The sequence below is a fragment of the Dendrobates tinctorius genome, unplaced genomic scaffold (assembly GCF_039654945.1).
Source record: "Dendrobates tinctorius isolate UK_male_01 unplaced genomic scaffold, ASM3965494v1 ptg000039l, whole genome shotgun sequence".
Lineage (NCBI taxonomy): Eukaryota > Metazoa > Chordata > Amphibia > Anura > Dendrobatidae > Dendrobates > Dendrobates tinctorius.
Window position 1 is genome coordinate 31,690,429 of NW_027361707.1, and position 72,089 is coordinate 31,762,517.

The window sequence follows — 72,089 nt, forward strand, 5'->3', positions numbered from 1 at the left end:
CAATCACCTGATGAAATATCAAAATGCTCATTCATCCGGTGAAATGATTTATACAATTCCTTAGAAATCATCATTCTATTCAGCACATCTTCATGCATATACGTGTACTGTTAAGAACCATGACAGTCTATGCACAGAGAACAATCTATTACTGATCATTCTGTGTGCAGAATGAAGCTTGAAGCTTGGCTGGCATGTCTAAACAGGCTATGAAGTGACTGCTGATTGGCAAACATGTAGCTGTAGCAGTCATTTAACGCCGCAAATCAAGCAAAATAAGGCTATGTGCCCACATTGCAGAAATGCTGCGGAATTCGCAGGCGTTTTCCCGCAAAACACAAGCATTTTGCAAGCATTTTTAGCTTGCAGAATGCTAGCGCTTTCCAAGCAACTTGTATCATCACTTGGAAAAGTGATTGAAAGGTTGATCACACTTGTCAAGCATAGCGCTTGACAAGTGTGACCAACTTTTTACTATTGATGCTGCCTATGCAGCATCAGTAGTAAAAGTTAGGATGTAAAAAATAATAGAAAAAAATAAAAAATAGGGATATACTCCCCTTCTGTCGGCCCCCGGATTTGTCCCCACCTCTCAGCGACGCTGCCGGCAAGCTCCGTTCAAGCGTATTGTTGACCGATGCACAGTGACACCATCTGCAGCAAGATGATGCTGCAGGTCTTTGGAGGTGGTCTGTGGATTGTCCTTGACTGTTCTCACCATTCTTCTTCTCTGCCTTTCTGATATTTTTCTTGGCCTGCCACTTCTGGGCTTAACAAGAACTGTACCTGTGTTCTTCCATTTCCTTACTATGTTCCTCACAGTGGAAACTGACAGGTTAAATCTCTGAGACAACTTTTTGTATCCTTCCCCTGAAAAGCTATGTTGAATAATCTTTGTTTTCAGATCATTTGAGAGTTGTTTTGAGGAGCCCATGATGCCACTCTTCATAGGAGAATCAAATAGGAGAACTACTTGCAAGTGGCCACTTTAAATACCTTTTCTCATGATTTGATACACCTGGCTATGAAGTTCAAAGCTCAATGAGGTTACAAAACCAATTTAGTGCTTCAGGAAGTCAGTAAAAAGTAGTTAGGAGTGTTCAAATCAAGAAAATGATAAGGGTGCCCATAGTTTTGCACCGGTCAAATTTTGTTTAAATGCAGATTGCACATTTTCTGTTAGTACAATAAACCTCATTTGAATCCAGAAATATAACTGAGTCCATCAGTTATTAGATATATGAAACTGAAATAGCTGTTGCAAAAACCAAAATTGTTATAAAAAAAAAAAGGTTAACATTAATAGGGGTGCCCAAACTTTTACATATGACTGTAAATACGTCTTCTCTCTTTTGTTAACCTCTTCACCCTTGGGAAAGTTTTCGTTTTTTTGCTTTCAATTTTTCCTCCTCTTCTCGCAAGAGCCATAAATTTTTTTTCCCAGCCATATGAGCCATATGAGGGCTTGTTTTACTTTTGAATGATATAATTCAATCTACCACATAGTGCACTGGAAAACGGGGAAAAAAAAATCAAAGTGTGGTGAAATTGCAAAAAAAAAAGTACAATTCCACAATGTTTTTTTGGCTTTTTTATTTACTATGATCGATATATGGTAAAGCTGATCTGACAATAGGTTAGTACAAGTGCGCAGATGCCAAACATGCATTTTCTTATTAAAGTATTTTTAAATAGTTTTGCTTTTGTCGCCATTTTCAAAGACCAGTAATGTTCTTGTGTTTCGGGATCCGGGGCTGGGTGAGGGCTTATTTTTTGTGCCCTGAGCTGTCGTTTTTCTGATAACATTTTGGGGTAAATGCGATTTTTTTTTTTTAATCTCTTTTTTATTGCATTTAACTGCAATGTTTGGATGGCCAAAAAAAATGTAAATCTGGCGTTTTGATTTTTTTTTCTTCTTACGTCTTTTACCGATCAACTTAATTTATTTTATATTTTGATTGTTTGAACATTTAGGAACTCGGTGATACCAAATATGTGTATTTTTTTTTAAATTGTTTTATTATTAATGGAGCAAAAGGTGGGTACAGCATAAGCCATGGGCTGGCGTTCACAGGAGGGTCATTAAAATGAACCTCCGCTCTGATGGAATATTGATGCTCCATTGCCGATCAGCGGAGACTGATTGGCTTCAGCAGACCCCTGACACAATAATATCACATTACCCACCGGGACTAGAGGCGCCAACATCGCTGAAATGGAGCCGCTGTGGGAGAGGAATATCCACTGCTTTTATTTTAAACAGGGTCCTGGAGTGAATAAATTAAACTGCAGTTGTCCAGTAGCTTACAACCTCATTAAGGGACATTATACTTTCTCTCTGGGGTTCTTTTCTTCATAAATCAGGCACAAAATGTGTCGCTTCCTATAATTTTCGCATGATTTATAAAAGTCATGCTGATTAATCTGCACCGTGGACATGGAGAAATTGTACCTGACAAAACTGTAGACGGTACAGCAGAGTGCAGAGTGCCACTGCATTGTGGTCTTATTTAGGAATCCTGTTACCTCTCCTGGTTCCCGCGCTGATCGCTGCCTCGCTTCCCTGCTTTGTCCATTCCTGTGTCTCCTGTGGGATGTATTCGATATTTAGCCACTACATTATTCCAGCACTACTAGATCAACCTTCTGCAACAATTTTGACACATGAGCGATCGAACCGTGCTACATCATCACTCTGAAGCAATTCTGCTACATCAGTACCACCACTATAAACCCAACTCTGCTTTTCCGGTCGTCATTTTTCCAGGTCTTCTTCACTACTACCATCACGACAAACACAATTGTAGCGCTCCAGTCATTGTTTCAGTCCTGCTACAAGTGCCACCACCATCGTTGTTCCAGTTCCATCATATCAGCCTCCACTATTACAACTCTGCTATTTCTATCGTCTGAACCAGCTCTGGTACAGCAGAATGCGTCCTACCAGCTCTGCTATTCCAGTCATCGCTGACCAGGTCTGCTACATCACTTTCTTCTTCAACACCTCTGTGCACTGATTTGTCTGCTCTGCTGTACCAGCTGGTACAACTGTCTGTGCTGTTTTATAATCTGCTTACCCGGATCAGTGGCTTTAGGGATCCACCTGATCAAGTGAGACATAACAAAGCCATATTTCCCTCACACTGTAAATTCTGAAATGTTATGAATAATCTGGTATCTGATGGAGCCTGGCGCATTGTATATATTCACAAATTAATCATATATCTGCAATAAAACACTTGAGTGCCTCGAGAAACCATTGGAGAAAAGTGAAAGTACAACAAGATGTCTAAATTTGCTTTATAATGCACCCAAAACACAGATGGATAATACGTTTGCATGGGCTCTAATAGATTTTTTTTATTGAGGTCAGCAGGATAGTCATAAATGGAACAATCCTGGTCCAGAAGATGGCTGACAAGTATGTTGTTTCTGGGTTTAGCCATCCCGAAAAAAGGAGATTTAAAGACCAATTTTAAGCCCCTTTTTATTTTGAATATGGACATCATCATTCTTTGTTATCTAACTCTTAAGATCAAAGTTGAGTTTTATTTCTTTCAATTCCTTAAGTTCTTCTATTTATGGTCTACAAAATAGCGCTACTTCAAGTCACTCATCCCCAACAGAGAAATGTACCGGTAATACTATGCGGGCAATGAGTACAAACATGATCTGGTAATTATATAACCCCATGACTTGATAAAGAAAGAAGACACTGTCGATGATCTCTATACCAGGCTCCTTCATCCCGCAGGAGGATGGTATTGGGTGTCACATTTGATTGTGAGATGTAAATGATGGACCAGGGCAAGCATCCAAAATACAACAAAACCTTCTAAGGTCAAGGCCTTCCATTATTCATTGGGGAAGTCAGAATCACTATTGTAGAAGCTGTCACACGTGGGAAAGACTTTTATAAGATTCACATCATATATATATATATATATATATATATATATATATATAATTGTAGTGTAATGTTTGCAATACGTATGCATTTTGGTTATATATTTTATTTTCATTATTTGGAGGATTTTTCTGCAGATCAAAATGAAATGACTTTAAAAGGGTTTCACGGGCTTACAAAAAGAGGTCTGCTTTTTTTTTTACACCACCAATGTCCCTTTCACCAATTGATAGGTTCTGGTGTTGCTTCCAGAGACTTGAATAGGAAGGAGCTACAATACTATACAGTACTTAGCCTGAGGACTTAAGTGCTCATATTTTTGGAAGAAAAAGGAAAAATTTTCCAATTTTGAAAATTGCTTCTAAATAAATTAATAGAGATAAACAAAACATTTCATGAGACCTTGGTCCAGTGGCCATATCAATTAATATTCCATGGGCACCTGACAGCAGCCCTACAAACTACCTCCTACTTGCTTGAATTCACAGCATCCAGCACTTTTTCTTATTTGTAGGTCAGGCACAAGGTCATGGTTTGGTTTAAGTGTGATGGAGGCGTAACATCGTGCTGAGCCTACTAATCAGAAGAAGTACGAGAGATACTGGCAGGTAGAAGGTGGTTCGCAGGGATGTGGAATATTGATGTGGTTGATGGACCAAAGTTTGTAAATCGATCTCCTCATCACTATAAGTCAATTGTTATCACTCTGTTTGATGGTGCTGACTATAACGTAAGATGATTTTATGTGACCTTGTATAAAAAAATAAATAATAATAAGCTTTCTTTGCATGGAATCAACTAGGTGATGTATGGTGACCATTTTCAGGAATGCCACCATCATTCAAGGAGATCCGCAACTATAAACATGCAGTGGACACAACAGTCACATATTTTATTAATAGAATAATATCAATAATAATATGAAGCTGTAATGCTCAGCTCAAGAGTCCCGCGGCCAGTCCATGCCTTGCAGTCTGTGCTCAGACCATGTTGTACTGATGTCTGCATGAGCCCTAAAAGAAATATGTAATCCAAAAATGACCTTTTCAAGAAATATAGAGAGTATATGTGTCACACACAGGTTAGAGACTTAATTTTAAGTGTCCAAGCTATAAGAGTTCACTTGTTCTTAATCGATTAATGAGCAGATTATACATTCATAATTCACAGTTCAATCTTAAAACAGAGCAAAATTCACTGCACCTCCTTTTCTTTTCTGCTTTTCCTGCTTGCTGAGTTATCCCCTTTCAATGCGCACTGACAGTGCTCTCTCTTGCCAGCTTATCATTTCTCATCAAAGCTGGTGAGGAAGTGCACTGTCACTGTGCATTAAAAAGGATATTGTACAGTGATAAGAACCTACTGAGCCTGCATCAGAATTGACATCCAATGCATGCTCAGTAGAGCAAGGGCTAGACCAGTCCCTGAAACAGAGGTCACTGATGAAGCGCAGTTTAAGTGAGGGGGCTGAGGCTGATGCCGTGATTGCAGCCTCTTCCCTCTAACAATGATTTGCGCCCTCAGTCTGTACCCTTCCCCCACCCAGGGAAGCGGGTAGTAGTAGTGTACTGTAGTACACTAAACAGACTAAGGCTGTGTGCACACGCTGCGGATTAGGTGCGGATTCATCCGCGCTGATTTTGTAAAATCCGCAGGTGAAACCGCAGGTCAAAATACCTGCGGTTTTACCTGCGGATTGCTCTGCGGTTTTGCCCTGCGGTTTTTCATCTCCTCAATGGAGGAGATGGCAAACCGCAGGGGAATCCACAGAAAGAATTGACATGTCAATTCTTTCTGCGGATTGAAAACCGCAGATAATCCGCGCGGAAAATTCCGCACCGTCTGCACTGCGGTTTTTGATTCCCATAGGGAATCATGGTACTGTACACCGCAGCAAAAGCTACTGCGGGTCCGCAGCGGCCAAAACCGATGCGGAACCGCAGCAAAATCCGCAGCGTGTGCACACAGCCTAACAAGGTAATACAAACAGGGGTAACAGAAAATACCAAACATACAAATACAGATGTGCTCAAAAGTTTACATACCCCGGCAGAATTTTTGCTTTCTTGGCCTTTTTTCAGAGAATACGAATGAGATCACCAAAACTTTTAGTGGTTGGTTGAAGCAAATACTCAGTCTACTGTGTTCTCTCTTTTTAAATCATATAACAACCCAAAATATCCAAATGACCCTGAGCAAAAGTTTACATATCCTGGTGATTTTAGCCTGATAACATGCACAGAAGTTGACACAAATGGTTTGAATGGCTGCTAAAGGTAACATCCTCACCTGTGACCTGTTTGCTTGTAATCAGTGTGTGTGCATAAAAACTGAGTGAGTTTCTGGGATCGAGACAGACTCTTGCATCTTTCATCCAGCCACTGACATTTCTGGATTGTGAGTCATGGGGAAAGCAAAAGAATTGTTAACGGATCTACGGGAAAAGGTAGTTGAACTGTATAAAACAAGAAAGGGATGCAAAAAGATATCCAAAGAATTGATAGTCAGCAGCATTCAAACTGTGATTAACAAATGGAAAATTAGGGGCTCTGTAAAAACAAAACCATGGTCAGGTAGACCAACAAAAAATTTTTCCACAACTGCCAGGAAAATTGTTTGGGATCCAAAGAAAAACTCACAAATAACATCAGTTGAAATACTGGACTCTGAAAACTAGCGGTGTGGCTGTTTCAAGATGCACAATAAGGAAGAAAATGGGCTGCATGGTCGAGTAACCAGAAGAAAGCCATTACTGCACAAATGCCACAAATTATCTCGCCTTCAATATGCAGAACAGCACAGAGACAAGCCTCAAAACTTCTGGAACAACTGTAAACATTACATTTGGAGAGAGGTCAGCAAGGCCTATGATGAAAGGAACACCATTCCTACTGTAAAGCACGGAGGTGGATCGCTGATGTTTTGGGAATGTGTGAGCTACAAAGGCATAGTAAACTTGGTCACAGTTGAAGGAAAGATGAATGCAGCACGTTATAAGCAAATACTGGAAGCAAGTTTGCAATTACCAGCCCAGAAACTGGGCATGGGACATACAGCGATCCTAAACACAAGGCCACATCAACCTATTATTGGCTACAGCAGAACAAAATGAAGGTTCTGGAGCAGCCATCTCAGTCTCCTGACCTCAATATCATTGAGCCACTCTGGGGAGATCTCAAGCACGCAGTTCATGCTAGACAGCTCAGGAATTTACAGGAAAAGGAGGTTTTTGCCAAGAAGAGTGGTCAGCTTTACCATCTGAATAAATAAAGAACCTCATCAACAACTACTACAAAAGACTTCAAGCTGTCATTGATTGTAGAGGGGGCAATACACGGTATTAAGAAATGGGGTATGTAAATTTTTGATCAGGGTCATTTGGTTGTTTTGGGCTGTCATTATAATTTAAAAAGATTAAAAAAAACAGTAGTTTGACAATAAATGGCTTCACCCAACCACTAACCATGAGTGGAGAAAAAGTTTTGGTGTTATCATTCATATTCTCTGAAAAAAGGCCAAGAAAGCAAATGTTCTGCTGGGGTATGTAAAGTTTTGTGCACAACTGTATATTCATACATATAACAGAGGCATGCAGTGGGGAGTGGAGGATGGGGTTAAATCAAAGTAGGTGAAGAAAGGGAATTATCACACACTCAAAACCAAGCAACAGTCACAGATAAATCCACCAAATGCCTTCTCCAATAATAACCAACTACAACCAACAGCCATGCAGCATAAGCTCCTCTGATAATGAGTGCTAGCTAGGGCCCAGTTTATGTAGGGGATGGGAGTGGCTAACAGTGCACAGCTGAGAACCTTAATGCAGAAAAGCTTCCAGGAGCTCTCAACTGAACAGATTAACCTCTGCAATGCCGAAAGAAATTTACACAGTTTAATAAAAAAAGTGAATTGCTTCTAATCAGTGCAGGAGTAGGAGAAATCAGACACTGTGGTCTTCTGGCTACTCTCTGTCGTGGTAAACCCATAATAGATATGGTGTTGTATGGTCCACACCATATGGTGTTAAATCCAGTACACCATGTAGTTTTGTTACCCTTTTTTCTGCTGCAGGAGTCAGTCACAGTATTTCATAATAAATGTGCCCTCCACTCCCCTCTCATACGCAGGCTGCTGTAGACGTTTTATTTGCATTCATTAATCTTGTATTTCAAGTAGAATAAATCACTTACCCCACAGTTCTACACCAGCGGGAGCTATGATGTCGCTTACTTTTAGGCACACATCTCTCATATAGTAACATGTATGTAAGTGCATAGAGGAAATGTACTATTCATGAGGCAACATAAGGACAATCATTGAAACTATAAGAATCTTTAACCTGACACATTCATGTTAAAAGATAACATTTTAGCGGAACTTCCTGCAAGTCCTTGGAGATCTCCAACAGGTCAGGCTTTCTGGCTAAGCAATTTATATGCTAATTAGATTCACACTGTACCCATTAACATCCTCTTATGCAGGCAGACAGGAGAACAGACGTCATGTACACCATGCAGAACACTCAAGGACAGGAGGTGGGGATCATGGTACAAAATGCGACATGTTGCATGTAATGTGTTTGGGATTTACATTCTAATGTCAAGACTGTAACTGGGTTCTATTTTAGTGTTTAAGGACTATAAAATATATGTATGTATGGATGTAGATATAGATATATACTGTATATATATCTATATGTAATAAATTAGCACATTCCCTTTGAAAACTTAGATTTTAATCAATATCTCATCGAACAAAAGAAACATTTCCAAAATTTTGACAATACTGAGTTTCATAGAACATTTTCTTAACCCATAGCATGAAAGTAAGGATAATGATATACAGTACAGCAACTTCCATCACAAAATCTTCAATTTTACTCAAATTTGTTCATACAAAAAAAGAATACACCTCACTACTACATCAGGTATTTTGGATGATCTCCATGATTTTTAAGGACAGCACCAAGTCTTCTAGGCAAGGAATGAAAAAGTTGACGACATATTGCAACTTCTATCTTTTTCCATTCTTCAAGAATGTCCTCTCTTAGATCCTGGATGCTGGATGGAGAGTGATGACAAGTTGTGTGTTCCTAATTACCCATAGGTGTTCGATCGGGTTCAGATCAGGAGACACTTGGCCACTGTATCACTTTTACCCTGTTCTTCAGAAATGCAACAGTGGCCTTAGAGCTTTGGGTATCTTTTTCGACAGATGGAACTGGTGCTTTATTCAAGGTGGAGGGAATTGTGAACACTTTTAAATATAAGTCAATTTTGCAACAAAACCATCAAGCCTCTGCTAAAAAGCTAAAGATGAGGAATTTCACATTGCAGCATGACAATGACCCAAAATCAACAAAAGAAGAATGGCTTTGCCAGAAGAAGATTACTGATTTGCAATGGTACAGCCAAAGCCTAGAACTGAATCCAATTGTAAATCTATAGCTGTCCTAAAGAGGGTGAACAGAGGAGATGCCCTCACAAACTGAATGATTTGGAACACTACTGAGTGTGCAAAGACTTAGAATGTTAGATGCGCTATTCTGTTAGACTCCTAACCATAACAACTGAAAGCTGTCATAAATGCAAAGGGTATGTCAACAAAGTATTAGTTTTCTATTTATGCAACCATATTATTTTAGTTCTTTAATTTTCTTTTTTCCTCCCGAAAAGATTTCATAGATACAAAAATGTACATATATAAATTGTGAGGCAGTGACAGGTGTCATATGCGAGGGTCTCTATGTGTCCCCCTCAGGATGCGCACAGAGGCGTATTGAGGCCGCCGAAGTGCATTGCAGTCACAGGTGTAGCTGTGATTGCAATGCAAAATAAAAGTAAGTGTTGCTCTTGGGCAAGCTATGTCCAAGGCAGATTTAAGAAAACATTAAAAGAGACTTTGTTTGGAACTTTCCTGGGTCACTGCATAATCTGTCACACTGCACCAAACCCGCTGCAGTACAATATTTACATATATGTATGAGAAATAGAGTTTATGCCACGCCATTCCAAGCCTTTCTCAAGTCTCAGTAATTGAGCTGAAAAGTTATGTACTTTGGGCATGGAATTAACTTTATACCTTTCTACTAAGTTATGGAGTTTCTATCAGATTACGGTGATCCAGGGGCCAGTGGATATGGAGTCCCCCATGTTCTAAGGAATGGTGCTATATATATATATATACTAGCTGAAGAGCCCGGCGTTGCCTGGGCATAGTAACCAACTGTGGTTAGTTATAACAAATTATAATGATTATATTGCACATAAATACCGTGTATCTAATCCTACCCTGTGTGATACTGACTGCTGAGCCGTGTATCTAATCCTATTCTGTGTGATACTGTGTGCTGAGCTGCGTATCTAATCCTATCCTGTGTTTTACTGACTGCTGAGCTGCGTATCTATTTCTATCCTGTGTGATACTGACTTCTGAGCTGTGTATCTAATCTTATCCTGTGTGATACTGACTGCTGAGCTGTGTATCTAATCCTATCCTGTGTGATACTGCCTGCTGAGCCATGTGTCTAATCCTCTCCTGTGTGATACTGACTGCTGAGCTGTGTATCTAATCCTATCCTGTGTGATACTAACTGCTGAGCCGTGTATCTAATCCTATCCTGTGTGATACTGGGCTCCCCCTGCAGTCTGTGTCAGAGGGTGGTCTGTGTTGGCACGGTAATAAATTGTGTTATTTCCAGCTTTACAGAAGGACGATAACACCATAGAAATGATAAGAATAATAGGCCTCAGTTACCACAACTGTCTACAAAGAAAACTGTTGCTGATAGCAACCAATCACAGCTCATTTTTCATCTTTTAAACAGCTCTGAGACAGCGTGGCGAGTTTTGAGTGGCGACTTTTGTGTTTGGACTTTTATGTGGCGAGGTTGGTGTATGTGTGGTGAAATGTGTGCTGAGGGTGGTATATATGTTGAAGCACGTGGTAGTGTGTGGCGCATTTTGTGTGTGTGTTCATATCCCCGTGTGTGGTGAGTATCCCATGTCAGGGCCCCACCTTAGCAACTGTACGGTATATACTCTTTGGCGCCATCGCTCTCATTCTTTAAGTCCCCCTTGTTCACATCTGGCAGCTGTCAATTTGCCTCCAACACTTTTCCTTTCACTTTTTCCCCATTATGTAGATAGGGGCAAAATTGTTTGGTGAATTGGAAAGCACGGGGTTAAAATTTTGCCTCACAACATAGCCTATGATGCTTTCGGGGTCCAGACGTGTGACTGTGCAAAATTTTGTGGCTGTAGCTGGGTATGCATTGTCCCCTCATCCCTGTCCTGGTATGTGTGGCTCCCCCATCCTGTCCTGGTATGGTGTGGCTCCCCCCTCCTGTTCTGGTATGTGTGGCTCCCCATGTTGCATGCATGGGTCCTCTCATTGTATGCATGGATGGGTTCATCCCCCATCCTTGTATGCATGGCTGGGCTCACACACCCTCCCCCATCCTTGTATGTATGGCTGGCTTACACACCACCCCCCATCCTTGTATGCAAGACTGGCTCACACACCACCCCCTATCCTTGTATGCAAGACTGGCTCACACACCACCCCCCATCCTTGTATGTATGACTGGCTCACACACCACCCCCCATCCTTGTATGTATGGCTGGCTTACACACCACCCCCCATCCTTGTATGCATGACTGACTCACACACCCTCCCCCATCCTTGTATGTATGTCTGGCTTACACACCACCCCCTATCCTTGTATGCAAGACTGGCTCACACACCACCCCCCATTCTTGTATGTATGACTGGCTCACACACCACCCCCCATCCTTGTATGTATGGCTGGCTTACACACCACCCCCCATCCTTGTATGCATGACTGACTCACACACCCTCCCCCATCCTTGTATGTATGGCTGACTAACACACCACCCCCCATTCTTGTATGCATGACTGGCTCACACACCACCCCCCCACCCTTGTATGCATGGCTGGCTCACACATCCCCTTCATACTTGTATGCATGGCTGGCTCACACAACACCCACCCCCGCCGTTCTACTCACCCTCCTCGTGCAGTCCCTGCATCTCCGATGGTTGTGGCCATCTTCTTCCTGTGCAGCGCAGTCACGTGGTACCACTCATTAAGGTAATGAATATGCGCTCCACGCCTATGGGAGTAGAGACACGTGCATATTCATTACTTTAATGAGCAGGGCCACATGACCGCTCTGCGCAGGAAGAAGATGCCAGTGCCTAGACTATCGGAGATGCAAGGACCAAAGACAGCACGAGGAGGGTGAGTATGATGTCTTCAAGAAGCCGGCGGCTGTAGCTGCAGCTGCCACTGTGCCACAGCCACCTGCTCCTGCTGCCGCTCCCCCTCCGGCTTTCTGGACCGTGACTCGTGTATAAGCCAAGGGGGCATTTTCGGCACAAAAAATATGTATATACGGTACTCACAAAAGCTAGAGATTTTGGAGATCTCTTGCACCCGAATTATCCTGGAGAACTAATAATTGTTCTTATTATACTTGATTTGTTGCTGAGCATGCGTAGAAACTTCATGGCTGTGAGACAAATATTGCACCCCTCTGCAACAGGGTAGATTCCTCTCCCATATTCATAGGGATCCCATATAAACCTTTTATCACTTAGCTTTATCTATCTCTTTTAATTATAGCTTTTATTCCAAATACATTTTACCTTTTATTCAAAGCACCTGTGAAGACGGATATTTTGTGTGGAATACAAATTTCCATATCAGTTGATGGAGAAGCAAATATTTCCAGCAGTCTTGGTTCCCTTGGTAAATGATCCCAAACAGGAGGATTTACAGGATGAATGAAAATGGCCACAGGTGAGATTTCTTACCAGTTTCTCCTTCCCTCCTCCTCTGTGGGTCTTACCTTGGAGACTTTGAGAACAACAGAATCTGGATCAGTGATAAAAAAAAAAAAAATGTAAAAAAAAAAAATATATACCGTATATAGCGTATATTGGTGGTGTTGACACTTCTTGTTATTTTTTAACTATCTGTATGATTTTTTTATGTATATTCTACCACTGTAACAATAAAGAATTGATATTATTGATTATTACCCTGCGTATATATATCTTTGTGATCACTGATACAGATTCTGTTGTTCTCTATCCTACCCAAATGGTCAGTCATTCAACTTTTACAGCAGATAGTCATTGATTGATTTTATCTATATTTATTGTAACTACTGCTGTGTAAATTAATAACTAACTAATTACCTTGGAGACTTTAAGTAGAAGAGAATTTGTCAATCTCTCTCATAGGTGACTCTTAATTTTCCTTTAAAGGTACCTGTCAAGTGAAAAAATGCTATTAACCTGCTGATATGGGGTTAATCTGCAGGTTAATAGCTGAATCACATGGTTCATGGACTGTACCACAGACAGGACTTACCCTGGAGGGGTGTAACTAAGCTACCTTGGTGTTCACTGGAGTCTCTGATGGTGAGGTCAGGCTTGTGCAGCAGGTAGCTGCCAGATGCCTCTTCAGGGCAGGGTCCGGCAGTAGCAGCTGACCCCAAGGATCAGAGACATTAATTCAGACAGAAAGTCCTAGACAGGTCAGGACGACCACTTGAGACAGGAACAGACTGGGCGGCTCTAGACAGCAGAAAGGATGACCACTTGGGACAGTTACAGACACAAAGGTCTCGGGAAACGGTTCAGGTGATGATGAGACAAGGCAACGGAGTTATGAAGAAATTAGACAGGACTATCTGGACAGTACAGAAAAGGAAATAACTATTACGGACTAAGAATGGGGACCTAGCAACATACAGTTGCACCCACCAACACTACTAACACTAAACTACATGGGTTTCTCAGGCACCTACCTTTTGGGGAGGGTTCCTTACCTACACAGGATGCCTCCCAGCTACTGGCTGGGAGCTATCTTGCAGGTGAATTCTTTAACTAAATGCTTACCGGATGATGGTTGGGGGCATTAAGTATGTGCCCCTTTAAGAGCAGAGGAGCTCAGATACACGCGTACTAGATGCGCCGCTGGAAGAGATAGAGGTGTACAAAAATAGAGAAGTAGGAGCGCAACGTCGCTGCTGCTGCTGGGGCAGTGAATTTGCCGAGGTCCTTGCATGGAAGGAGGAGGGGTGTCGACTATGATCATTAAAATAGTATTCCAAAATTGTCCACACTTTGAGTCCTGCTGTGGGGACAAAATGAACCTTATTCCACCCGGCAGCATTCAGGTGTCTGTCATGGGGGAGGCGCCAGAGCGAATTCAGTCACTGATTTCTATATAGAGAGCTGTGACTGTAACTGACTGTGGATGTCATGTACAGACATTGTACTTTGAATGTCAGGGACCACTACAGCCCCACAAAATACTAAGGCTGAGTATTGGATTGTTTGAACCCCCCATAATTGCACTTTAGCATGGCTGTCTGCTCTTTATCCTCATAAAGTTGGAACGGATAAGTTTAGGCTTATTTGATCTCCAAGAAAGATCAGTACTCCACAGCAAGTGTAATGCTCCCTTCCTGGTTCCTTGGTTGTGCACATAAAAAAAAAATAAAAAAAGGCATGGGAAGTAATGTATCTGGGATACTTGTTGGTAAAAGTCTTAAACCAGGTCTGGAACTGCAGCCACTGGTGCTAAAATGGATGAAGCTGCCTCTGCGCCTCCAGCTCTCAGGAGTAGAGATGAGCCAACTTGCTCGGAAAATGTTCGCTAATCTGAAATTTGGCATGAGCGTTGCACATTCGGATTCGCGTTGGGTTCCCGAGTTTTTTTCCTAAAAAATTGGCAAAAGTCGGCCAAAGTTTGGTAAATGACTAAATGACTGAGTTCACTAAGGGCTTTTTCAGACGTCATTTTTTCCGGTAACAGCACGGACCGCAAAATGTTCCGCATGCATGCACACTGATGATACACAGATGATATCTTGTGCTGAAGTGAAGACAGCTCACATTACTGTCCCTTGCACTTGCTGCAATCAGTGCTAGCTGGGGACAATGTTGAGAGTTGTATTGAACTGTTAACAGTGAGAGCAGATGGCAGCTGAAGCAAATATTCATTAGCCGCCACCTGCTCTATAAATACATTTTTAATAAAATGATGAGGGGTTCCCATGCATTTTTGATAACCAGCCAAGCAAAACTGATAGCTGCAGGCTGCAATTCTCAGCTGTCAACTTCAGCAAGGCTGGTTATCAAGAATAAAGGGGTTCCAAAGCCATATTTTTTAATTATTTAAATAAATCATTTTTAAAAATCACGTGGAGTCCCCCCATTTTTGACAACCAGCCAAACTAAAGAAGACAGCTGGGGGCTGGTATTAAGCTGGTAGGGGGCCATGGATATTGGCATCCCAGGCTAAAACTAACAGCCCACAACCACTCCAGGAAAGGCGCATTTATTAGATGTGCTTTGCCCAGCTCTTCCCACTTGCCCTATGGTGGTGGCAAGTGGGTTTCATATTTGTGGGGTTGATGTCACCTTTGCATTTTCTGGTGCCATGAAGCCCACGGCTTATAAAGGAGAGGTGTCTATAAGACACCTCTCCATTACTAATCCTATAGTTATTTTGCAAATAAACACACACCCAAAATAAAGTCCTTTAATTGAAAGAATAACACAGACTTCTTTAATGAATCTAAATTGAACCATACTCACTTCATATCATCATCCAGTCCACAGAAGCCATGGTCTCCTGTAACAGAATTAAAATAATAAACCACAATATTTCTTACCTGTCTGCCAAGAAGACAATAATTCATTTTTCCTGTGATGAGTCTAGCTCTGCTACATCGAGATGGCAGTCTGCATTGATGCATACAGCCTGCCATCCAGCAGAGACTCTTGGAAAAGTTGTAATGGTGCTTGCGCTGAGTTAATTGAGTTGAGCTGAGTTCATTAGCTGTGAACTCCCAAAACCTTTCTGAAGGCACTGCGAGCTTGAGACCTTTCTCATGCTTGTGGTGATGTCAGGTCATAAGAGTTCACCATGAGACATTGAACAATTGTAGCACACGCTGCTCATTTTCTTCTGCTGGATGGTAGGCTGTATAGTCATATTATGCAACAATGCAGCCTGCCATCTAGACGTAGTAGAGCTAGATCTGTCGTAGGACAAATGGATTATTATTATCTTTTCAAATAGGTGAGAAATATTGTTATTATTTTAATTCTGTTACAGGAGACCATAGCTTCTGTGGACTGGGTGATGACGTGAGTATGGTTTAATTTAGACTCATTAAAGGAGTCTGTGTTATTTTTTCAATCAAAGAACTTCATTTTGGGTGTTTTTTATATACAATATGACAATGGGGTTAGTAATGGGGACATCATATAGACGCCTCTCCATTACTATCTTCTGAGCTTGATGTCACCTGACAATACAAAGGTGATATCAACAGCCCCAAATATCACCCCACTTGCCACCACACCAGGGCAAGTGGGAAGAAGGAGTCTTAGGCTAGTTTCACACTAGCTCTTTTGAGCGCAGCGACGGCCTGCGCACGGCCGCCGCTAAGCCCCGCCCCCTGCCACGCCTCTGCCGGTAGCTCCGCCTACCGGCGCATGACGCTGCATGCGCCCTGCGTCCCCTATCTTTATCACTGGGGGCGCAGGTCGTGCGCAGTATGCGTTTGGCGGCGCACGCGCCTTTTTGACGGTGCGCCGGCACAACCAAACTGCAGCAGGTTGCATTTGGCGCGGGCCGTCGCTGCGCTCAAAAGCGCTAGTGTGAAACTAGCCTAAGTGCCATATTTGGCACATCTTGTGATTGCACCATTTCTGGGGTGGCTGAGAGCTGATGTTTTTAGTATGGGAGAATCATATCCATAGCCCCTTCCTAGACTATTAATATTAGCCTGCAGCTGTCTGTCTAGCCTTTGCTGGTTATTAAATATTGGCGGACCCTACATTATTTTTTTAGGGAGGGGTCCACCATTTTAACCCCTTTCCTACATTAGACGCACTATTCCGTCCATGTCACCTGGGACCTAAGTCCAAAGGACGGAATAGTATGTCTAGCGCGATTAGCTGCGCTCACGGGGGGAGCGCAGCTGATCGCGGCCGGGTGTCAGCTGATTATCACAGCTGACACCCGGCACTATGTGTCAGGGGTGGTCACGGACTGCCCCCGACACATTAACCCCTGGCACACTGTGATCAAACACGATCGCAGTGTACCGAGGGTTTAGGGAAGTATCGGGAGGGAGGGGGCTCCTTCTGTGCTTCCCTGAAACCCCCACAGCAGTGTGATGTGCAGCACTGCTGCGGGGGTCTCCTTCCTTGCAGGTCCCCGAATCCAAAATGCTGGCGGGGACCTTCGGGGGGCCTGCAGGGAGGCGGCTTCCTCATGCCAGCGCTGTCACAGCGATCTGTGATGTGACAGATCAGCGATCTGTCACATGACAGTTATGTCCCTTGGGACATTGTAATAAAGTTAAAAAAAGTGTAAAAATAATTTATAAAAAAACGATAAATAAATCTAAAAAAAAATATTCCCTAATAAATTTATTTTTTGAAAGTAAAAAAAAAAGCAATAAAAGTACACATATTTGGTATCACTGCGTCCGTAACGGCCCGCCCTATAAAACTGTCCCACAAGTTAACCCCTTTATTGAACCCCTTAAAAAATAAAAATAAAAAAAAGCAAAAAATAAAGCATTATCATCATACCACCGAACAAAAAGTGCAATAACGTGCGATCAAAAAGATGGATATAAATAACCATGGCACCGCTGAAAACGTAATCTTGTCCTGCAAAAAACGAGCTGCCACTCAGCATCATCAGCAAAAAAATAAAAAAGTTATAGCTCGCAGAATAAAGCGATGCAAAAATAATTATTTTTTATATAAAATTGTTTTCATTGCATAAAACCGCCAAAACATAAAAAAAAATAAACGAGGTATCTCTGTAACCATACTGACCCAACGAGTAAAACTGCTTTATTAATTTTACCGCACGTGGAATGGTGTAAACGCACCCCCCAAAAGAAATTCATGAAACGCTGGTTTTTGTTCATTCTGCGTCCCAAAAATCAGAATAAAAAGCGATCAAAAAATGTCACTTGCCCGAAAATGGTACCAATAAAAACACCAACTCGTCCCGCAAAAAATAAGACCTCACATGACTTGGTAGGTCAAATTATGGAAAAGTTATAGCTCTCAAAATGTGGTGATGCAAAAACTATTTTTGCAATAAAAAGCGTCTTTTAGCGTGCGACAGCTGCCAAACATAAAAACCCGCCATAAATAGTAAATCAAACCCCCCGTTATCACCCCCTTAGTTAGGGAAAAATAATATAATAAAAAAATGTATTTATTTCCATTTTCCCATTAGGGCTAGGGTTAGTGTTAGGGCTAGGGTTAGGGCTAGGGGTGTGTTGGGGTTAGGGTTGGAGTTAGAATTGGGGGGTTTCCACTGTTTTGGCACATTAGGGGCTTTCCAAACGCAACATGGCATCCAATCTCAATTCCAGCCAAAAAAATCAAATGGCGCTGCTTCCCTTCTGAGCTCTGCCATGCTCCCAAACAGTGGTTTACCCCCACATATGGGGCCTCAGCGTACTCAGGACAAATTGCACAATAACTTTTGGGGTCCTGTTACTCTAGGGAAAATAGCAATTGGGGTGAAAAGATCATTTTTGTGGAAAAATATGATTTTTTAATTGTACGGCTGTACGTTATAAACTTCTGTGAAGCCCTTTGGGGTTCAAAGTGCTCACCACATATCTAGATAAGTTCCTTGTGGGGTTTAGTTTCCAAAATAGGGTCACTTGTGGGGGGTTTCCACTGTTTAGGCACATCAGGAGCTCTCCAAACTTGACATGGCATCCTATCTGAATTCCAGCCAATTTTGCAGTGAAAAAGTCAAACAGCGCTCCTTCCCTTCCGAGCTCTGCCATGCGCCCAAACAGTGGTCCCCCCACATATCAGGTATCGGCGTACTCAGGACAAATTGCACAATAACTTTTCCAGTCCAATTTCTCCTGTTACCCTTGGTAAAATAAAAAAATTGAACCTGAAGTAATTTTTTTTGTGAAAAAAGTTAAATGTTCATTTTTTTTACGCAGTCAAAAAATTCCTGTGAAGCACCTGAAGAGCTAATAAACTTCTTGCATGTGGTTTTGAGCACTTTGAGGGGTGCAGTTTTTAGAATGGTGTCACTTTTGGGTATTTTCTATCATATAGACCCCTCAAAGTGACTTCAAATGTGATGTGGTCCCTAAAAATAAAACGGTGGTGTAAAAATGAGAAATCGCTGGTCAACTTTTAACCCTTATAACTTCCTAACAGAAAAAAAAAATTTTGGTTCCAAAATTGTGCTGATATAAAGTAGACATGTGGGAAATGTTATTTATTAACTATTTTGTGTCACATAACTCTCTGGTTTAAAGGCATAAAAATTCAAAGTTTGAAAATTGCAAAATTTTCAAAATTTTCGCCATATTTCTGTTTTTTTTTCATAAATAAACGCAAGTTATGGTGAAGAAATGTTAACACTAAAGTAAAGGAAAATATGTCACGAGAAAACAATCTCAGAATCGCCTAGATCCATTGAAGCATTCTTGAATTATTACCTCATAAAGGTACACTGGTCAGAATTGTAAAAATCGGCCCGGGAGTTAACGTGCAAACCACCCTTGGTAGTAAAGGGGTTAATAACCAGGACAGCTGTGAGCTGATATAAGTAGCTTGGGAAGCTTTTTGAATATTCTCTTTCCCAGAATATTAACGTCAGTCACCAGCCATTGGCTTTCCCTGCTTTCCCTTGCTATGAAGAACAGGTCTACAGCACAGAAGAGCCGAGCTGGATGCACAAATACTGACCTTGGGTGTTTCGAGATAATATAAGTATGGTAAGCTGGAGACAGGATGATACTACCCATTAGAGGAGATGCTTGGGGCTGGATTTCACAAAGCGGCTGGAGTGCTTGATGCAAGAATACAATACTGAATGGCGGTTAGATGAGAATCCCTGAATCTTGGTATACTGCCTCTTGTGATATCATTGGAAAAGCTTTGACTGTCATTATACCAGTAATGGAGGCTCTGGTTGTCATTACTGTGAGGGGATGGGAGCTGGATGTGACTCGCGACCCACTCTTAAAGCTGAATGAAGCTCGCGACCATCTCTCAGAGGTGAATGTGCCTTTCAAGGTCAGACAGGTCAGGGACCACTTCTCTAAAGCATTTGTCAGTAAGAATTACCTCCATAAAAGGAGTTGGTGTCACCGTTATCCAGAATCAGTGGTTCCTAAGAGAAATAATGACATAAACTCTACCTCCTTGATAAAAACCCATATGTTTTTTCAAAATACCAAAAATTTGTATGCCTCTATTAGAACCTAAACTGGACAGACCTGACTGTAGTACTTAAGACACTTTGTGGAGTAGCAGATTACCACTTTTTAATATATGCAATGGGTTGGGCGACAGATGACCAAGTATGAAAGCACACCTATAAAAATAGCAACCCTGTGTGACAAGAGAGCTGATATTTTCTCCACTGCTTCCTGGAGTATCAGGTTATTCAGGGACCAAAAGAGACAGTAGCTGAATACAATAACAGATCCTGGGGTCTTAAAAAAGAACGACTGACAACAGCTATATTTATAGCATTGTACTGTAGGTATTTTTTTTCTATTTTGCATATTGACTTTATATTTTAAGCTCAGGAAGGATATTAATGTAGGTGTGGCATTTGTTGGAGATGTAGCAGTTCTCTGAATGCTGAGCCCTGTATAACCCCGCCCCCACTCCTGATTGGCAGCTTCCTGTGTACATTGTGGGGCAGGGTTACAAAGATTACCTGACTACAGTGCACATGAGACCTAGTCAGGCAGTGATAATATTCTGCTGATAAAAGAATGATTATATTGAAACTATAACACGCAGCCTATTAAGTTACAAATCCCTGTATTCAGGTTCCTTTGCCCCATATTGTACTGCTCTCAGATTAAATGGCAAAAGCCTTCTGACAGATTCCCTTTAACCTGTTAATTCTAAAGGCAATAGCAACTGTGTAGGGTAGATGAGCACAGATATATTCAGTAGTTTTACAGAATAAATTAGCAGATGATTTTTTTTTTACCAGCAGTGCAGTGTGTGTGTTGATGGGGGATGGATGCGGTCTTCACAAGTGTCAGGGAATACCAAGGAGGTAAAAGAGCTCCAAGAGATACAGAGGTGGTCCAAAGCTAAAATATATTTCAATTCAAAATGCCTGTTTATTTAATGTAATAATTTAATCTCTTTTATTAATTAAAAAATCCTTACTTTTCTGTTTCTACTTTAACTGCTTCTGTTTTACTACTTCATCTTTAATGATGATTCGTTAGAGAATCTCAGTACATGCTGGCATTGTCAAATGTGTTGTCATCAGGGGATAGAGGCTTGCATCACTTGCAGAGGTCTCACTGGTCTCTGCTTTTCCTGCATGCCATGGATTCTTCTTACAACGCTCATTGACAGTGCACTCTCTTGCCAGCTCTTTACTTATGATAAGAGCCAGCAAGGGAGTGCACTGTCACTGTGCATACTGCACAGTGACAACAATCTACTGAGCATATGTCAGAATTAACATTTAACACATGCCCAGTAGAGCAGGGACTAGCCCAGCCCCGGAATTGGATGTCATTAATAATAATAATATTTATTGATATTGCGCTAACATATTCCGCAGTGCTTTACAATTCAGAGGTTCATATACAACATTTGAAAAGACACTAGATTATGACAATAAATGGATATGCATTTAGGAATAAAATACTTTTTAGTTTTGGACCACCCCTTTAACATCTTCAGCTGACAAGCCCTGTGATATACTGCCTAATAACAAGCAGCACAACGCAGCTGTTGTCAGCTGAACGGACTGCATTTCAGAGCAGCATCCAAGCAGAGCAGAGAGCCCCGCATGCATGCCACATAAGTCTCCTCACTCTGACATGACAGGCTTGGCTTGTCAATCTCCACATGGAGAAATGTTACCCCTTAGATCCCAGTCTTAAGCCTCTCACCTAGCCAAATCAGATCTCACATTTTACCCTGATGAGGGGCAATATCCCAAACAATATGCCTGCAAATTGAGACTCTGATTTGGCTTTTAAATGGAGTCATATGGGCATGACTTGTTAAAGGGTCGACATTTTATTTTTGGATTGCCATTTCCAATAGGTGGCGCTAGAGTTCTAGTCTTATTCCTCTATGAAGAAGCAATTTGCATAGATGCAAATAAGATAAGATAGGACACATTTTTTTACTTTATATTAGTATCCATCATATGACCCTGACATATGTAGTAGGGATAAATTCTATATTGCATGGTGGATTTGGAAACTGAGTTTTATCAGATATTAATAAAGGTTACATTTTATTGTGCTATTCAGTGAATGCGTTAATTAGTGCAGTAACATGCTGGTTCCAAAGAGTGCCTAGATTCCTAATGTGAACCAATAGTAATCTAATGTAGGGGACAATGACATATTTGGGGGAATTAATTATTAGAATTGCCTAATATACTAAAATCCATTCCCCATGTAAAAAAATGCAATATAAATGAATACTAACAAGGCCACATATGGTTCCCTGGAGCATGGTATCACTTTGCTCTTTTAAGTAGGCAAAATCATTACATATTCTGCTTTAATTTATACCACAAAGGAGACATTCGCCAGAATAGAAATGTGAACTAGTTCATGGCAAATCTGCAGTAAATAATAGAACAAAAGAGCGTTTATTATAAATCTTCAAAAAAGAAAGGTCACTTGTTTTTTGGGGGGATTTGTCTTTTTTTTGTGAGGTTGAAATTATGCTCTATGGCAATGAGTCACGAATTGAGAAGCATAAATGAATTTCCAGGCAAAGTTAATTGTTAATAGTTGCTACGATACAACAATATGAAACTCTCTTGAGAAGAAATATCAGAGGGTGGTTCTACAGCTTTGCATATAAATGATGTCGAAATCAAGACGTAGCGGCTTCAGCTGCATAGAGAAAATTCTATTATCTCGTGTCCACAATTAAAAAGCAGAAAGAATAAGTCCAATGTCAATCCTTACTCGGCTCCCTCCTCTGTATTGTTTCTTGCACTTGGCTCAGCTACTTTGTGGATTTATGCTGCTGTCTAATTTGTCAGAAAACCTGGATATATTTCCTGGAGGAGCTGAAGGGGCAGAACAGTAAATCAAATATGACAAATAGATCTGAAAGCAATGGAATCAAACATTTCAGAATATTTATAGATACTTAGAGTATAGTGTTAGTGTCAACTTTTTATTCATATAGTCACCATACAGTATATCATTCATGGGAGAACAGATCATGTCCTAATCTGTAAGATGTCAATGTTATAGATTAGAGGATTGTTTGATATTTGAATATGCCAATGGATCGCCCGCCAGGGCAGGGAGGTACTCGGTACCGGGCCGGTATCTCAGAGGGAACTGTCACAGTAGTGGTGACCCAGTCCGTGGCCTGGGCATCCATGTAAAAGGGGTTAAGTGTGGCTGATTAAAGTTTATAAGTGGATGATTCGTGATGCCACATGTGGTTTCTGGTCAGTTTGACCAGCGCTGCAGGGTTGCTTCTCTGGGACAGATGTTGTTGTGCAGCAATGATGTTGAAGCTCCCCACAGGTGGAGCTGTAGTCCCAGGGCAGAGTAGATGAAGGTGGTAAATGGGGAGATGGTGTAAAGAAGTAGATGTAGCAGAGCCGGGTGCAAGACGCAGGAATAAGTGGAGGACACAATGGCATGTAGTTCCAAAGGCTTTACTCACAGTCTGGTGTGCACAGATGCCTGCTTCAGTGCCGTGTCCTCCAGGTCAGGGGCTCAGCCAACTCCCAGGTAAGGTAGAGTACACCTTTCCAGCACTCCTCCAACATGTGCCTTCTCTGAACGTCTCCACACTAGCGCCTAATCTGAAGTACTTGTAGTTGCGTATTAAATTCAAGTTCCTCCTTCTTGATGTTACTTAGAACTCTACTTGTACGGCAGACAGCTGTAGCCTGCTTCGGGGACTTCTTGCTATCATGTCCCGACTCACCCACGTTGCTCTTGTGCCCCCAAGTCTTGTGTGGGAATAAAGTGGTGACGACTTCTATTCCTCCGGTTTCTGCTGCAGGAACATCAGTATCCATACAACCTCGGAGACCGGACTCCGGCCATGTGCTTCAAACTTTAGGAAGGGCTCTGCTCTGACCCTAGTCCTAAGTTCTCTTCTCCTTATGTTCCGCACTAATCTTTCTTCCCTCTGAAGAATCAGGCTTTCTATTGCTCTTTCCCGTGCCAGCAGCTCCAGGTCACAGGAGTCTGCTGCAGCACTTCCTTTCACTCCATCCCTCTCTGGGGATCTTCTCTCACCAACTGACCCCTTTCCTAATATTCTCCCGCTCTCTTGTGCAGTCTAAGCTCCACCCACCTCCCAGTACTCTTCGTGTTCCAAGCAGGGAGCCACAAAGGTTTCTCTGCTACACTACTGGTGTGCGTATGGGATGTGAGTGTTGGAGTGTGGTCAGGTGTCTCCACCTTACCTGGATAGTGGGGTACCACACCTCAGGAAGAGGTGCAGTACCTCCGTGGCGACTGAACCCTCAGGGGTGCCACGCCAACTTGCTGAATTTTCCCCCCAAAAAAAACTTTGTGTTGAATAATCCCACACTGTTAAGTCTCTAATTGCCAATAAAATGTGGGTATAACATTCGGAGGTCTCCTAGGACTGCACTCACAACCCCTTTTGAGCTCTTTACAGCACCACACCAGTGGTTTTTAAATTTTACCGCTGGAATGGTGTAACTCATCTAAGGTCCCTGACCCCTAGTCTCGTACTTACCTGCTGCTGTCTTCCCCTTCCATCATCGTTGCTCCCTTTCTTCTCCAGCAGTTTGTGACTTGCAGGATCGCTCCAGTGTTTGCTGGGTGAGCTAGAGGACACAAGTCAATACAAGTCTCTGAGAGCTTCATTCTGGCCTGGTTCTGGCTCTGATAGACTTGCATTGAGAGCTTCTTACATAGCTTCTGACTTCATGCCAGTCAGACGTTGGAGCCCAAGATGGCTCTGTGGGACCAGAGTAATGCCAAAAAAAAGTGAAGATGCCGGAGGGTGAGTATTAGACTGGGGCAGGGACCTTACAGTAGAAGCTCCGCTCCAAAAGGCAGAAGTGGTGTTTTAATGCCAACACAGCCTTATTAACCCCATAGTGAACACCAATGTGACTTAAAACTGACCTGAGATAAAAGTGAATAGCATACTTCGACTGATGAAAATGCCACTGACAGCTGTACACTGTTGTGGACACCTTGCTGTTTCTGGAATGACTGATGTTGGCGCTGACCATGGCTATTTGACCCTTTAGATGCTGTTGTCAATAGTGACTAAGGCATTTAGAAGATTAACGGATTGTGGGAGCTCCCTCTTTAACCCCATCTCCACATTGTGATGATGATTGTGTGGTCCTGATGGTTGACATGGCAATTCACTGCCAAATAATGACCTTAGAGTCTGCCGGCTACAGTGACCGGTTCAGAAGTTAGCAGAATTTAGGTGGTAAAAACACCTTCTTTGATTCTTGTAATGCCATTTTGCATTATTTCCTGTAAAGCACCTGAAGGGTTAATAAAGTACCTGACAGCAGTTTTGAATATGTTGAGGGGCGCTGTTAATAAAACGGGATCACTTTTGGAGGTTTTCCAATATATAGGACCCTCAAAGTTACTTCAAAATTGAATAGATCCCTAAAAAATAGGTTTTGTTAATTTCCTTGGAAAAATGAAAAATTATGAGTATGAGCGCACTCTTAAAGGGATAATCATTCAAAGTTTGAAAATCTCAAAATCACATAGTTATTGACATCTAAAGGGATACACATCAGCTTTAAAGAAATTTGGCCCGGTCACTAAGGGGTTAATCTTCAAGTGACCTCAAGGTATCTGGCTAGGGAAATATGGACAGAAAGAAGCTATTTAACAGTACAGTGCAGCATCAGACATTTTGTACTACTTAACCCCTTTATTTCAAGGCTTGTTTTCACCTTCCTGACAAAGCCAATTTTGTCAATTCTGACCAGTGTCACTTTATGAGTGATTCTGAAATTGTTTTTTGTGGCATATTATATATCACGATAGTAGTAAAATTTGTTTGGTATTTTTTTGTGTTTATTTGGGGAATTTTTCACAAATTTTCAAACTGTAAATTCTTAAGTCCTTAAATCAGAGCGTTATGTCACATAAAATAGTTAATAAATAACATTTCCCACATGTCTACTTTACATCTGCTTCATTTTTTAAATATTTTTTGGGGGTTAGGAAGTTATAAGGGTTAAAAGTTAATATGCAATTTCTCATTTTTCCAACAAAATTTATAAAACCATTTTCTTAGGGACCACCTCACATTTGAAGTGACTTTGAGGTGCCTATATGACCGAAAATACCTAAATACCATTCTAACAACTGCACCCATCAAAGTGCTCAAAACCACATTTATTAAGTTTTATAAGCCTTCAGGTGCTTCACAGGAATTAAAGCAATGTGGAAGCAAAAAAATGAACATTTTACTTTTTTTTTCCTTAAAATGTTACTTAAGCCCCAAATTTGTTATTTTCACAAACAGTGGAAACTCCCACAAGTGACGCCATTTTGGAATTGAGATTCATAACGAACTTATCTAGATGTTGTAAGGTAGCGCTAGTTATTAAGGTAGGGGACACTCGCTAGGCAGCCAAATAATCAGGTCCGGCACGGGATTCTCATATAACTCCAACCAGGGCCGGCTCCAGGTTTTTGTGGGCCCCGGGCGAAAGTGTCTCAGTGGGCCCCTTTAATACGTACCACAATTAATTGGCCTCATATAATGCTCCATACAGAATAATGGAAACCATATAATGCTCCAAACAGGATAATGGGCCCCATATAATGCTCCAAACAGGATAATGGGCCCCATATAATGCTCCATACAGGATAATGGGCCCCATATAATGCTCCATACAGGATAATGGGCCCCATATAATGCCCCATACAGGATAATGGGCCCCATATAATGCCCCAAACAGGATAACGGGCACCATATAATGCTCCAAAAAGGATAATGGGCCCCATATAATGCTCCAAACAGGATAATGGGCCCCATATAATGCTCCATACATATAGAATGGGCCCCATATAATGCCCCATAGAGAATAATGGGCTCATCTCCCCTGCTGGGCTCATTCTCATCTCCGCTGGGCTCATTCTCATCCCCCCTGGGCTCATTTCCATCCCCCCACTCACTCTCATCTCCCCCGCTGGGCTCATACCCCGGCTCACTCTCATCTCCCCCAGGGGCTGGGCTCATTTCCCCCGGCTCACTCTCATCTCCCCTGGGGGCTGGGCTCATTCCTCCCAGCTCAATCTCATCTCCCCTGGGGGCTGGGCTCATTCCCCCGGGCCCCCCCCGCTCATTCTCCCCCCGGCCCCGCCGCTGCTTATTCTCAACGCCGCTCACCTCAGTCCAGGCGCCGGTAACTTTTTTGTGTGAAAGCGCGCGGTCACAAGGTACCGCTCATTAAGGTCATGAATATGGGCGCCACGCCTATGAGAGTGGATGGCGTCCATATTCATGACCTTAATGAGTGGTAACATGTGGACCATGCGCTCTCACTGGAAAAAAGATAGTAGTGAGTATGATGTTTTGCGGAGGGCGGGTGACTGACCCCAGACTCATAAATAAAAAAAAAAACTTGTTCAGGTGCCTAGTGGGCCCCCCTGTCTCGCCAGGGCCCCGGCACTTGCCCGGGTATGCCAGGTGCTGACGCCGGCCCTGACTCCAACAGTCCATGCGGTTTATTAAGCATCATAAACCATGAACAGCAACAGAAAGTTCATATACAACAGCATGGCGTCCATGACAGAGCTCCACTCTTTTAACCCTGTAGTCACACAGGTTATGCAATGTCCAATACGCAGACTCTCTAGCCTCAGAGTTATCTCACCCCGTGGCCGGGTTACCTCATGGTTGCTTCACCACACTGCAGACGTCCATTTCCTCCCCTGGGAACTCTCAGGCACTTGCAGCCATTAAACACAGCGTCCACACATGCTGTTAGGAAGGCAGCCACACCTTCCTCATTCGGTCTCACGTCAGCCCAGACGAGACCTTCCATACGGACCAACCAGGTCGAAGCATTCACTCATGTGACCTAGCCAGGCCACCTTATATGGTCCGTAGCCACGCCCACTGGATCACATGGCTATTACCTCATCACAGGTCCTTCAATCATTCACACACATATACTTTACTATGACGTTCTAGATACTGCCCCTAGGTGGGTTTGTAGGTAGCTGGTCCAGCCCGTCTCACCAGCTACCTGGCAAGCTCTCCCTGACACAGTGTAATGAAAGCTCAGCAGTACCTCTGCTGATCAACACAGATATTCAAGCTTCCATCCCAAGGCCACCTACCTTAGGATACATAACGATCATTCAGCATCCTGCCACTCATCCTCTCTCCTGGGACACCTACACAGCGCCCCCTAGCATAGTGGGTGTCACTAGTGACATAGTGGTCACTACACCACATACCTCCCCCCTCTGTTCAAACTTATGGGGTTGAGCACTCAACATTACCCCGGGACCTCAAGACCGGGCACTCATTACACCTTGCCCAATACGTCGAGAGAACCATCTCAGTCTGTCATACGGCCTTATCCCTACATTAGGCCTCCCCCGCCCCTAGCGGTCAGAAAATCGGCCTTGGTCTTTGACCTTCCAGTCACGGTCTGTCTGTGTCATCAGACACTGTTTAGTCTCACAGGGGCTAAGGTCTCTCAGCCTTGTACTGCCCATCACACTGCCACTTGCTGATATTCTTCGGCCATCTGCCATGTCACTACTTAGAGGAACCATTTGGGATCTTACATCTTGGGTCGAAGGCAGCCGCCACCTGGTGTTCTGTATCTCTTTATTGATCCACAGACGGTCCAGCCTCAACTTCTCAATCTCTTGCAGGTACCCCACTCGATACTCCAAGAGCATCCGAAAGTTTCTCAGGCTTTCCATGGAGCCAACCACCATGATGGGAATCCTACCCTCTTCACTGCATACCTGGTCTTCATAATCAGGAGGGATCCTCACCTTTACCACACCGGAGATATTTACAAGGTCTTGCATTACCTTCCCGAGTCTTCCAATGATTCTCCCAATCAGACCTTTGGGTACCAGAATTAAATCTTTCCGCAAACCCAGCCGATCCATAGCCTCCCTTGCTAACTCTAGGCATCGAGCAGCTTTCATATTACTCCGCCTGACCAACTGTTTGGCGTGGAGACATTGCAAATGCATCTCTTTCAGGACAGCTACCCAGTTTGCTGTATCTTTCCTGGCTGATATTATCACCAACTGCAGAGTCTCAGGTGCCCAGTACACCTTACACACTTTGACGGCGTCCTTAAAAGCTTCATGCACACCTTCCTCAGCACAGGCTTCTTGCATGTCCTCAGGCACGTCAATCACAGACTTGAAGGTCGTGGTCTTGCTCTCTTCTTGGACAGAAGGCTCTGGCTTTACCACGGACACTTCCCTCACCACAGTTGACCCGACCGGGTGACTGTCTTCTTCAGTTCTTAGCTCACAACCTTCATGAGATTTTATCTCTTCATGACCATTTGCCAAGATGGGTACTGGCAGCTCCGTCTTGTTATCACTCGGGCCCGGCCGCTGTAAATCTTCGTCCAAACTCTTCTCCCGCAGAAGACCTTTTACTACGCCTCTGAGTTCTTCCATCTCCTCCCTAAGGGTCTTGTTCATGCTTTGCCAAGTCGGCAGTTGACCTCTGAGCTCCAAGACTTCTTTTTCGAGCCCCTCCACCCTGTGCTCGGCCATTTGTCTCAGGACCCTTTCTCGTTCGAGATGTTCTTCCATTGTCTCTTTTATCAACTGTATCTCATGGTCTTGTTCTTTTTTGGCCATCACGTGTCGCACCACTACTTCTCTAATTATATCTTCAACGGGTACCACTGGGTCAGCCCCATCAGTCGAGTGAACCCTCCAGTCATCGTCTGACCGTATGTCTACTCCAGTCGTCTCATCTACCAGCTCACCATCAGTCATGTCATGAGATGTCAGGTCCGTAAGTTGGGTCGACGTACCCCCTCTTCCGCTCCCTTCTACATCTGACCTGTCGACTTTAGGAGGAGTCACCGTCTCAATGTCTGCTAGCTCAACAGTAGAAACATCTCTATCCCTTTGCCATACATCATGAAACACAACAAAGTCCCGGCGCATCTCCAAGGCATACACTAAGTCTGGTGGTATACCACCACCTTGGCACTCAACGCTGTGGGGCAGGTCAAACATTACTCTGTAAACCGCATAGTTCACCGTGACCCCATGTTTACAGCGAACCTGGACCATTTTCTAGGTCAGACAGAAAGTGAGAGGAGTTCCTGTCAGAATCACCTTGCTCTTTGAGTCCAGCTGACCAGAGACTCTTTTCCGGTGCAGCATCGAGGTACACACCTGCGGCCCGTCATTATCCGGAAAGACTGTCCCACTTTCTGAAAATGTCATGCATGAACACTGCGGTTTCACTGAGGTATCCCGTGCTGCCCTTTTCTGGACCACTCAGATTTGGGTCACCGCCCCCTTCTGGGACTCCAATCCTTTTTGGGCCACCACCCCGATTTGGGTCACTGCCCCCCTCTAGGACTCCACCCCTTTTTGGGCTACCACCCTGATTTGGGCCACCGCCCCCTTTCTGGATTTCCTCATGTCCGTTCTACAGGCCTTCTTAGACAACAGTTCACACCAACACAGTTTATGTCTTTTGGGTCTGTACTGGCCCTTTAAGTATGATACCACACAAGTTCATGCTGGCACTACCACAGCTTCTGCTGTCACCGATCACCAACACCTCCGACTGTCGCTCACACACAGCTGCTGGTGTCACCTTCTAAACCCCGCCGAGTTACAGCAAGCCGCTTGTCACCTTCTTGACTCCCCTGAGCCACCGCAAGCTGAGTTGAGAAAAGAGAAAAAAAAACACACAACACACAACTCACGTGTCCTGCCTATTCAGGATGTCCATCTCCTCCTGAGACCGTCCAACACACAGGGCGCACCGGGTGCTATTCAGGGAACGACTGCCCAACACTCACGCCTCACCAGGTCCAAGGTCACAACACGTGCTCCAGGGATTCGATTCTTCTCCTAGAACCTCCCAACACTGACCCTCCTGGACCTTGCACACTGAACCCACCAGGTACACAGTCTTACTCACTGACCCCGGCCAGTACAACACAGACTCCTGTCTGTTACCTATGTCGGCCACACAGGTTCTCGGGTACCTCTTCTCCCCAGAGGCACCCTATAGCAATCCTCAGTCTCTTTTTCTGACCCCGGTCAGCACATCACATGGTTTTCACGACCGTCACCTGCCGGCCGCGCAGGTTCTTGGACCCCTCTACCACAGATGTGACCTATAAGTCTCTTCCACTGACCCCGGTCAGCATATCACATGGCTTTCTAGACCGTTAGCCCTCCTGGCTCAGTGTTGCCAGCACTGCAACATGTGCTGTTGGAACCGTTGCCCATAGCAACCAAATTATGCAGTCCTCGTCAGTTGCCCCTAGCAACAAGGCTACAACACTGCCCATAGCATTCTCCACCAATTGTAAGGTATTGCTTGTTATTAAGGTAGGGGACACTCGCTAGGCAGCCAAATAACCAGGTCCGGCATGGGTTTCTCATATAACTCCAACAGTCCATGTGGTTTATTAAGCATCATAAACCATGAACAGCAACAGAAAGTTCATATACAACAGCATAGCGTCCTTGACAGAGCTCCACTCTGTTAACCCTGTAGTCAGACAGGTTATGCAATGTCCAATACGCAGGCTCTCAGCCTCAGAGTTATCTCACCCCCGTGGCCGGGTTGCCTCATGGTTGCTTCACCACACTGCAGACATCCATTCCCTCCCTCGGAACTCTCAGGCACTTGCAGCCATTAAACACAGCATCCACACGTGCTGTTAGGAAGGCAGCCACATCTTCTTCATTCGGTCTCACGTCAGCCCAGATGAGACCTTCCATACGGACCAACCGGGTCGAAGCATTCACTCATGTGACCTAGCCTGGCCACCTTATATGGTCCATAGCCACGCCCACTGGATCACATAGCTATTACCTCATCACAGGTCCTTCAATCATTCACACACATATACTTTACTATGGCGTTCTAGACACCGGCCCTAGGTGGGTTTGTAGGTAGCTGGTCCAGCCCGTCTCACCAGCTACCTGGAAAGCTCTCCCTGACACAGTGTAATGAAAGCTCAGCAGTACCTCTGCTGATCAACACACACATATTCAAGCTTCCATCCCAAGGCCACCTACCTTGGGATATATAACGATCATTCAGCATCCTGCCACTCATCCTCTCTCCTGGGACACCCACACAGCAGCCCCTAGTGGACACAGTGGTCACTACACCACAATGTGTGGGAATCACCTTGAATCCCCAGGTGCTTCACAGAATTTTATAACATTTCACCTGTGAGTGACTGAGGCCCCAGGGCTTAATAAAGCAAAGTAAGGTAATTATCCCAGACCCAGCATGCCATGCAGCCTGCCAGGCCCTTCATACAGTGGCTTAACTGTACTGCCTCAGTGCAGGCTGCTTCTCTGCTTCTGCTCACCGGGCCCCATACACCAGTGATGGCAGTAATGCACTGATGGCAGCCCTGCCACATGCCAAAAGCAAATTGTGGACTATAGAACAGAGAGCGGTAGGGCTGGAAGACTATAGCTACCTGATCTACTGTGGAGATTAACTATATCAGCTGCTGTGCACACCAATACAGTTATAAGGGCGGTCAGTCTTGAAGAGCACCACCATGTTAGCGAGCCCAGGTGGACCGCCTTTTATGCTCTCAACTGACAGGTAGCTATGCTGCTGTTGCTAAGTAAACACTCTCTACACCTGCAGCCATGCCATATACCTGTAAGGAAGTGGACAAGAGAGAAGAATACAGTTGAAGTTTATGCCTAGCTGAATAATTGGAGGGGTCTCAGGGGTTAAGTTCCCTCCATACACAACTGATGCCTGTTATATTATAATAGAAATAGGCCCGATGCTATTGCATAGGGAGTCCAGTGAAATGAGCAGTGCCGCTTGGCTTTGGCGGGGATTTTGAATCCCCCACCCCGCCGTCTGAGCCAATGAGCATTGCCGTGCGGGATTTGAATGCATGCATGGCCTTCTCACCCCTTTATCTCCTGGTATGCATGGTCCTCTCACCCCCCTATCCTGGTATGCATGGTCCCCTCACCCCCCTTTTCCTGGTATGCATGGTCCTCTCACCCCCCAATCCTGGTATGCATGTCCCCGAACCCCCCTATGCTGGTATGCATGGTCCCCTTACCCTGATATGCATGGTCCTCTCACCCCCCAATCCTGAAATGCATGGTCCCCTCACCCCCTATCCTGATATGTATGGTCCCCCTCACCCCTATTAAACTGCACACATACAAAAAAAAAAATGTATACGCACCTTTCTTCCGTTTGCTCCAGTGCTGTCACGATCTGCCGGAGGCCAAGGGAGGAGTTTGGGGGAAGGAGTGTGGCACCGGAGTACGCGCATGCCCATAACGTGCTGTCCGGCGCCATATTGCTGAAGACACACTGCAAATGTGTCTTCAGTAAAATGGCGCTGGATAGCGCTATGTGCATGCGCGATTCCGACACCACACTCCTGCCCCGGTCTCCGGTGAGAAGAGAAGGGCCGCAGCAACGCTCCTCCCGGTCAGGTAAGTACAGTATGTAATCCCCGCCGGCTGAGCCAATGAGCAGTGCCGCTCGGGATTTGAATCCCGCGCGGCAACGCTCATTGGCTCAGCCAGCGGGGGGGATTTGAATCCCGGACGCTCATTGAATCCCGGCCGCCATATAGGAATACCCATAACTTGGGTGTTCCAATATGGCAGTCGGCGTACTTCCGGTCGCGGTGCATTGTGGTAGCGATACAAGCACCGGAAGTGTGTTGCAAATTTTATTGGTAATTATATATTATATAGCCATCATCTGTCTCACCAGAGATGAGCACCACTATCAATCGTTGGTCCAAGTGGCATTGGTCCATCGTGATGTGATTGCGTGAAACTCAGTGTTGCCAATTGTCCAAAATGTACATGACTGTTTGTAAATATAGGGCACTTTTATTGCCCCGTTCATAAAAAAGTAAGGCATCCATGATTTTTTTGAAGCTGAAAAAATGTAAGAAAATTATTTAACTGTAATTATCATCATTTTACAGTTTATAGTGAATTCAACTGATGTTTTCTTAGCAGAACTATGGCCTGTAGATATATGAAGTGTATAATCATAATAACCTATTTTCCAAAGTGTCCTTAAAAAATATTGTCTGTCCTTGATATTTTGCTCGAAAGAACACCGAGATTTTCACTCCATACTGCAATATTGTGGTAAATAGATCAAGAGATAAAATGAAAATATAAAATAACGTAAAACATAAGAAATAAAATATAAAAAATAAACAAGATCTCAAATCAGGGTGGCACATGTTAAGGAGCTGAAACTCCTAAACCCTTCATCCAATTTTAATGTGGATACCCTCATATGAAAGCTGAAAGTCTGAACTTCAACTGCATCTGAATTGTTTTGTTTAAAATTCATTGTGGTAATGTCTAGAACCAAAATTAGAAAAATGTTGTCTCCGTCCAAATATCTATGGACCTAACTGTACTGTATATATAGTAGTTTGAGTCTCCTCGACCATTCAGCACCCTTCTGCTCCTCTTCTCAGTGACATCCCTGTACTTCAGACTCTCCGTGCCCCTCTGTGTATGACCCGGAAGGCATTTTTACGATGAAAACCTATGGCGCCTCCTTCTGCCGCTCCTTAGACTTACATTATAAAAGCCACTTCCTGCTCACGCAAACCGCAATGTGATCTGGACAGGCTGCAAAGTTGTGACGTCATTCAGAAGAGATGAAGAACGGTGCTGGATCCTGGAGAAAGTGGCAGTAGTTGAGTATGTAAATACACTCACACTACACTACATACAAAGTTTTAATGAAGAAAAACTTAATGGGTGTGCTTCTTTAATATAAAAAGAAAAAAGTTATGAAGGAAACATATTTCACAAGTGACAAAAATCTTGGCACTCAATATGTGAAATATTCAGACACTTTTATTTTGTGCATCCAGACAGAAAGGTTTAAACGTTTTCGGTCCAGCATAGGACCTTCATCAGAAAAATCTCGTTTACTGAAATAAATAAACCCTTGCAATGGTAGCCAAAAGAAGGACAAAGTAGAGAGTCTTGATGGCCAGTGAAAATGTTAAATGGCTGGCGCCCTGGTCCGTGGTCTGGCTGCCCTGTGTGGAAGACGCGTCTTCCACACAGGGCAGCCAGACCACGGACCAGGGCTTCACCAGCGCAATTCAATTCTAGAGGTTGTATACCCACTGCTATCAGCACTGTCTTCACTCCTTATTTTAGTGACCCTGGAGGTCCCTTTTCTGAAGCCCTACGCTGTACAGCTGCCTGTTCCAATTTTGGACGGCACAGTCCACATACGCTTTCCAGACGCCAGTCATTTAACATTTTCACTGGCCATCCAGACTCTCTACTGTCCTTCTTTTGGCTACCATTGCAAGGATTTATTTATTTCAGTAAACGAGGTTTTTCTGATGAAGGTCCTATGCTGGACCAAAAACGTTTAAACCTTTCTGTCTGGATGCACAAAATAAAAGTGTCTGAATATTTCACATATTGAGTGCCAAGATTTTAGTCATTTTTGATTGATGGGTTGGATACCCGACTTGAGCACCAACAACCAAACTATTCCTGTGTGCCGTGCTCTCTTTATAGGAAACATATTTAACATCATCGTGTAGGTACGTGTGCTGACAGGGGGTGGTCCATTTTCCGCCGCAGGCAGACTTGAGACAGAGACTGATGTGCGTTCAACAGGTCCTTCTTTATTAGCCGTCCTCTCAATGAGCACAGCAATACAGCAGCAGCATGACAGCTTCTACGCACAGGCCCGGGTACCTTTCACCTTCTTCTCTGTCCTTTCCAGTGACGTCCCTTGCGGCTCCTTCACCGTGGCTGCCTTAGGCCCACCACCACAGGACCGTACCTGTCTGAGTCCGTCTGTCTGGTACCGCCAGGGTCTTCTCTGTCCTGCGACTCTCCTGTCAGGACCACCCCTCCTGACTGTCTTCCTCCTCAGTCCCTGCCGGAGCTTCTTCTCTGTCCATCTCCTCCTTTCTTCTCTTCTTCTCCTAAGCTCCTCTCCCTGGACTGGCTTCCTTTTGGAACTTTCTACCCCTTCTTAAATTCCTCTCCCTGTGAATCCCCCCTCTAGAGCTCCTGTAACTCCGCCCCCCCATGACTCTGCGGTTTCGTAGCCTTAAGCTGATGTTAAGCCCTTTCCTCACTGCTCCCTGCTTCCATCTTGTGGCCAAACTACAGTACTACACCTTCTTCTGTTTCTGCTGTTCTTGGTCTCCCCCTAGTGGCCAAACCCAGTACTCCATCATTCCTTACTATCTCCAGCTGTCTTCCTCCTTTATATACAGCAGTCCATGTCAAGCACACTGTACATTTACTGAACCTTCCCACTACAGACAGGTCCGTATGTCAGTCCACTTCCCCTACAATCGCATCAGTAAAAGTCTGAACTATCAAAATATTCAATTAATTAACTCCTCATGTAAACACCATAAAGAGGAAAAAATGTAAAAAAAAAACAGAATTACTTATTTTTGGTCACTTCATCTCCCTAAAAATATGATAATCATGGTGTGTTCACTAAATTGGTATCAATAAAGACATAAGCTCAATGCATAAAAGAAGGGCACTCACTCAGCCCAATCATCAGAAAAATAAAAATGGTGACACAAAGCCAAAACTTTTTTAGCGCATTCAACATTTTTTTTCATGGCTTAAATAGACAAAAAATGATGCAAATTTGGCACCACCATAAAGATACTGACTTGACGATCATATTTTCAGATGATTTTTATTCCACACTCTAAAATCAAAGTCCAAAAAACAATGTCGGAATTGCATTTTTTTTAACGATTTCATCCTACCAACTGCTAAAATTTTATTTAAAAAAGCTGTACAAGTTTGGTATTGCCATAATTATACGATCTTAAAGAACCATGATGCCAGGGCCTATAAACCGCACTATAATCGCTCTGAAATTAAAGCAAAAAAAATAATTGTGGAATTGCATTTTTTTTTCACAATTTTACCATGTTTTTTAGTACACTGAATGGCAAAATGAACGCCATCATTCAAAACTGCAGCACGTTCTACAAGAAGAACAAGCCCTATGGCAAAAGGAAAATAAAAACATTATGGTTCTTGGAAAAGATGAGAAAAAATGAAAGTGCAAAAAAGAAAAAATTCCCTGGTTCTAAAAGAGTTAAATAACAATCAAAACAACATTTAGTACTAATACTAACACTGATAACACTAAGGAAATAAAGCCACGTTTGTATTCACAATGAATGTGTGCATCCCTAGGTAATAAGGCAATAAATGGAGGCGCTAATGTGGAATTACGATGTGCAACATGGAAGATTTATAGAAAAGAAAATCAAAGGCAGCTAAGAATAGAGCAGGGCTTATCAAATGCCATCACTCAACAACAATGCCATTAATTGTTTGAATGCCTTCCTAATCTGATTGAGGGTCTCAGGATTGAGGCAGTTTACATAATGTTCATCCTTTAGAAGGTCAGAATATCCTAGTCAATGTCAAAACAGCCGCTAAATAAAGCACACGATGCAATATTCTTCACAAAATGAACTTTTCTCTTTGTTCCCAGGCTAATACTCGCAGGTTTCACTATATAAGAGTAGCAAAGATCGACGGAAGAGTAGAACGAATCTCCTGACATTCGATTCAGTCAGATGCCTTCAAGAAATTTGGTGCAAATCAATTCTTCCTGGAAGGGATTAAAAAAGTAATAAACTGTTCTCTCCTTGGCCCTGAACCGCCGCTCCCCAACAAGTCCTCCGATCGGCTCCTCTTCAATTGTCTTCTCCATCTTCAGTGGGACGCATCATTGACGTTCATGAAGCCTAGGTAGTGGCAGTGAGTGTCGGAAGACCCGAAAGGAGAAGAAGACCAAAGACAAGATGAGCAGAGGATTGGGCGGGGGAAAAAGGGGGTAGAGAGGTCCATCATAAGAGTTTATTGTCTTTGTAATGCTTTCAGGTCCTCAGAATCGAGCAAAACGGTGCTAGAATCCAAATTTCGAGAGAAATTCAGTATATTTTATAATCTTAGTAAGTTTAAAATCGATACTGAGCTCTGTATATCCCTGCTAACACCGCTGATTGGCAGATTGCGATATACACTGTGCATAGGCAGAAATCTGCCAATCAGTATTGGGAGCTGGTTATACATTGCTTATTATCATGGGGGACTACATGGCAGCAGGTTTTGGGTATTCGCACCCGTTTAGTATTTGCAGCAGATTTTTCTGCTGATAAAGCCAGAGTGTTGGCAGTAAAAAACCACGCTAATACAGTGGGTACAAAAAGTATTCACATCCCTTTAAATTTTTCACTCTTTGTTTCAATGCAGCCATTTGGTAAATTCAAAAAAGTTAATTTTTTTCTCATTAATGTACACTCTGCACCCCTTCTTGACTGAAAAAAACAGAAATGCAGACATTTTTGAAAATTTATTAAAAGAGAAAAACTGAAATATCACATGGTCATAAGTATTCAGACCCTTTGCTCAGTATTGAGTAGAAACACCCTTTTGAGCTGGTACAGCCTTGAGTCTTCTTGGGAATGATGCAACAAGTTTTTCACACCTGGATTTGGGGATCCTCTGCCATTCTTCCTTGCAGATCCTCTCCAGTTCCGTCAGGTTGGATGGTGAACGTTGGTGGACAGCCATTTTCAGGTCTCTCCAGAGATGCTCAATTGGGTTTAGGTCAGGGCTCTGGCTGGGACAGTCAAGAATAGTCTCAGAGTTGTTCTGAAGCCACTCCTTTGTTATTTTAGCTGGGTACTTAGGGTCATTGTCTTGTTGGAAGATGAACCTTCGGCCAAGTCTGAGGTCCAGAGCACTCTGGAAGAGGTTTTCATCCAGAATATCTGTACTTGGCCGCATTCATCTTTCCTTCAATTGCAACCAGTCGTCCTGTCCCTGCAGCTGAAAAACACACCCATAGCAAGATGCTGCCACCACCATGTTTCACTGTTGGGATTGTATTGGGCAGGTGATGAGCAGAATTATCACCAAAAAGTTCTATCTTCATCTCATCAGACCAGAGAATCTTATTTCTCATAGTCTGAGAGTCCTTCATGTGTTTTTTAGCAAACTATGCAGGCTTTCATATGTCTTGCACTGAGGAGAGGCTTCCGTTGGGCCACTCTGTCTTAAAGGCCCGACTGGTGGAGGGCTGCAGTGATAGTTCCACAAAGTAAACTTTCTCCCTACTGCATCTGTGGAGTTCAGACCAGTGATCTTGGGGTTCTTCTATACCTCTCTCACCAAGGCTCTTCTCCCACAATTGCTCATTTTGGCTGGACAGCCAGGTCTAGGAAGACTTCTGGTGGTCCCAAACTTCTACCATTTAAGGATTATGGAGGCCACTGTGGTCTTAGGAAACTTGACTACTGTAGAAATTCTTTTGTAACCTTGGCCAGATCTGTTCCTTGCCACAGTTCTGTCTCTGAGCTCCTTGGCCAGTTCCTTTGACCTCATGATTCTCATTTGGTCTGACATGCACTATAAGCTGTGAGGTCTTATATAGACAGGTGTGCGCCTTTATAAATCAAGTCTGATTAGTTTAATTAAACACAGCTGGACTTCAATGAAGGAGTAGAACCATCTCAAGGAGGATCACAAGGAAAATGGACAGCATGTGACTTACATATGAGTGTCTGAGCAAAGGGTCTGAATACTTATGACCATGTGATATTTCAGTTTTTCTTTTTTAATAAATTTGCAAAAATTTCTACATTTCTGTTTTTTTCCAGTCAAGATGGGGTGCAGAGTGCACATTAATGAGCAAAAAAATTAACTTTTTTGAATTTACCAAATGGCTGTAATGAAGCAAAGAGTAAAAAATTGAAAGGGGTGTGAATACTTTCCATACCCACTGTATATGTAACTTTTTCATGCATTTGTAGGTGTTTTTCTCATTCATTTGAATAGGTGAAAAATGCTGCAAAAACACTGAAAAAATTGACAGGCTGCAGATTTGAATAAATGCTTTGGAGGTTCAAATTTGCAAAAAAATATTAACAAGAGATTTCAAAGATTTCAATCACATTGCTGGTACTGTGAAAAGCAGTAGACAAAGATGTGCAGAAAAAAACATGGTAAAAACGTAAAGTGTGAACAAGCCTTTATTAGGAGTCTAATGTGAATCACCTGCTGATAAAGTAGAGATTTTATCAAAACTACAGCAAGCAGCCTGGTAAATGTCACATTGCTGGATTCACGGTGTCTGTCTTTACATTATGCTGCTCTCAGGTTAGGTGGCAAAAACATGGCGACAGATTCCCTTTAAAGAGTAATTGGAATTTTTGAAAAATTTTGATGTGTTTTAAAGACTAGTCAGAAGTTTTGATAGGTGGGGGGTCTGGCCGATGAGAACCCCAACAATTGCTAAAACAAAAAAAGCCGGAATGCTAATCTGATCTCCAAGATTAAAGATAGACTCAAAGGAATCTCTCTGGAATTCATCGTCAGAGCAGGAAGAAGAGAATCTATGGGCTTAGTGCTTCTTCCCTTCCGTTGACCAGACCTCTACCAATCCAAACTTTGGAGGTGTCTTTATGTCAAAAGTTTTCTAAAACTGTATTTAATATTAACAAGCATTCAAGAAGGGGTCTATCGGGGAATGTTGTAGGAGTATCTCAATAGGTCAGGCAGAAATGCTTGTGCTTGCCATCAAGAAACCCCATTTAAAGGAATAGAAATCATCTCAATTTACGAAAATTTTTGTAACAAATGTTCTGGATTTGTAGAGGCAGAATAGCTGTTCTTTCAACTCTTCAGACTCTACTGTTCAGATAGGAGACAGCAGGAACGTAGTAACTGACAGATCTCCGCCATCTTTGATAAAGGATTCCAGTGTCTTTGATTGTGTATAAGATTACAGCGTTGGACTGGCGGCCAGGCGATTCTCTAGGGGGTACAGCATTCACATGACAGGGTATGTATGTGCAAATATGCCGATTTTTATAAAAAGAATGGTGATCAGGCTTAGCAGCCCTTTAATCCAGGCTCCACCAGTTGTATTCAGCAGTAAAAAGGAGGCACAGCTTGAAAGTTGATTGCTGTGCAAACCATAGATCAAAAATAACATGAACTTTGCCAAGTGTGTCAGAAATTTTAATCAAATGTAACATTTTATTTAATAGGATAAAGTCTATAATAAAGTACATAGTGCCCTATAAAGTTGTGATCAAGATTATTCAACCAACATTGTAAATTAAGTCTATTAGAAAAGTATATAATTTATAATAAAAAATTATATTGCAGTACCTGTCACACTCGCCGGTGGCACACTTGTCTGGGAGGAGCGTAGCTAAGTAACTACCTGGTGTTCACTGGAGCTTCTGGTGGTGAAGTAAGGGTTGAGCTGCAGGTAGCCACCAGATATCACTGCTAGGTAGAGTTGAGCGAAACGAGTCGAAAAAATTCAAAAGTCGCCGACTTTTGGCAAAGTCGGGTTTCATGAAACGAAACCCGACCCTAGGATGAGGTCGGCCACGAGGTCGGCGACTTACGCGCCAAAGTCGCGTTTCAAAAGTTTGTTTTGCGCTCTTTTTCAGCCAATCAGGATCCACGGACACTGTGGGCAACGTGATGACATAGGCACGGGTCACCACCATCTTTCAGAAGGGCATGCAAGTGATTGGCTTGCTTTGGTGGGCGTCACAGGGGGTATAAAAGGGCGTGCACGCCGACCGCCATCTTACTTCTGCCGATCTTAGTATAGGGAGAGGTTGCTGCTGATTCTGTAGGGAGAGCGTTAGGCAGGGAAGAAGACAAAAAAACTGCTTCTGCTGCTAGCGATTTGGCCTGCACAACACACCAGTCACTGTGTGTGCAGTGCAAGGGGAGGCTATATAGTGGTGTATCAGTGGTGTTGGTTGTTGGGCTGCCTTCTAAGGCTTCCTGACATTCCTGCATTGCTGTTTACCCACTGCTCCGCAAACTGCTTTTTTAAAAGCAATCCCAATTTTTTTTTTTTGTCCTGCTGAGAAGACAAAAAAACTGCTTCTGCTGCTAGCAATTTGGCCTGCACAACACACCAGTCACTGTGTGTGCAGTGCAAGGGGAGACTATATAGTGGTGTATCAGTGGTGTTGGTTGTTGGGCTGCCTTCTAAGGCTTCCTGACATTCCTGCATTGCTGTTTACCCACTGCTCCGCAAACTGCTTTTTTAAAAGCAATCCAATCTCCCTTATCCTCTAGTCACTTTTGTCACAGCTGTGCCATCGAGCCTGTCACATAGCGCTCAGATATTCATTGGGCCTCACACAATCCAAAAGTGTCCATCCAGTGTCCAAAAGTGTGTGCAGAGATTCAAAATCTCCCTTATCCTCTAGTCACTTTGGTCACAGCTGTGCCATCGAGCCTGTCACATAGCGCTCAGATATCAGTGGGCCTCACACAATCCAAAAGTGTCCAGTGTCCAAAAGTGTGTGCAGAGATTCAAAATCTCCCTTATCCTCTAGTCACTTTGGTCACAGCTGTGCCATCGAGCCTGTCACATAGCGCTCAGATATCAGTGGGCCTCACACAATCCAAAAGTGTCCATCCAGTGTCCAAAAGTGTGTGCAGAGATTCAAAATCTCCCTTATCCTCTAGTCACTTTGGTCACAGCTGTGCCATCGAGCCTGTCACATAGCGCTCAGATATTCATTGGGCGTCACACAATCCAAAAGTGTCCAGTGTCCAAAAGTGTGTGCAGAGATTCAAAATCTCCCTTATCCTCTAGTCACTTTGGTCACAGCTGTGCCATCGAGCCTGTCACATAGCGCTCAGATATCAGTGGGCCTCACACAATCCAAAAGTGTCCAGTGTCCAAAAGTGTGTGCAGAGATTCAAAATCTCCCTTATCCTCTACTCACTTTGGTCACAGCTGTGCCATCGAGCCTGTCACATAGCGCTCAGATATCAGTGGGCCTCACACAATCCAAAAGTGTCCATCCAGTGTCCAAAAGTGTGTGCAGAGATTCAAAATCTCCCTTATCCTCTAGTCACTTTTGTCACAGCTGTGCCATCGAGCCTGTCACATAGCGCTCAGATATTCATTGGGCCTCACACAATCCAAAAGTGTCCAGTGTCCAAAAGTGTGTGCAGAGATTCAAAATCTCCCTTATCCTCTAGTCACTTTGGTCACAGCTGTGCCATCGAGCCTGTCACATAGCGCTCAGATATCAGTGGGCCTCACACAATCCAAAAGTGTCCATCCAGTGTCCAAAAGTGTGTGCAGAGATTCAAAATCTCCCTTATCCTCTAGTCACTTTGGTCACAGCTGTGCCATCGAGCCTGTCACATAGCGCTCAGATATTCATTGGGCGTCACACAATCCAAAAGTGTCCAGTGTCCAAAAGTGTGTGCAGAGATTCAAAATCTCCCTTATCCTCTAGTCACTTTGGTCACAGCTGTGCCATCGAGCCTGTCACATAGCGCTCAGATATCAGTGGGCCTCACACAATCCAAAAGTGTCCAGTGTCCAAAAGTGTGTGCAGAGATTCAAAATCTCCCTTATCCTCTACTCACTTTGGTCACAGCTGTGCCATCGAGCCTGTCACATAGCGCTCAGATATCAGTGGGCCTCACACAATCCAAAAGTGTCCATCCAGTGTCCAAAAGTGTGTGCAGAGATTCAAAATCTCCCTTATCCTCTAGTCACTTTTGTCACAGCTGTGCCATCGAGCCTGTCACATAGCGCTCAGATATTCATTGGGCCTCACACAATCCAAAAGTGTCCAGTGTCCAAAAGTGTGTGCAGAGATTCAAAATCTCCCTTATCCTCTAGTCACTTTTGTCACAGCTGTGCCATCGAGCCTGTCACATAGCGGTCAGATATCAGTGGGCCTCACACAATCCAAAAGTGTCCAGTGTCCAAAAGTGTGTGCAGAGATTCAAAATCTCCCTTATCCTCTAGTCACTTTGGTCACAGCTGTGCCATCGAGCCTGTCACATAGCGCTCAGATATCAGTGGGCCTCACACAATCCAAAAGTGTCCATCCAGTGTCCAAAAGTGTGTGCAGAGATTCAAAATCTCCCTTATCCTCTAGTCACTTTGGTCACAGCTGTGCCATCGAGCCTGTCACATAGCGCTCAGATATTCATTGGGCCTCACACAATCCAAAAGTGTCCAGTGTCCAAAAGTGTGTGCAGAGATTCAAAATCTCCCTTATCCTCTAGTCACTTTGGTCACAGCTGTGCCATCGAGCCTGTCACATAGCGCTCAGATATCAGTGGGCCTCACACAATCCAAAAGTGTCCATCCAGTGTCCAAAAGTGTGTGCAGAGATTCAAAATCTCCCTTATCCTCTAGTCACTTTGGTCACAGCTGTGCCATCGAGCCAGTCACATAGCGCTCAGATATTCATTGGGCCTCACACAATCCAAAAGTGTCCAGTGTCCAAAAGTGTGTGCAGAGATTCAAAATCTCCCTTATCCTCTAGTCACTTTGGTCACAGCTGTGCCATCGAGCCTGTCACATAGCGCTCAGATATCAGTGGGCCTCACACAATCCAAAAGTGTCCATCCAGTGTCCAAAAGTGTGTGCAGAGATTCAAAATCTCCCTTATCCTCTAGTCACTTTGGTCACAGCTGTGCCATCGAGCCTGTCACATAGCGCTCAGATATTCATTGGGCCTCACACAATCCAAAAGTGTCCAGTGTCCAAAAGTGTGTGCAGAGATTCAAAATCTCCCTTATCCTCTAGTCACTTTGGTCACAGCTGTGCCATCGAGCCTGTCACATAGCGCTCAGATATCAGTGGGCCTCACACAATCCAAAAGTGTCCATCCAGTGTCCAAAAGTGTGTGCAGAGATTCAAAATCTCCCTTATCCTCTAGTCACTTTGGTCACAGCTGTGCCATCGAGCCTGTCACATAGCGCTCAGATATTCATTGGGCCTCACACAATCCAAAAGTGTCCAGTGTCCAAAAGTGTGTGCAGAGATTCAAAATCTCCCTTATCCTCTAGTCACTTTGGTCACAGCTGTGCCATCGAGCCTGTCACATAGCGGTCAGATATCAGTGGGCCTCACACAATCCAAAAGTGTCCAGTGTCCAAAAGTGTGTGCAGAGATTCAAAATCTCCCTTATCCTCTAGTCACTTTGGTCACAGCTGTGCCATCGAGCCTGTCACATAGCGCTCAGATATCAGTGGGCCTCACACAATCCAAAAGTGTCCAGTGTCCAAAAGTGTGTGCAGAGATTCAAAATCTCCCTTATCCTCTAGTCACTTTGGTCACAGCTGTGCCATCGAGCCTGTCACATATCGCTCAGATATCAGTGGGCCTTACACAATCCAAAAGTGTCCAGTGTCCAAAAGTGTGTGCAGAGATTCAAAATCTCCCTTATCCTCTAGTCACTTTGGTCACAGCTGTGCCATCGAGCCTGTCACATAGCGCTCAGATATCAGTGGGCCTCACACAATCCAAAAGTGTCCATCCAGTGTCCAAAAGTGTGTGCAGAGATTCAAAATCTCCCTTCTCCTCTAGGGTCTAAGAAGTAAGGTTTCTCCTTGCGGAGAGTGACATGCCAGCTGTGGCTTGTCAAGGTAAGGAGACTTATTCGCCGTGCAATGCTCCTCTGGGAAAATAATATGCAAATTGCCTCTTCAGAAAGAAAGAGGACTTTTACTCTACAGCGCCACCTATTGGTAGTAGCGATCCTACAAGTCACAATCAACCCTTTAACGAGTCTTGTAGTATGACTTAGGATACAAGCCAAATCAGAATCTCAATTTGCAGACACGGTGTTTCGAGCTGTTGGCTCTCGTCAGTGCAAAGTATGAGATCTGATTTGGCAAGGTGAGAGGCTCTGGACTAGGGTCTAAGAAGTAAGGTTTCTCCTTGCGGAGAGTGACATGCCAGCTGTGGCTTGTCAAGGTAAGGAGACTTATTTGCCGTGCAATGCTCCTCTGGGAAAATAATATGCAAATTGCCTCTTCAGAAAGAAAGAGGACTTTTACTCTACAGCGCCACCTATTGGTAGTAGCGATCCTACAAGTCACAATCAACCCTTTAACGAGTCTTGTAGTATGACTTAGGATACAAGCCAAATCAGAATCTCAATTTGCAGACACGGTGTTTCGAGCTGTTGGCTCTCGTCAGTGCAAAGTATGAGATCTGATTTGGCAAGGTGAGAGGCTCTGGACTAGGGTCTAAGAAGTAAGGTTTCTCCTTGCGGAGAGTGACATGCCAGCTGTGGCTTGTCAAGGTAAGGAGACTTATTCGCCGTGCAATGCTCCTCAGGGAAAATAATATGCAAATTGCCTCTTCAGAAAGAAAGAGGACTTTTACTCTACAGCGCCACCTATTGGTAGTAGCGATCCTACAAGTCACAATCAACCCTTTAACGAGTCTTGTAGTATGACTTAGGATACAAGCCAAATCAGAATCTCAATTTGCAAACACGGTGTTTCGAGCTGTTGGCTCTCGTCAATGCAGAGTATGAGATCTCCTTACCTTGACAAGCCACAGCTGGCATGTCACTCTCCGCAAGGAGAAACCTTACTTCTTAGACCCTAGTCCAGAGCCTCTCACCTTACCAAATCAGATCTCATACTTTGCACTGACGAGAGCCAACAGCTCGAAACACCGTGTCTGCAAATTGAGATTCTGATTTGGCTTGTATCCTAAGTCATACTACAAGACTCGTTAAAGGGTTGATTGTGACTTGTAGGATCGCTACTACCAATAGGTGGCGCTGTAGAGTAAAAGTTCCCTTATCCTCTAGTCACTTTTGTCACAGCTGTGCCATCGAGCCTGTCACATAGCGCTCAGATATTCATTGGGCCTCACACAATCCAAAAGTGTCCAGTGTCCAAAAGTGTGTGCAGAGATTCAAAATCTCCCTTATCCTCTAGTCACTTTGGTCACAGCTGTGCCATCGAGCCTGTCACATAGCGCTCAGATATCAGTGGGCCTCACACAATCCAAAAGTGTCCAGTGTCCAAAAGTGTGTGCAGAGATTCAAAATCTCCCTTATCCTCTAGTCACTTTGGTCACAGCTGTGCCATCAAGCCTGTCACATAGCGCTCAGATATCAGTGGGCCTCACACAATCCAAAAGTGTCCAGTGTCCACAAGTGTCTGCAGAAATTCAAAATCTCCCCTGTCCTATAGACACCTTGTACCTTGTTTTACATTACTATATAGTTTGTTGGATTTTGTCTACATTTCTACCAAAAATGAGGAAGGCTGGTGGAAGAGGCCGTGGAATTGGGCGGGGGTTGGCAGCTGGTAATGATGGTGTTGGTGGTGGATCTGATGGTAGTGGCAAGAGCAAAATAGGACCGAATGCAGGAGGTGCTGACCCTGCGTCATCGTCTGGCTACATAAGGCCTCGAACGCTTAGTTTTCTAGGAGTTGGCAAACCGCTTTTAAAGCCAGAGCATCAGGAAAAAGTTTTGTCTTACATTGCTGACTCATCCTCCAGCTCTATCGCCTCCTCTTCTTCAGTTGTAAAAAGTAAAAGCACTGAGTCGTCATTGGAGGCTCATGTTCATGAACCACACCTTTCCTTGTGTACTTCACCCCAACCAAGATTGAAGGATGACGCAGGCCATACTACTGATTATTACTCCATGGAGCTGTTTTCACATACCATGCCTGGATTATCAAGTGAAATGGTGAATTACCCAGGCCAAGATGAATCTGACATGGAGTGCACTGATGCACAGCCGCTGATGGCTGATTCTGCTGGTACATTCACTCAGAGCACTACATTGTCCTCGCAGTGTACAGAGCCAGATTCTGACCCTGATGAGACTCAGGTGCCCCTTCCCGCACACTATACCACCATACACGGTGATACAGAGGAAGGTGCACATGACATAGAAGAGGAGGTGATGGATGACCCAGTTGTTGACCCAGATTGGCATCCATTGGGGGAAGAGGGTGCTGCTTCCAATAGCTCAGATGAGGAGCATCCACAGCAGACATCGACATCGCAACAGCTGTTATCTGGCAGGCCCGGAGCACTCCAAAGACAGGTTCCAAACATCAAAAGAGTTGCTGGACAGCTTGTCCAGAGGGTCAAAAGATCACAGCGTGCTAGGCCGCAAAATGTCTGCCAAAGTAGGAAGAGTGCAGTGTGGCACTTTTTTGAACAAAATCCTCATGATCAGGCCAAGGTTATCTGTAAGAAGTGCGCAAAGACCTTTAGCCGAGGGAAAAATCTGAAAAATTTGAATACCAGTTGCATGCTTAGACATTTAACCAGCATGCACTTGCAAGCGTGGACACAACACCAAACCTCAAGTGCCACATGTGCAACTGATCACAACGAAGGTAGTCAGCAACGCTACATTGTTTCCCCCACTGTAAGCCCACCGGTTAGCACAGCAGCAAATGTTGAGGTGTCGTTGCAAGACCACAGCAGTCAGGGAATCCCACTGTTATATCAACGAAAGACTGATTCTAGGCCATCAGAAAGAACACCAACTCCATCACCATCATCAACCCTCTCTCAGTCCGCCCTGTCCACCGCTACTTCCACCATATGCAGCTCTCAAGTCCAGCTCACCCTCCCAGACACTATGAGTAGGTCAAGAAAGTACTCAGTCTCTCATCCGCGTACACTGGGTTTGAACGCCCACATTGCCAAACTAATCTCGTTTGAGATGATGCCCTTTCGGTTGGTGGAAAGCACAGCTTTCCGCGAACTCATGGCCTATGCAGTACCACGCTATGACCTACCCAGTCGCCACTTCTTCTCTCGCAAAGCCATCCCAGCCCTCCACCATCATGTGAAAGACCGCATTGTCCATGCACTCAAGCAGTCAGTGAGCGGAAAGGTGCACCTCACAACTGATGCATGGTCCAGTCGGCATGGCCAGGGCCGTTACGTGTCCATCACTGCGCACTGGGTTAATGTGGTGGATGAAGGGTCCACAGGGGACAGCGGTGGTGGGACAGTGCTGCCTAGCCCACGGTATAGGAAACAGTTGGCTGTAGGCGTTCGACCCTCCTCCTCCTCCTCCAGAAGCGAAAGCTCGTCCACAGAGCGCAGTCGTACGAGCACTCCATCTGCAGCTGCCACTGTTGCACACGATGTGTACCCCTATCGAGCAGCTAGTGGAAAGCGTCAGCAGGCTGTGTTGCAGATGATGTGTTTGGGCGACAGACACACCGCCGAGGTGCTGGCCGAGTACTTGAAGCGACAAACTGAGTCATGGCTGGGCAGTGTACATCTTGAGGCAGGCAAGGTAGTTAGTGATAACGGCCGTAATTTTGTGGCAGCCATAGCCCTTTCAAAACTCAGCCACATACCTTGCTTGGCTCACACCTTGAACCTGGTGGTGCAGTGCTTCCTCAAAAATTATCCGGAGTTAACAGCCCTGCTCCAGAAGGTGCGAAGACTATGCGCGCACATCCGCCGGTCGCCTGTACACTCCGTTCGTATGCAGAAGCTGCAGCGATTGCTCCACCTTCCCAACCACCGCCTCATTATCGACATTGCAACAAGGTGGAACTCCACCCTGCACATGGTGGAGCGGCTGTGCGAGCAGAGGCAGGCCATAATGCATTTGTGGGAGGATACACGGCCAGGCACTTTGAGAGCAGACATGGAGTTGACAGGTGTGCAGTGGTCGAAGCTGAAAGACCTTTGTAAAGTCCTTCAGTGTTTTGAGGAATGCACACGGCTGGTAAGTGCAGACGACGCCATCCTAAGCATGAGCATCCCACTTATGCGTCTGCTCATGCAAACTTTGACGCACCTTAAGGAGCAGGCGTCTGCAGCCAATGTTGATGAGGAGGAAGAGGAGGAGGGAATCCTTGATGACATTCAGCCATTGTCTGCTCAGGGACCTCTCCTGGACGAGGTGGAGGAAGAAGAGGAGGAGGAGGATGATGATGGGGATGATTACTTAGGGGAGGAGGATGCATCTCGTGGGGCAAGTGAAAATGTTGGCGTGGCAAGGTCTGGTACAGGGTTTGTGCGTGACTGGAGGGATGTGGATTTGCCAGAAAGTGCTCCTCCACCCAGCACTCGCAGTGCATCATTGACACCGGGAACATTGGCCCACATGTCAGATTATGCCTTGCGGATCCTAAAAAGGGACCCCCGCATTGCCAAAATGATGAACGATGACGACTACTGGTTGGCCAGCATCCTGGATCCACGCTATAAAGGCAAATTACAAAACATCATGCCACAGGAGAACCTTGACCTAATATTGGCTAATAAACAAGCAACTCTGGTAAATCGGTTGCTTGAGGCATTCCCAGCACACAGCAGCGGTGATGGTTCTCACACGAGCCGTACGGGCCGGGGGCAGCTTGGCAGAGGTGTTCGTGGTGCACACAGCAGAAGTGGCGTTGGAGACAGGGGTTTCATGACAATGTTGTGGACTGATTTTTCAAATACCGCTCACACAACTGGTAATACTGCATCGATGGAAAGTGACAGGAGACAGCAGTTGTCAACTATGGTTACAAACTACTTTTCCTCCCATATCGATGTTCTCCCACACAGGTCATTCCCCTTTGACTATTGGGCCGCTAAACTGGACACCTGGCCTGAATTGGCCCAATATGCCTTACAGGAGCTCGCTTGCCCAGCTGCAAGTGTGCTATCGGAAAGAGTCTTCAGTGCAGCTGGATCAATCCTGACAGAAAAAAGGACCCGTCTGTCAACCCAAAATGTGGATGATCTAACCTTCATTAAAATGAACCACGCATGGGTTTCCAAGGATTTTGTCCCACCTTCCCCTGATGACACATAGGGTGACAGAAAAATGGCTTGCTTTGGTCCACCTCTTCCTGGTACTTCACCTATTTCACCTTTTGCATCAGCTGAATGTCCAACATCAACATATGCCACTTTCTAAAACTCCCTAACTGTGCTGCCTCCCCCCCCATGGCCGGGGTCACCACCTAGCGCACGACACCGTGCGAGTGCCGTTGCCCTGGACAGGTGGGTAGGCCGACTCTTGGGCGCGGGCACTGGCACAGGGTCCCTCATAGTGCAATCAAGTGTCTCTGACGGTGGTGGTGCACACCCGCCGTCAGACACACCGCTGTACTATGAGGGGCCCAGTGCCAGTACCGACGCCCACGAGTGGGCCCCCCTTGCTTGGGCAGGGCCCCAGCATTTGCAATCTTTACCTCTCCCTGCTCCTCCGCTGTGTAATCTGGCCCGTCAAATCCATACTGTGCCTGACACCGTCTGAGCCTGCCTCCTGATGTATAGACATATATTTTGAATGTGTACGCTATCCATACATGTTATCCGGGGATACGGTACCCTTTCTAACCTTTGTGCAATCACGTGCAATCCATACTGGGCCTAACACCGTCTGAGCCTGCCTCCTGAGACATATATTTTGAATGTGTACGCTATCCATGCATGTTATCCGGGGATACGGTACCCTTTCTAACCTTTGTGCAATCACGTGCAATCCATACTGGGCCTAACACCGTCTGAGCCTGCCTCCTGAGACATATATTTTGAATGTGTACGCTATCCATACATGTTATCCGGGGAAACGGTACCCTTTCTAACCTTTGTGCAATCACGTGCAATCCATACTGGGCCTAACACCGTCTGAGCCTGCCTCCTGAGACATATATTTTGAATGTGTACGCTATCCATACATGTTATCCGGGGAAACGGTACCCTTTCTAACCTTTGTGCAACCACGTGCAATCCATACTGGGCCTAACACCGTCTGAGCCTGCCTCCTGAGACATATATTTTGAATGTGTACGCTATCCATACATGTTATCCGGGGAAACGGTACCCTTTCTAACCTTTGTGCAATCACGTGCAATCCATACTGGGCCTAACACCGTCTGAGCCTGCCTCCTGAGACATATATTTTGAATGTGTACGCTATCCATACATGTTATCCGGGGAAACAGTACCCTTTCTAACCTTTGTGCAATCACGTGCAATCCATACTGGGCCTAACACCGTCTGAGCCTGCCTCCTGAGACATATATTTTGAATGTGTACGCTATCCATACATGTTATCCGGGGAAACGGTACCCTTTCTAACCTTTGTGCAATCACGTGCAATCCATACTGGGCCTAACACCGTCTGAGCCTGCCTCCTGAGACATATATTTTGAATGTGTACGCTATCCATACATGTTATCCGGGGAAACGGTACCCTTTCTAACCTTTGTGCAATCACGTGCAATCCATACTGGGCCTAACACCGTCTGAGCCTGCCTCCTGAGACATATATTTTGAATGTGTACGCTATCCATACATGTTATCCGGGGAAACGGTACCCTTTCTAACCTTTGTGCAATCACGTGCAATCCATACTGGGCCTAACACCGTCTGAGCCTGCCTCCTGAGACATATATTTTGAATGTGTACGCTATCCATACATGTTATCCGGGGAAACGGTACCCTTTCTAACCTTTGTGCAATCACGTGCAATCCATACTGGGCCTAACACCGTTTGAGCCTGCCTCCTGAGACATATATTTTGAATGTGTACGCTATCCATACATGTTATCCGGGGATACGGTACCCTTTCTAACCTTTGTGCAATCACGTGCAATCCATACTGGGCCTAACACCGTCTCAGCCTGCCTCCTGAGACATATATTTTGAATGTGTACGCTATCCATACATGTTATCTGGGGATACGGTACCCTTTCTAACCTTTGTGCAATCACATGCAAGCCATACTGGGCCTAACACCGTCTGAGCCTGCCTCCTGAGACATATATTTTGAATGTGTACGCTATCCATACATGTTATCTGGGGATACGGTACCCTTTCTAACCTTTGTGCAATCACGTGCAATCCATACTGGGCCTAACACCGTCTGAGCCTGCCTCCTGAGACATATATTTTGAATGTGTACGCTATCCATACATGTTATCCGGGGAAACGGTACCCTTTCTAACCTTTGTGCAATCACGTGCAATCCATACTGGGCCTAACACCGTCTGAGCCTGCCTCCTGAGACATATATTTTGAATGTGTACGCTATCCATACATGTTATCCGGGGAAACGGTACCCTTTCTAACCTTTGTGCAACCACGTGCAATCCATACTGGGCCTAACACCGTCTGAGCCTGCCTCCTGAGACATATATTTTGAATGTGTACGCTATCCATACATGTTATCCGGGGAAACGGTACCCTTTCTAACCTTTGTGCAATCACGTGCAATCCATACTGGGCCTAACACCGTCTGAGCCTGCCTCCTGAGACATATATTTTGAATGTGTACGCTATCCATACATGTTATCCGGGGAAACAGTACCCTTTCTAACCTTTGTGCAATCACGTGCAATCCATACTGGGCCTAACACCGTCTGAGCCTGCCTCCTGAGACATATATTTTGAATGTGTACGCTATCCATACATGTTATCCGGGGAAACGGTACCCTTTCTAACCTTTGTGCAATCACGTGCAATCCATACTGGGCCTAACACCGTCTGAGCCTGCCTCCTGAGACATATATTTTGAATGTGTACGCTATCCATACATGTTATCCGGGGAAACGGTACCCTTTCTAACCTTTGTGCAATCACGTGCAATCCATACTGGGCCTAACACCGTCTGAGCCTGCCTCCTGAGACATATATTTTGAATGTGTACGCTATCCATACATGTTATCCGGGGAAACGGTACCCTTTCTAACCTTTGTGCAATCACGTGCAATCCATACTGGGCCTAACACCGTCTGAGCCTGCCTCCTGAGACATATATTTTGAATGTGTACGCTATCCATACATGTTATCCGGGGAAACGGTACCCTTTCTAACCTTTGTGCAATCACGTGCAATCCATACTGGGCCTAACACCGTTTGAGCCTGCCTCCTGAGACATATATTTTGAATGTGTACGCTATCCATACATGTTATCCGGGGATACGGTACCCTTTCTAACCTTTGTGCAATCACGTGCAATCCATACTGGGCCTAACACCGTCTCAGCCTGCCTCCTGAGACATATATTTTGAATGTGTACGCTATCCATACATGTTATCTGGGGATACGGTACCCTTTCTAACCTTTGTGCAATCACATGCAAGCCATACTGGGCCTAACACCGTCTGAGCCTGCCTCCTGAGACATATATTTTGAATGTGTACGCTATCCATACATGTTATCTGGGGATACGGTACCCTTTCTAACCTTTGTGCAATCACATGCAATCCATACTGGGCCTAACACCGTCTGAGAATGATAGATGGGGCCCACCATACACTGGAACATTCCAAAGGTGGACATCAGACACTGGAGCAGCATTTACAGGGCCCATTATACACTAGAGCATTAGAAATGGGGCCCATTATGTTTGGAGCATTATTTGGGCCCATAAGACAGTAGAGCTTCATCCATGGGGACCAACATATACTGTAGCATTATGTGGAGCTCATCATATACTGTTTCAAACATTATATGGGACCAATGATTCTGTATGGAGAAATAGATGGGCCTCGTCATGAGATGTAAAAAGTGAGGTATTTTTCATTGTACTATACCGCTATATCTCTGCCGTATCGGAGCATGATGAGTTGTGGTATGTGTTAAAGGGGCGCTCTTTTGCCCAGGGCACATGAAAACCTGGAGCCAGCCCTCCCCCCCCCACAGTCTGTAGCCAAATAACCCCCATTTTTCAGTGCGTAACTTGTATTATGAAGTTAATTAAGGTTGACAAGCTTAAGTAAGAAGAATTGATGCTTTTGGCATTCAAATGGGCACTGTTGGTGTGTTTCCTGTCCTCCTCTCACTGCCGACTTTTATTCCCCATTGACTTACATTGGGTTTCGTGTTTCGGGACGACCCCGACTTTTCCCTATAATCGGACGATCTTGCTCGACCCGACTTTTGGAAAAGTCGGGTTTCACGAAACGAAACGCGACCCTAAAAAACCAAAAGTCGCTCAACTCTACTGCTAGGCAGTCCCCGGTACCGTAGCACACGATCCCAGGGGTTGGGTTCACAGGACAGTGACATGGGAGTGAAGTCACAGACAGGAAGGATTCGGAGACTGACATACAGTATGGACAACATGGAGTCCGGGAATAGATATTCGTTCAGGCCCACAGATCTCAGGAAACTGTTCAGGTACCGCCGGCGTGGCTACAGGGTTCAGCTACCACCGAAGCAGCTTCAGGGACACCAGTAAACTACACAGGACTACAGGCACTGTACAGGATGGGGAGACTAAGGACAGGGAATCTGGCAACAGACAGTGGCACACACCAACTACTACATACAGTAACTATAGGGGTTGCGCAGGCAGAGTGCCTTTCATACATGATGCCTCCCAGCTATTGGCTGGGGACATCTTTGCAGGTTAGTGTGCTGCCCCTTTAAGAGCAGGAGAGTGCGTTCACGTGCACTAGACGAGCCACCGGAAGACATAGTGGCGTAACAGGGGAAGGTGAAAGAGGAGAGCGAGGACACTGCCATGATCGGGTCGGTGACATCCCAGCATGCATGGAGGAGTGGAATCATGCGGAGGCACCAGCAATGGTTGTTACAGTATGTCACGAATATGGTTTGTGGAACCACTGTGCCACAGACCGTGGAGAACCTGGAGGGGCATGATTAAGCAAACACATGACCTCTAAACTGGAGAAGTGGGCAGCAACTAACAGAATGGTTTTTAACAGGGAGAAATGCAAAGTACTACATCTGGGCAATAAAAATGAAAAAAGCATATATAGAATGGGAGGAATAGGGCTAAGTGACAGCATATGTGAAAAAGACTTGGTATACTAATAGATCACAGACTGAATATGAGTCAACAGTGTGATGCAGCAGCAAAAAAGGCAAATGCAATTCTAGGATGTATTTACAGAAGCATACAGTCTAGATCACGTGAAGTCATTATTTCCCTCTACTCCTCTTTGGTCAGACCTCATCTGGAATATTGTGTCCAGTTTTGGGCACCACATTATAAAAAAGACATCAACAAACTGGAGCAAGTTCAGAAAAGAGCGACCAGAATGGTGACCGGTCTGCAAACCCTGTCTTATGAGGAAAGGTTGCAGGATTTGGGAATGTTTAGTTTGCAAAAGAGAAGACTGAGAGGAGACTTAATAGCTGTCTACAAATATCTAAAGGACTGTCACATTGTAGAAGGATCAACTTTATTCTCATTTGCACAAGGAAAGACTAGAAGCAATGGGATGAAACTGAATGGGAGGAGACACAGATTAGATATTAGAAAAAACTTTTTGACAGAGTGATCAATGAGTGGAACAGGCTGCCACGAGAATCATAGAATCATAGAATCGTAGAGTTGGAAGGGACCTCCTGGGCCATCTGGTCCAACCCCCTGCTCAAAGCAGGATTCGCTAAATCATCCCAGTCAGATGTCTGTCCAGCCTCTGTTTGAAGACTTCCATTGAAGGAGAACTCACCACTTCTCGTGGCAGCCTGTTCCACTCATTGATCACTCTAACTGTCAAAAAGTTTTTTCTAATATCTAATCTGTGTCTCTTCCCATTCAGTTTCATCCCATTGCTTCTAGTCTTTCCTTGTGCAAATGAGAATAAAGTTGATCCTTCTACAATGTGACAGCCCTTTAGATATTTGTAGACAGCTATTAAGTCTCCTCTCAGTCTTCTCTTTTGCAAACTAAACATTCCCAAATCCTGCAACCTTTCCTCATAAGACAGGGTTTGCAGACCGGTCACCATTCTGGTCGCTCTTTTCTGAACTTGCTCCAGTTTGTTGATGTCTTTTTTAAAATGTGGTGCCCAAAACTGGACACAATATTCCAGATGAGGTCTGACCAAAGAGGAGTAGAGGGAAATAATGACTTCACGTGATCTAGACTGTATGCTTCTGTTAATACATCCTAGAATTGCATTTGCCTTTTTTGCTGCTGCATCACACTGTTGACTCATATTCAGTCTGTGATCTATTAGTATACCCAAGTCTTTTTCACATGTGCTGTCACTTAGCCCTATTCCTCCCATTCTATATATGCTTTTTTCATTTTTATTGCCCAGATGTAGTACTTTGCATTTCTCCCTGTTAAAAACCATTCTGTTAGTTGCTGCCCACTTCTCCAGTTTATTTAAATCTTTTTGAATCCTCTCTCTCTCTTCTCTAGTATTAGCTATCCCTCCTAGCTTTGTGTCATCAGCAAATTTAATCAGTTTACCCTCAATTCCTTCATCTAAATCGTTGATAAAGATGTTGAACAATACAGGGCCCAGGACAGAGCCCTGTGGTACCCCACTTGAGACATTCTTCCAACTGGATGTGCAGCCATTTACGACCACTCTTTGGGTCCGATCACTAAGCCAGTTATGAATCCACCTAACAGTTGCCTTGTCCATTCCATACTTAGTCATTTTTTCAATAAGGATTGTATGAGAGACTTTGTCAAATGCTTTGCTGAAGTCAAGATATACTATATCTACAGCATTTCCTTGATCCACCCAATCAGTGATACCGTCATAGAAGGAAATTAAGTTAGTCTGACATGACTTATTAGTTAGAAACCCATGCTGACTCTGTTTAATCACTTCATTCTTATCCAGATATTGACATACATGTTGTTTAATAATTTGTTCAAAGATCTTTCCTGGTATAGAAGTCAGACTCACCGGCCTATAGTTGCCTGGGTCCACCTTCTTCCCCTTTTTGAAGATAGGAACAACATTTGCTCTTCTCCAGTCTTCTGGCACTTCTCCTGTTCTCCAAGAATTTTCAAAGATTATGGAGAGGGGTTCAAAAATTTCTTCTGCTATCTCCTTCAGTACTCTGGGGTGTAATTCATCTGGACCTGGAGACTTGAATTCATTTAGGTTAGCTAAGTGTTTCCTCACTATCTTTCTGTTTATAGATATCCTGGATTCTTCTATTCCCTTAATAGGACAGTGAATAACAGTTGATGTTGCATTTCCTTTCTGAGAGAAAACAGATGCAAAATAGGAATTTAAAAGTTCAGCCTTCTCAACATCCTGTCTTACCATTTCATCATTTTCATCCTGTAAAAATCCTATAGCATCTTTTACTTTTGACATATCCCCAAAATCCTTTATTATTGCTTTTGACATCTCTTGCAAGCCTCAGTTCATTTTCAGCTTTAGCTAATCTGATTTGTGCCCTGCAGGTTCTGCAGACAGCATTATATTCTTCTTTAGATATGCCTCCCTCTTTCCATTTTATAAACATTTTTTTCTTCCTTTTTAGCATGTGCTTAAGTGGTGAGATCTCCTTCAATGGAAGTCTTCAAACAGAGGCTGGACAGACATCTGACTGGGATGATTTAGCGAATCCTGCTTTGAGCAGGGGGTTGGAAAAGATGGCCCAGGAGGTCCCTTCCAACTCTACGTTTCTATGATTCTATGATTCTATGATTCTAATGATGAGTTTAGACTTAGCTCCTGATGAGGGCCAGGTGCCACTCTAGGACAGATCAACGGACACGTAGCAGCTGGACCCAGGGGACAGACTGGAGGGAGCAGCTAGCAGAATTTGTATTAGAATGCAGCAGACAGAGTTTGCATCAGAGTGCAGCAGACAGAATTCACACCAGACTGCAGCAGACAGAATTCACACCAGAGTACAGCATACAGAGTTTGTATCAGAGTGCAGCAGGTAGTGTTTGTATCAGAGTGCAGCCGGCAGAATTTGCACCAGAGTGCAGCAGGCAGAATTTGCACCAGAGGGCAGCAGGAAGGATTTGCACCAGAGGGAAGCAGGAAGGATTTGCAGCAGGATTTGCACCAGAGTGCAGCAAGTAGAATTTGCACCAGGGTGCAGCAGAGTTCGCATCAGAGTGCAGCAGACAGAATTCACACCAGAGTACAGCAGACAGAATTTGCATCAGAGTGCAGCAGGAAGTTTTGTATCAGAGTGCAGCAGGCAGGATCTGCAACAGATTGCAGCAGGCAGAATTTGCACCAGAGTGCAGCAGGCAGGATTTGCACCAGATTGAAGCAGGCAGGATTTGCACCAGATTGCAGCAAGTAGAATTTGCACCAGGGTGCAGCAGGCAGGAGTGGCATCAGAGTGCAGCAGACACTGGTATGCAACTTTACACAGCTTAGACTGCAAAGCAAGAAGGTTGCTCAGGCACCTCCCCAGTGGAGAGGAACCAATATATACATAATGCCTCTCAACCATTAGCTGGGGAGGAAATAGCAAGTACACACACTGGCCCATTAAGAGGGCAGGAGAGCACGTTCATGTGCACTAAGGACACGGCTGGAAGTGCTGCTGGGAGCATGCAGAACATGAGGAAGAGGGGAACTGACTGTAGCGCAGTGGACCACGCTGTCCGTGAAAAAGCCTGGACATGTGAATGGCCCCATAGACAATCATAAGTACAAGTGTTATCTGTAAAAGCCATGGATAGCACGGGTGCACATAGGCTCCTTCATCAATCATGTTTACATACATACAAGTTTGCTTGGGCTTATATACCCGACAGATGAAGGAGCCTCTGCGCTCGGAAAGCTTGCAAATAGGGTTGGAAGTTTGTATTTTCAGTTCAGGTAACAGAATTGTACTCAAGCTTGAAACTGAACCCGAACCCCATTGAAAACAATGGTGACTCGAACTTTTGACCTCCTCCCGGACTTCCCCTGGAACTCTGAACATTGCAATGTACTTCCGGGAGAAGTCCGTGTTCCGCGTTTAGCACCAGACACTATCTGTCCAGTACGAACCCTGAACTTTTAAGTTCTGGTTTGCTCAGCTATTCTTGCAAATACTGTATACATTTTCTGGATAGCCAATAAGGGACCACTCTTGAAGTACTTTTGTCTTTTCTGGGGATAAAAGTAATTACGGTACTTAGAAAAATGTACAAACGAACTGATGTTTGCAATAGACCATCAAATGAGAACAATTTAAAGAATAACCATTACGGTATTTTAAATTTATCTCTTACTGTATTATCAGATAAATCTAATGGACAGATCATTGACTGATTCTCAAAATTCTCAATTCACAGGTAAAATCTGTATTCAGAGAAAACAGAATGTTACATCACTTAGATAGGAGATGGCAGTTGGTGCTGATAAGATTCTATGTAGATGGGAGGGGAGGAGCTCTGCCTCTAGCCCCTCCCTACTCCTACTTTCTAAATAGAACTTCATGAGCACCAACTGCCATCTCTCATCTCAGTAATGTAACATTCTGTCTTCATTGAATACAGATTTTACATGTGAATTTTGAGAGAAAATGATCAGTCCAGGAAGAGAAAGAAGCAGATTTCTTTTGCAAAAACGTATCAACCAAATACCCTGTTTTGTTATCTTTTTACCAACACTTGCTGTTTACTGTTACATTTTTACAGCAGAGTATTTTTATACATGTGTTTTACTGTGTTTTTCTGTGTTTCAGTCTTCTGGTGGTGTGAACACTGTCGTACAGACTTGTTCACTGTGTACATGGCCCATGTGTTTGTATTCAATTGGTTTCTTGTTTTTGCAAGATTAGGGAGGTTTCCACCCTCCATTGTGGGCCATGCACATAAAAGCCGTCTTCTACAGTGTGTTATCGGACATTACCTGTCTGAATCCTGCTCATATAGGTACTATACACGATCAGGTTTTAAATACATCGGTTAGGGATTGCTCTGACATGGGTTACCTTGACGTTTGGTTGAGCGGCTTAGTATACATTTTTTGCAAAAAAACATATCAACCAAATATCCTGTTGTGTTATCTTTTTACTAGCACTTGCTGTTTACTGTTACTTTTTTTTACAGCAGAGTATTTTTATATGTTTGTTTTACTGTGTTTCTGTCTTCTGGTGGTGTGAACACTGTCCTACAGACTTGTTCACTGTGTGCGTGGCCCATGTGTTTGTAATATACTGTATCTTATCAAATGAATACAAAGTTGCTCACTTTCATATGTACTATTGATTTATTAAATTAACCCTTTCACGACATGCACCGTACATGTACTGCGCATGTCGTGTCTTTCCCTTTCATGTGAGCTCCGGTGCTGAGCCCACATATTTCCCGGAATATGTCAGCTGATATAAACAGCTAACATGTGCCCCTAACAGTCGTGGGTGGAATCGTGATCCGCCCATGGCTGTTAACCTGTTAAATGAAGCTATCAATCTCTGACAGCAGCATTTAATGTGATTGCGCTGGAAGCGAGTCACTAATCCCGCCTGTGTCACATGAGCGTGGGTCGCCAATATGTTGGCAGGACAACCCAGTGGTCTGCGCTCATAGCAAGTGAGCATTTCTGCTACATAAAGCAAGGCTGCAGCCATGCTCTATAAGCACAAGCGATAGGATGATCACAGCTTCTAGCCTCCCATGGAGACTAATGAAGCAAGTGAAAAAAATGTTTAAAAGTATAAAAAAAAATATATAATAGTTCAAATCACCCCCCTTTTGTCCCACTCAAAATAAAACAGTTGAAAAAAAAAAATACACATATTTGGTACGCGTATCACTGCTTTCAGAATCGCCTTTTTTTAAATCTATCAATATAAAAAAATAATTAATCCGATCTGTAAACAGCATAGCGGAAAAAAAAGTCAAAATAACAGATTAAAATGCAATTACAGGCAATCCAAACATTGTATCAATAAAAACATCAGCTTGGCACGCAAAAAATAAGCCCTCACCCAACCCCAGATCACGGGAAATTGAGACTCTATGGGTTTTAGAAAATGGCACAATTTTTGGGGATTTTTTTGACATGTTTGGTGTCTACGAACTCGTAATGACCTGGAGAATCATAATGGCAGGTCAGTTTTACCATTTGGTGAGCATGGTGGAAAAAAAAAAAGTGTGGAATTGCACTTTTTTTTGCAATTTCACCGCACTTGGAATTTTTTTTCCGTTTTCCAGTACACGATATGGTAAAATCTATGGTGTCTTTCAAAAGTACAACTCGTCCCACAAGAAACAAGCCCTCACATGGCCATATTGACGGAAAAATAAAAGAAAAAAAAAAAACAGAAATACAAAAGATTAAAATGGGCTGCGGCATGAAAGGGGTAAAATTTTAATGACGGTTACTCATTAAATATCTCAACACAACATGTTCTGGTGGTAGATTAGTATGGGAATACTATATGGAGGGAAGAGTCTGATACCATCTGCCCACAGCCCCTGCATCTGCTGGGAGATCAGCGTCATTTCAGGTGCAGTAGAGATGAGCGACTTTTCCCTTTTTTCAGGTTGAGTCGGTTTTCATGAAACCCGACTTTCTAAAAAGTCAGGTCGAACGAAATCGGCCGACTATAGGGAAAAGTTGGGGTCCAACTGAAACACGAAACCCAATGCAAGTCAATGGGGAAGCAAAGTCGGCAGGGAGTGGAGGACAGTAAACACACCTACAGTGCCCATTTCATGCCAACAACATCAATTCTTATTACATAAGCTTGATAACCTTAATTTACTTTATAATATTAGTAAGGCTAGTTTCACACTTGCTTTTTTTTGCAGCGCGTTTTTCCCGCAAAAAAACGCATTGAAAAAACGCATACAAAAGCATACAACTGCTGCGTTTTTTTCAAGCATTTTTATGAGCATGCATGAAAAAAACGCAGCGTTTTTATGCGTTTGTATGCGTTTTTAGTGCGTTTTTACCGCGTTTGCGTTTTTTTCCAACATTAGGTGGCCTCTCACACTAACCCAAACCATGACTTTACTAACCCTAACCCTGACCCTAACCCTAACCCTAACCCTAACCCTAACCATGACTTTACTAACCCTAACCCTGACCCTAACCCTAACCCTAACCCTAACCATGACTTTACTAACCCTAACCCTGACCCTAACCCTAACCCTAACCCTGACCCTAATCCTAACCCTGACCCTAACCCTTAACCAAACCATACTTAACCCTAACCCAAACCCTAAACCCTAACTAACCCTAACCCTAACCCTAACCCTGACCCTAACCCTAACCCTAACCCTAACCCTGACCCTAACCCTAACCCTAACCCTGACCCTAACCCTAACCCTAACCCTGACCCTAACCCTTAACCAAACCATACTTAACCCTAACCCTGACCCTAACCCTAACCCTGACCCTAACCCTTAACCAAACCATACTTAACCCTAACCCAAACCCTAACTAACCTTAACCCTAACCCTAACCCTAACCCTGACCCTAACCCTAACCCTGACCCTAACCCTAACCCTGACCCTAACCCTTAACCAAACCATACTTAACCCTAACCCTGACCCTAACCCTAACCCTGACCCTAACCCTTAACCAAACCATACTTAACCCTAACCCAAACCCTAACTAACCTTAACCCTAACCCTAACCCTAACCCTGACCCTAACCCTAACCCTAACCCTGACCCTAACCCTTAACCAAACCATACTTAACCCTAACCCTGACCCTAACCCTGACCCTAACCCTTAACCAAACCATACTTAACCCTAACCCAAACCCTAACTAACCTTAACCCTAACCCTAACCCTAACCCTAACCCTGACCCTAACCCTAACCCTGACCCTAACCCTTAACCAAACCATACTTAACCCTAACCCTGACCCTAACCCTAACCCTGACCCTAACCCTTAACCAAACCATACTTAACCCTAACCCAAACCCTAACTAACCTTAACCCTAACCCTAACCCTAACCCTGACCCTAACCCTAACCCTAACCCTGACCCTAACCCTTAACCAAACCATACTTAACCCTAACCCTGACCCTAACCCTAACCCTGACCCTAACCCTTAACCAAACCATACTTAACCCTAACCCAAACCCTAACTAACCTTAACCCTAACCCTAACCCTAACCCTAACCCTGACCCTAACCCTTAACCAAACCATAATTAACCCTAACCCTGACCCTAACCCTTAACCAAACCATACTTAACCCTAACCCTGACCCTAACCCCAACCCTAACCCTGACCCTGACCCTAACCCTAAACCCCCTTAACTAACCCTAACTCTAACCCAAACCCCTAAATTCCATGGTTAACAAAAAAAAACGCATGTGCAAAAAAACGCATACATGAGCATGCCAGTGCGCACGTATGCGCATCCATAGGCTATAATGGCAATTTTTAGCGCAAAACGTGCGCATATGTGCGCATGCGCTTTTTTGCAGGGCCAAAAAATGCAACATGCTGCGTCTGGAAAATACAAACGCACACCCCAAAAAAACGCAGCGCATGAAAATCGCATACGTGCGCTTACCAGCGCGCAGGTATGCGCACCCATGTTAAATATAGGGGAAAAAACGCATGCGCACGTATGCGTTTTTTTCCAGCGCAAAAAAATGCAAATGTGAAACCAGCCTTACGCATTGAAAACTGGGGGTTATTTGGCTAAAGTTGTGGGGGGGTAAGGCTGGCGCCAGGTTTTCGTTTGCCCTGGGCCAAAGAGTGTCAGTGCGCCCTTTTAACACATACCACAATTCATAATGCTCCGATACGGCACAGAAATATAGGTATAGTACAATGAAATATACTTCACTTTTTACATGACATGACTGATATCTATTTTAAATTCTATAATAGCTCAAAAACCGGACAGTATATTACTCCATACAGTATTATGGCCACCACCTAGTGCACCATACAGATTAATGAGGCTCATATATTTCTCCAAACAGAATAATTGGTCCTATATAATGTTCCATACAGTATATGATGAGCTCCACATAATGCTATAGTATATGTTGGTCCCCATGGATGATGCTCCACTGTCTTATGGGCCCAAGTAATGCTCCATATATAATGGGCCCCATTTCTAATGCTCCAGTGTATAATGGGCCTCGTAAATGCTGCTCCAGTGTCTGATGTCCCCCATTTGGAATGCTCCATTATATGTTGGTCCCCATGGACGATGCTCCAGTGTCTTATGGGCCCAAATAATGCTCCATATATAATGGGCCCCATTTCTAATGCTGCAGTGTATAATGGGCATCGTAAATGCTGCTCCAGTGTCTGATCTGCCCCATTTAGAATGCTCCAGTATATGATGGGCCCCATGGATGATGCTCCAGTGTGTTATGGGCCCAAATTATGCTCCATACATAATGGGCCCCATTTCTAATCATCCAGTGTATAATGGGTCCCGTAAATACTGCTCCAGTGTCTGATGTCCCCCATTTGGAATGCTCCAGTATATGATGGGCCAAATGGATGATGCTCCAGTGTATGATGGGCCCCATATATCATTCTCCAGTGTATATTGCTCCCCAAAAAATGCTCCCAACATTTAAAAAAATTCAAATACCTCTCCTCGCTGGGCACTGCTCTACTCTGGACTCCTCAGCATTGCCATTTTAAAGCTTTAAAGCTCTCTGCACTTGTACTGTTTTGGTAGAGGGCATACAGACATGATGTCATCGTGCTCTGTAACCTGAATGTCACTGTCAGAAAAGGTGGAAAACATCATGGTGGTGGAGCAGGGAGAGGTAAGTATTGCAAGTGCTGTGGCCCTGAGCGAGCATGGGGGGCCCACTCGTGGGCGACGGCACTGGCACAGGGTGACCAATTGGGTCATCTTGTGCACAAAACTTTACAGGAAAAACTCAGAAACTGCACCCAACTGTGTCCTTGGTGGCTTTTACAACTCGCCTGGTACACACGCTACACTCACCATCACCGTCAATGGCTCACAAACACCATCTCAACAGCCCTGGGATACAGCTCTGCCTGTGAAGAGCTTCATCATCTTGGCTGCTTTAACACCGGCCCAGAGGATCTGCATTGCAGCGTCGGCTACCTAGCTGAGTACCATGGGTGGCGTCACGATCCCCCTTTTTCAAATTAATTATCATACCATCTTCCCCCTCATCTGAACTGTCATCTTCTTTATTAGACACCCAGGGCCACGGACCGGGTCCCAATCACCACCGTGGAGAAAAAAGGATTTAGTTCAGCTCACCCCTCATCGATGCTGCAGCAAGGTCCGAGCAAGGACACGTCTCCACTTGGACGTCTTGGAATACTTCATAGAAAAAGGAAAGTCCAGCTCAAGGAGTAAAATCCAGAATTTTCTTTATTTATTTCATTAAAATACAAACATGGCTGCTATAGTCATCATTGCGGTTTTTACCCTGACATGGGATAGCCACACAGAAAGTACCCAGGATGTTCTGTACACGTTTCGAGCGGTATACGCTCTTAGACTCAGAATGTCAGGGTAAAAACTGCAATGATGACTATAGCAGCCATGCTTCTATTTTAATGAAATAAATAAAGAAAATTCTACATTTTACTCCTTGAGCTGAGCTGGACTTTCCTTTTTCTATGAAGTGATCCAATCACCACCGTGACATACTTCCCCCTTAAAAGAGCCTGAAAGGCCCAGTACTGAGTAACCCCCAGCCCTGCGTGGCGTTTCATTTTAACACCAGATAACAGAGATATATTGTATAGTTTCAATATTATAAATCTACGTATATATTTGAGGAGGCAGACACAGACGCTGTCGTGGCCAGTATGGATTCGACAACAGTCTAAAAAGTCGAAAAAGGGTACAGCATCACCAGATCCAAGGTATATATAGTATAGTTTCAACATTCAAAATCTCTGTATTTATTTCAGGAGGCAGATACAGATGCTCTGAGGCCCAGTATGGATTACACAACAATATAAAAAGCAGTAAAAGGGGAATGGATCCCAAGCGTACTGCTGTATACAGTGTTGGGGTCATTTGGCGATCTACATATATATTTCAAGAGTAACACACAGCCTCTCACAGGCTCAGTATACAAGAATATAAAAACTTGAAAAAGAGTAATGTTTTACAATCGTTCAGCTGCATACAGTGTTGGTGTCATTTTAAATCTCCTTATATTTTACCAGAGTAAGACACAAACTCTCGCAGGCTCAGTATGGATTACACCCGAATATAAAAATGAGAAAAAGGGAAATGTATTCGAAACATACACCAGTACACAGTGTTGGAGTACTTTGAAGTCTTCGTTTATATTTCAGTGTCAGTCTGCCAGTCCAGGCTCTCCGCTAGAGGAAGGTAGATGGATAAAAGTACAGAGGTAAAGTCGAGTGATTTTAGATGTTTTTGAATTAGTAATCATGGGAAAACCTCCCGGGAGAATTCGCAGAGGCGATGCTGACCCTCAATAACTAACTGTGGATACAGCTAAAACGCAAATTAGTGAAGAAAGGGTTGCTGTATCGCAGTAGCGTCGATCCCATCACAGTAACTTGTCCCCATCAAATTGTGATCACAGAGAGAGCTGCAGACATGGTCCTCACTGCCTATCATGATCTGTCTGGTCACTTTAGAGTGCAAAACACACAAGCCACAGGCCGTAGGGGAATCTATTGGATTGCCATGAGAGGAGACATTAAAAAATGGTGACAGGAATGTCACACGTCTGTGACTATGAAAAATGTGAACGGTGATCATAAAGCACCGCTGCATCCTATTGGGAGTTGGCGTCCATTACAAATGGTAGTAGCCATTGGTAATCTGAAGGTAGAGGCCAGCAGCACAGGACATAGCTACATCTTAACAATCATGGATCTGTACACCAAATTTGTAGTGGCCGTCCCTGTAATGGATTTAACTGGCCAGACTACACAGCGGTGGAGCATGGAGAGGTAAGTATTGCGAGTGCTGTGTCCTTGAGCAAGCAGGAGGGACCCACTCGTGGGCGCTGGTACTGGCACAGGGCCCCTCATAGTACGCCAGTGTGTCTGACGGCGAGTGGGCCCCCCCACAGTCAGAGACACTTTATTGTACTATGAGGGGCCCTGTGCCAGTTCCGTCACCCAAAGGGTGGGGCTACACACCTGTTCAGGGCAACAGCACTTTCCCGGGTGCGGCAGGTGTTGACCGTGGGCCTGGGGTGGGGGGGGAAGCCCATTTCGGGTGCCTTAAAAAATGGCATATGTTGATGTGTAGGCTGGACTTTCAGCTGCTGCAAATGGAGGAATTGGAGAAGTCAGATGAAGAGGAGGACAAAAGCGTGCCTTTTTTCTGGCAACCTATGTGTTATCAGGGGAGGGTGGGACAAAATCTTTTGAAACCCATGCATGGTTCATTTTAATGAAGGTTAGATCATCAACACTTTGGGTCGACAGACGGGTCCTTTTTTCTGTCAGGATTGATCCAGCAGCACGGAAGACTCTTTCAGATAGTACACTACCAGCAGGGCAAGCGAACTCCTGTAAGGCATATTGTGCCAATTCAGGCCATGTGTCCAGTTTTGAGGCACAATAATCAAAGGGGAATGACCTGTGAGGGAGAACCTCGATATGGGAGGAGAAGTAGTTTGTCCCCTGTCACTTGCAGTCGATTCTGTATTAGCTGTCGTGTGCGCGGGACTTGAGAAATGAGACCACAACATGGTCAGGAAACCCCTATCTCCAACGCCAGTTCAGCTGTGTGCACCACGAACACCTCTTCCGTTGTGCCCACTACGGCTCGTGGGAGAGCCAGCTCTGCTGCTGTGTGCTGGGAATGCCTCAAACAATCTGTTTACCAGAGTTGCTTGTTTGTTAGCCAATATTAGCTCTAGGTTCTACTTTGGCATGATGTTGTGTAATTTGCCTTTATAGCGTGGATCGAGGATGCTGGCCAACCAGTAGTCGTCATCCCTCATCATTTTGACAATGCGGGGGTCCCTTTTTAGGATCCGCAAGGCATAGTCACACTTGTGGGCCAATGTTCCAGGTGTCAATAATGTACTGCCAGTGGTGGGTGGAGGAGCACTTTCTGGCAAATCCACATCCCTCCAGTCACGCACAAACCCTGTACCTGATCTTGGCACGCCCACATGTTCTTTCCCCCTGAGAAGCATCCTCCTCCCCAAAATAATCATCCCCCTCATCCTCCTCCTCATCTTCCTCTTCCTCCTCCACCTTGTCCACGACAGTTCCCTGACTAGACAATGGCTGACTGTCATCAAGCCTTCCCTCCTCCTCCTCCTGTTGCTCCTCAGCTGCAGATGCCTGGTCCTTGATGTGCGTCAAAGTTTGCATGAGCAGACGCATAAGTGGTATGCTCATGCTTAGGATTGCGTCGTCTGCGCTTACCAGCCGTGTGCATTCCTCAAAACACTGAAGGACTTTACAGAGGTCTTTCAGCTTTGACCACTGCACATCCGACAATTCCATGTCTGCCCTCAAACTGCCTACCCGTGTATCCTCCAACAAATGCATTACAGCCTGCCTCTGTTTGCACAGCCTCTCAGCCATGTGCATGGTGGAGTTCCATCTTGTAGCAACGTCTATGATTAGGCGGTGCTTGGGGAGGTTGAGTTATCGCTGCAGCTTCTGCATACAACTGGAGTGGACGTTTGAGCGACGGATGTGTGAGCACAGTCTTCGCACCTTATGGAGCAGGGCTGTTAACTCCGGATAATTATTAAGGAAGCACTGCACCACCAGGTTCAAGGTGTGAGCCAGGCAAGGTATGTGTGTGAGTTTTGAAAGGGCTATGGCTGCCACAAAATTCCGCCCATTATCACTGACTACCTTGCCTGGCTCAAGATGTAGACTGCCCAGCCATGACTCAGTTTGTCGATGCAAGTAGCCGGCCAGTACCTCCGCGGTGTGTCTACTGTCGCCCAAAGACATCATTTTTAAAACAGCCTGCTGCCGCTTACTACTAGCTGTTCGATAGTGGGACACCTCATGTGCAACACTGACAGATGTGAATGGAGTGCTCGTGCGACTGCGCTCTGTCGACGAGCTTTCGCTTCTGGAGGAGGAGGAGGGTCGAATGCCTACAGCCAACTGTTTCCTATACCGTGGGCTAGGCAGCACTGTTCCACCGCCGCTGTCCCCTGTGGAGCCTGCATCCACCACATTAACCCAGTGCGCAGTGATGGACAAGTAACAGCCCTGGCCATGCCTACTGGTCCATGCATCTGTTGTGAGGTGCACCTTTCCACTCACTGATTGTTTTAGTGCATGGACAATGCGGTCTTTCACATGCCGGTGGAGGGCAGGGATGGCTTTTCGAGAAAAGAAGTACCAGCTGGGTAGGTCATAGCGTGGGACAGCGTAGGCCATGAGTTCTCAGAAGGCTTTGCTTTCTACCAAACGGAAGGGCATCATCTCTAATGAGATCAGTTTGGCAATGTAGGAGTTCAAAGCCAGTATACGCGGATGAGAGGATGAGTACTTTCTTGTCCTACTCAGAGTGTCTAGTAGGGTGAGCTAGACTTGAGAGCTGCATATGGGGAACTAGCATTGGACATGACGGACTGAGAAGGAGATGGTGATGGTGAGGGTGTTGATGGCCTAGATTCAATGTTTCCTCGCCTGACTGGTTTTGCCTAGAGACGACACCTCAACATTTCTTGATGGTGGTGTGCTTAGCGGTGGCCTTACAGTGGGGGAAGCGATGGAACGTTGCCGGCTATCTTCAGTCGGAGCAGGTGCACATGTGCTACCTGAGCTTTTGCAGTCCGTCCACGCTTGCAAGTGCATGTTGGTTAAATGTCTAAGCATGCAACTGGTATTCAAATTTCTTAGATTTTCCCCTCTGCTAAAGGTCCTTCGGCACTTCTTACAGATAACCTTTGCGTCATCAGTAGGATTTTGTTCAAAAAAGTGCCACACTGCACTCTTCCTACTATGGTATACATTTTCAGGGCTTGCACGCTGTGCTAATTTGACCGTCTGGCCTAGCTGTCCTGCAACTCTTTTAGTTTTCTTTTTAGTTTTTTGACAGCTATGGGCCTGACGGATAACCGCTGCTGTGATGACGATGCCTGCTGCGGATCCTTCTCCTGTTCTGACCTATTGTCACCAGCACCCTCTTCCCCCAATGGATGCCAATCCGGGTCAACAACTGGGTCATCCATGACCTCGTCTTAAATGTCATCTGCACCTTCCTCTGTGTCACCTTGTAAGGTGGTATAGTATGCGGGAAGGGGCACCTGAGTTTCATCAGGGTCTGATTCGGGCTCAGTAGACTGCGAGGGCAATGTAGTGCTGTGGGTGAATGTACCAGCAGATTTGTCAAGCAGTGGCTGTGCATCAGTGCACTCCGTGTCAGATTCATCTTGGACTGGGGAATTCAGGATTTCACTTGATTACCCAGGAACGGTATGTGAAAGGAGCTCCATGGAGTAATCAGAAGTGTGTGCTGCATCATCCTTCACTTTTGGTGTGGGTGAAGGACACAATGAAAGGTGTTGTTCCTGACCAGAGGCCTGCACTGACGACTCTGTGCTTGCAGTTTTTGTAACTTCAGAAGAGGAGGCAATAGAGCTGGATCCTGATGCTCTGGCTTTAAAAGCAGTTTGCCTATTCCCAGAAAAGGGAACCTTAAAGGCCTTCTTGTGCCAGACGATGACACAGGCTCTACACCTCCTGCCTTAGCTGCTATTGTGCTTTTGGCAATACCAGCAGATGCACCACCACCACCACCACCACCACCACCACCATCAGTACCAGCTGCGCCCCCCCGCCCTCGTCCGCGGCCTCTTCCACCAGGCTTCCTCATGTTTGGGAAAATGTGCCAAAAATACCAGCAGAGAAATGGTACTGTATGAGGAGCGTACAGCTGTGTAAGATGTATGTAAAAAGCTGACATCTCCGTATATATTTTGGGAGTCACAGACGCTCACCCAGTATGTATTTGACCGTAATCCAACAATCAGATATACGGTACTTTATCAGAAGTGTACAGCTGTATGCATTGTTGGTGAAAATGTCAATCTCCATATATGTCTTTACGGAGTGTCACACACACACGCTGACTCTGTGTAGATGTGCACTGACCATAATAAGAACACCAGATATCCGATACTGTTTGATAATCAGACAGCAGTCAATACGGTGTATGGAGAAATGGAAATGTCCGTATATGTATTTACAGAGTGTCACACACACGCTGACTCTGTGGAGATGTGACCGTAATAACTAAGAACAGCAGATATCCGATACTGTTTGACAATCAGACTGCTCAATACGGTGTATAAAGAAATGGAAATTTCTGTATATGTATTTATGGAGTTTCACACACACTCTGACTCTATGTAGATGTGACAGTAATATGAACAGCAGATATCCGATACTGTTTGACAATCGGACTGCTCAATACGGTGTATAAAGAAATGGAAATGTCCGTATATGTATTTAT